General features: G+C 41.7%; 1 protein-coding gene and 1 pseudogene across 1 annotated transcript; both read left to right on the forward strand.

The window, feature by feature from the left end:
- The first annotated feature begins 22092 nt into the window (after window positions 1-22092).
- On the forward strand, window positions 22093-38521 carry LOC120312744 (protein cordon-bleu-like). Its single transcript, XM_039353875.1, has 5 exons — window positions 22093-22372; window positions 22685-23046; window positions 23265-23356; window positions 23779-24031; window positions 38288-38521. The coding sequence occupies exons 1-5, from the start codon at window positions 22093-22095 to the stop codon at window positions 38519-38521; spliced, it is 1221 nt and encodes a 406-aa protein (XP_039209809.1).
- A 4161-nt stretch (window positions 38522-42682) lies between these two features.
- Window positions 42683-51721, forward strand: LOC120312745 (annotated as a pseudogene).
- The last annotated feature ends 20368 nt before the right edge of the window (window positions 51722-72089 follow it).

A 72089-nucleotide genomic window follows, 5' to 3' on the forward strand; every position in this document is an offset into this window, starting at 1 on the left:
GATTGGGTGGTGAACCTGCATGACTCCAATGCCCCAGAACTCAGTAACTTCAACCGTTTCATGTCCTCGTTGAGAAGACGATTTGAAGACCCCCTGGCTGATCGCAAAGCCCGTGAAAGAATAACAACGATGAGGCAGGGCAAACGCCCAGTGGCTGAGTATACACAAGAATTCCGAGCCATTGCCAGCAAACTGAATTGGCCAGAAGACATCCTCCTTGGCCGTTTCAAAGACGGACTAAACTATGATCTATATGATGCTTGCCTGCCCCGAGGAGACCCACATCGACTTGAGGAATGGTACGTCTTGGCAGAGGAAGCAGAGATCGACATATTGAAGAGGCATCGCCGAGGAAAACAATGGAGCCGCCCCCCGCCTGAGCTGACACACCAACCGGTGAAATCATCGGATACAGCCAAGAAGCAGATGGGGTGTTTCAAGTGCGGAAGAGAAGGGCATCGAGCTGTAGAATGCCGCTCAAAGGCCCCCCAGCACAACCCAGACAGATCCCCAATCAACAAACCCAGAGGGTATTCAGCTAAGCCAAAAGAAACAGCCATGAAAATGATGGAAATTGCAGAAAACCCCACCTCTGCTCACCAAGGGGAAAGAACTCCAGCCTACACCACAGGGACGGTGGATGCCTCAGATGACAGCTCGGAAGGCGAACCCCTGGTAAGTGGACGCATCACACCCATCTTCAAAACAGTGACTATATTAATCCCCCCCATGCCCGAAGCTGTGAAGGTGAAAGCCTTAATAGACTCTGGCTGCACCCGCTGCCTCATTAGCCCAACACTAGTGGGGAATCTGGGCATCCCATCCAGGAGACTGGAACAACCAATCTCATTTGGCCAGCTAGATGGATCCATAGCAGGGGGGGTGCCAGCTACCCTAGCCACTCTGCCAATACACCTCTCCCTGGGCAACCATGAAGAGGACTTAACGTTTGTGGTGACCCCAGGTATGGAATGCCCAATGATTCTAGGGATGGAATGGTTGAAAAAATGGAACCCCTGGGTAAATTGGAGGACGACAGAAATCAAATTCCCGAAGGGGGACCCTATGGACTTAAAACCCCAAGAGAGGCTACCAGAATCAAGAATAGAAAAAGCATCCATAGGAGAGGAAAAAAGATTAACAGAAATACCAGAGGAATATAGGGACCTTGCTGAAGTCTTCAGTGAGGAGAGGGCGAATGAGCTTCCCCCCCACCGACCCACAGACTGTACCATTGAATTCAAGCCTGGGGCAAAACTCCCGAAGCCCAGATTATACTCCATGAGCCCAAAGGAGAAGGAGGAAATGGAAAGATTTATAAAAAAAAACCTGGAGAGAGGTTTCATTGAACCAGCTAAGCCTAAAGTGGCTGCCCCGGTCCTTTTTAGAGAGAAGAAGGATGGCTCTTTACGTTTATGCGTGGATTATAGGGCCCTGAACACAATCAGTGAAAGCAACCTATACCCGCTGCCCCTCATGAAAGACATGCTGTCACACCTATCGAAAGGGAAAATTTTTTCTAAACTAGACTTAAGGGAAGCTTACTATCGCGTGAGAATCAAGGAAGGGGACGAATGGAAGACTGCATTTAACTGCCCCATGGGGTGCTATCAATTCAAAGTCTTGCCATTTGGATTACAAGGGGGCCCTGCAGTCTTTATGCAATTAATCAATGACGTTCTAAGGGAGCACCTGTTTAAGGGGGTCCTTGTTTACTTGGACGACATTCTTATCTTTACCGAAACAAAAGAAGAACACGTCAAACTTGTCAGAGCGGTTTTAAAGAAGCTGCGAGCCGCTCACCTATATGCCAAACTCTCAAAATGCGAATTCCACCAGGAAAGGATAGACTACCTAGGCTATCGCATATCCCCACAGGGCATTGAAATGGACCCAGAGAAGGTCAGAGCAGTATTAGAATGGGCACCACCCCGCACAAGAAAGCAACTACAAAGTTTCCTGGGCTTTGCAAATTTTTACCGCCAATTCATCCCCTCATTTGCACAGATAGCCTTGCCCCTCACTAACTTACTAAAAACGAAGGGAACATCCTCAGTAAAACCTAGCCAGCCACTAACATGGACAATGGAGTGCCAAGCAGCGTTTGAGAGACTAAAGAGACTTTTTTCTGCCGAACCAGTACTAAGGCACCCAGACATGGACAAGCCCTTCATAATACAGGCAGATGCAAGTGATGTGGCAGTGGGGGCTGTGCTATTACAAGAAAATGATGATGCAGTATTGCAACCCTGTGCATATACATCTAAGAAACTCACGGAAACAGAACAGCGCTGGCCCGTATGGGAGAAGGAGGCTTATGGGATACGTTGGGCATTACTCACGTGGCGACAGTTCCTGGAAGGCAACAAAATCCCCTTCCAGGTATGGACTGATCACAAAAATTTAGAAGCCCTGAAAACTCCAGGAAACTCAATCCCAAACAAGCCCGCTGGTCCCAGCATTTTCACCAATTCCAATTTAAGCTCAAACATTTACCAGGAAGAAAGAACTTCCTGGCAGATGCACTATCTCGCATGCCCCAATATAACAGCGCACGAACCACAGACTCTAGACCAATAATGGCAGAATCACAACTGGCAGCGCCAGTAACCACAAGAACCAAGCCAAAATAAAACCACAACTGGACAGCCAAACTGGGATTGAATTCAGAAAAAGTTTGGAAACAGATGATTGGTTCCAGAAAAACAAACATGTGTGCACAATGAGAGACGGATTGCCTTGGGTAGGGGAAAAGTTATATATACCAACAACTCAAAGACTAACTTTCATGCAACTTTGCCATGACACAAAATCAGCAGGGCATTTTGGATTTGTAAAAACTTTACACTTAATTAAACGGCAATTTTGGTGGCCATCAATAAAAAAGGACATAGAAAGTTATGTTGCCAGCTGCCCAACCTGTGCATCAGCAAAGAGGTTGCAAGGGAAATCGCCAGGGCTGTTACAACCAGTGGCAAGTCCCTCAGCCCCCTGGAGGGAAATAGCCATGGATTTTATAGTGGAATTGCCTGAAAGCAATGGGAATACTGTTATCTGGACAGTCACGGACCTATTTTCCAAACAGGTGCACTTTATCCCTTGCCAAAAAATTCCCACTGCAAAGGCCTTAGCAAAACTTTTCATCCAGCACATTTACAGATTGCACGGGGCACCCCAACGCATCATCTCTGATAGGGGAGTGCAATTTACGTCTGCATTTTGGAAGGAATTTTTATCCCTCTTAGGGACCACTCAGGGATTGACATCTAGCCACCACCCTCAAGGAGATGGACAAGCGGAACGGTGCCAGTCGGTACTTGAGCAATATTTGAGATGTTTTTTAAATTTCCAACAGAGTGATTGGACGGACTTACTTCCTTTTGCAGAAGTTGCCTACAATAATGCAGTCCACTCCAGCACAGGCTACACTCCTTTTCAAATAGCCAACGGCCAAAGTTTCAACCCTATGCCAGAGTTAACCCCAAAAGAACCAACGATCCCTTCACTGAAAGAATGGATGGAAAACCTACAAAACACCTGGCCAATAGTCAGAAAATCACTAGATGAAGCTAGGCGGGCATACAAAGCACAAGCCGATAAAAAAAGGGTTGAGCCTACACCATTCATTATAGGAGAAATGGTGTACTTATCTACAAAATACCTAAAGTCCCTACAGCCCTGTAAAAAACTTGGACCAAAATATATAGGACCTTTTCCAATTAAAAGGATCATAAATCCAGTAACAGTAGAATTAGAATTACCCAAAAACCTCAGGCAAATACACCCAATTTTTCATTGCAGCTTGCTGAAAAGAGAGCATCAGTCACCTCTACGGCCAAAAATCCCCCCCCCACCACCTCCAATCATGGTGGAGGGGGAACAACACTTCGAAATAAAAGAGATCCTTGACTCTAGGAGATATCATGGAACAACTCAGTACCTAGTTGCCTGGAAACACCTCCCTGCCTCACAAAATGAGTGGGTCCATAAACGTCACGTCAGAGCTCCGAAGCTATTGAAGAAGTTTCACACAGAGTATCCTAACAAGCCTAACTAAATTCTTTACTTGTGTTTTCTTTCAGGTGGATCTCTCTTATTGTTAAGAGGGGCCGGATGTCAGAATCCAATTATATTTCATCTTTAATTATCAAACATAGAAACTCCCAATTCTGCCTTCTCTGGATTCTGCCATAAGAGGGAGAAAAGGGGGAGAGCAAAGGGGCTTTATGGCCCTCACTTCCTTCAGCACACTTCAAAGGACTGAATGTGTGTTTATTGTGGCCTCTAAGCTTTAACATATCAAAGAAGAGTAATTGCCTTTCATGTAGTTATCTGAAGTCTCCATCCAGACGGAAGAAGAAAGGGGATGGAATTGTGATACTTGAAACTATCACTGGAAGGGGGGTTGATTGGGTGGGACTACTGGGGAACCCCTTAAAACCTTGAATGGGAGAGCTTGAACCCCAAGTCCTGTCTAGCATGCCTGCAACCATTTTCTCTTAATAAAGGATTCCTGTTGGAAGAGCTATTCCAAGAGTTCTGTCTTCTTAAGATGCAAAGTGGGGTGGGTCCTTACATTGACTTTATGAAAAGGAAAAAAAAATGTTCTGCCTTCAGATCCAAGATACTTTTCTGCCATCTATGGACAAGGTGTTAAAAGGTTTCTTTTCAACAGTGAAGAAGATTAAATGGAGCAGAAAGAAAAGCTTTCCTTTGCTGCAATATTTCTTCTTTCTTACATTTTTAAGTAAATTTACCAGCATCCTATTTGATATAAATACTGAGACAAAATATATAAAAGATTACTGATTTGGAAAGCACTTTGTTTTTGGAAATTGCTTTCTTACTTCATTGATTTTAAAGATCACTATTTTGTTTTCCCAGATGTAATAGCTTTATACTATGCATACTTCCTTACAAAATGGCCTGAAAGGTGAGTTATTTATGATTTTTGTGAGTTATTCTGCCAGCAGATTAGACTGTGCCATATTTATAGGCTTGCAGTCTGAGGTGAAAAAAATTCCATTTGTTTTTGAAAACACTCATAACCAGCACACATATACTTATCTATGCTGATGTACTTAAGATATGCTTCCAACATACTAGGAAATTCATTGATTTCAGAGATACCAAATTGCTTGTATTACTCTTGCTAATGTTATTACTCATATTGTTTCTGATGCTTTAAAATATTTTCATGTATGTGCTGCATATGAGTCTGAGTGAGACTTACTGATCCAACATTTCCAATACTTTAGTCTCCCTAGCAGCAGGTTTTAAACTTGAGCTTTCTAGGTCTTGAGAAGAAATTTTCCAAACCTATGAAGGATTGAGGGATTCAGTTCTCAGATCTCATATATGCCATGATATGTAAGTTATGCTCACATAGTTGTAAGCAAATTTGTCCATGTGATTTCACACAAATAAGGTATTCAAATGTTACACATTCTCTATCAAAGTATTCTGTGCAGAAGGAAGTAACATTTATGTTGGACTTATTGCAAGCGAAAAACTGGAGGAGAGATGATGCCTGATATGTTTCTTTCATGAAGAGGATATGGTTCCACCATCAATCTTTGGAACTCTGTATCCTTCTTATAAATACATTTTTTTACCTTTCTTAAACATGCTGCCCCAGCTCCTGAGCGGATTGCTTCTATTAAAGCCTGCCTTGAATTCCCTGGTCTGTCTGTCATTCTTGGAAGAGAATGGGCTTTTTGCATTCCTAACTGCACAGGAAATAATGATTGCTCTTTTGCAGACTTGCTGTTATTCTTCAAAACTTCTTCTGCATTTCAGAATCTCTGCAGCTCGTCAGAAGCAAATGAAGAAATCTACCAATTAGAAAATTTTAAAAAAAATGATCAAAGAAGAGATATTCAAATAGCAGTAACTTGATACAAGGCATGTACTTTAATATCACATTTGAATAATTTTTTATTATTAAACTTCTATGCAATTTTATTTATAAGGATGAACATCTTCCTGATAATCATTATCAAGGAACTAGTCTTGATGTGAAAATTCAATCTTTATTGTTATTCTATTATTATTATTATTATTACTACTACTACTACTACTACTACTACTACTACTACTACTACTACTACTATTATTATTATTATTATTATTATTATTATTATTATTATTATTATTATTGGAATAGAAGGGGAAAATGGTTATCTAGCCACTAGGCTAAATTAAAAGTAATCAATTTATAGAATAAATGGTACCTGGGTCAACAACAGTAACTGTGGAGGGATCTAGATGTCCTAGCAGACAATCACTTATATCTGAGCCAGCAGTGTGTTGCTACTGTCGAAGAGCCAATGCAGTCCTAGGTTCTCGCAACCATTCATCATATGCTTTAGCTTTCAGGCCTTTAAAGACCTTTTTTGCATTTCTCTGCACTCTTTCTAGAATCTTAACATCTTTTTTTATATTAAGGTGTCCAAAACTGGGCACAGTATTCCAAGTATTGTCTTACTAGTGCAATATAAAGTAGTACTAACACTTCACATGATGTGTCTCTCCCATAAAAAAATGGTGAGATGTAAATTACAGAAATCCATACCAATTTAATTGTCACTTGGATTAACAAGGACCATGGTAGTCATTGGAGTTTCTGGACATCTGATGAAAAATAAGCTACAGGACTCAGGACTGTTGGCTGAGGAATCAGGGCCAGCAGCTGTAGAACTATTGGAAGAAAAGTGTTTACCTGTTGCAAAAACAGAGTAATTGAAACAAAGAAATAATGATCTGTTATTACAGATAAGTCCAACAAGAGAATAGTTGAAACTAATGCATCCGTTCTGGAAAGAACAACATCCAGAATCAGAAATAATAGAACAGAGACTAGCAGATGAGCATAGGTTTATAATACAAAATAAAGTATTCCCAGAAACAGAATTGAAAGAATACAAAAGTCTAGTCAGGGCAAAGAAATAAAAGTATTTCCAGAAGTAACTCAGATTGTAGAGGCAAACCTGAGGGAGCTGGCAGTAGAGGAATTTAGCGGAGATATAGAATTGTTTTCATTTGGGACTCAAGCACTCTCTCCTCTGCCTCAAACAGAACCTCTGCCCTCTAACTAAAAAAGTAGAATTGAAACAAATAATAACCAAGCATAAAAATATCAGAATAAGGCTGCCTGTATTGAAGCTTGTTGCAAAAACAGCTAATGCAGAAGTCTCCAACCTTTTGGGCATGTCAGAATCCAATTATATTTCATTTCTAGTTATCGACTATGGAAAACCCCATTTCTGCCCTCTCTGGATTCTGTCATACTATGAAGGGGAAGGGGGATGAGCAAAGGGGTTTTATGGCTCTCACTTCCTTCATTAAAACTTCAAAGGGACTGAATGTGGATCTCACCAAGAGGACTGACCATAACAATATGGCCATCGCCTTTCATCTACTACTCTCTGAAGTCTCCCTTCTGCTGGTCGAGAGGAAAAGGGGATGGAAATGTAATGCCTGGGATTGTCGCTGGAAGGACGATGGGATGGGGGCTGCTTGGGAACACTTAAAACCTTGAATGGTAGGGGTTGGACCCTCAGGTCCTGTCTAGAATGCTTGCAACCATCTTCTCTTAATAAAGATGCCTGTTGGAAGAGATATTCCAAGAGTTCTGTCTTCTTAAGATGTAAAGTGGGGTGGGTCCTTACAGGGCACTAGGGATCGGTTCTGTGGAGAAACATTTTTCCATTGACCAGAGAGTGCATGATTTTGTGTGTTGCCTGCATCCTACAGATGGGGCTTTGCTTGTTTGTGCAGACCGGTTGCTGGCAGGCCAAACAGTGCACCACCAAAATGGAAGATTTGATGGAAAATAAGATCAGCAAATTGGGATCAGATGCAAGCAAGCTAGAACAGATGAAAGAAAAGAAGCTGAAGAACAAGAAGACCAAAGAATACCTAATCAAGAAATACCACTTAGAAACAAGGAAGATCAAGAAAGCACTGGAAATAATAAAGCATCAAATAACAGCTATAGGCAAGAAGATCAGCAGATATTTATTATTTATTTATTTATTTATTTTATTATTTATTTTTAAATTTTATAAGCCGCCCCATCCCGCAGGACTCTGGACGGCTAACAATAAAAGCACCATATAACATGACAAAACAAACAATACAATAACAGTCATCCAGGGGTCAGATTTTATAAACCCCAGGCCTGCCGGAAAAGCCAGGTCTTAAGCAGCTTATGGAAAACCAACAGGGTGGGAGTGGTCCTAATCTCCAGGGGGAGCTGGTTCCAAGACGTGGGCACCATCACGGAGAAAGCCCTCCTCCGTGGCCCCGCCAAATGGCACAGCTTGGCCGACGGGACCTGAAGGAGGCCCAGCCTGTGGGATCTAACTGGACGAAGGGAACTATGAGGTAGTAGGCGGTAGCCCTGAGACATATAGGGCTTTAAAGGTAATAACCAACACCTTGAATTGGACCCAGAGACCAATAGGCAACCAGTGCAGCTCACAGAGGATAGGTGTAAAGTGGGTGTACCGAGGAACACCCACTATCACTCGCACAGCTGCATTCTGGACCAACTGTAGTCTCCGAATACTTTTCAAGGGTAGCCCCATGTAGAGCGCGTTGCACTAGTCCAGACGTGAGGTGACAAGGGCATGAGTGACTGTAAGGAGAGCCTCCCGGTCCAGGTAGGGTCGCAACTGGTGCAATAGATGAACTTGTGCAAAGGTCCTCCCAGCCACAGCCGTCAAATGATGTTCCAATTTCAGCTGTGGATCAAGGAGGACACCCAAGTTGCGAGCCCACTCTGAGGGGGGTATATTTTCCCCTGCTAGAGTCAACACTGGACAGTTAACATGATCCTTGGGAGGCAACATGCAAAGTCACTCGGTCTTGTCAGGATTGAGCCTGAGTCTGTTAACCCCCATCCAGACCCTCACGGCTTCAAGGCAATGACCCATCACATCAGCCGCTTCACTGAGAGAGCTCGGGGAGGAGATATATAACAGGGTATCATCAGCATACTGATGAAACCTCATCCCATGCTGTCTGATGATCTCACCCAGCAGCTTCATATAAATGTTAAATAGGAGGAGGGAGAGGACCGACACCTGTGGCACGCCGCATTCAAGGGGCCTCGGGGTTGACCTCTGCCCTCTCACCAATACCGATTGCAACCGGCCAGAGAGGTAGGAGGAGAACCACCATAAAACGGTGCCTCCCACTCCCACCCCTTCAAGTCGTCGCAAAAGGATACCATGATCGATGGTATCAAAAGCTGCTGAGAGGTCAAGTAGCACCAAGACAGAGGAATAAGAGCCGAGGTGGCGCAGCAGTTAGATTGCAGTACTGCAGGCTACTTTAGTTGACTGTGTTCAGCAGGTCAGCGGTTCAAATCTCACCGGCTCAAGGTTGACTCAGCCTTCCATCCTTCCGGGGTAGGTAAAATGAGGACCCAGATTGTTGGGGGCAATGTAAATATATATATACATTGCTTACTGGTGTATACCACTTAGAGAGTGCTTGCACTTAAAGCGGTATATAAGTCTCCTAAATAAATAAATAAATAAATAACCTCTGTCTCGGGCCCGCCAGAGATCATCCATCAGCGTGACCAAAGCAGTTTCTGTGCTGAAGCCGGGCCTGAAGCCAGATTGAAAAGAGTCTAGGTAATCCGCTTCATCCAGAGACTGTCGGAGCTGGAGCGCCACCACTCTCTCTACAACCTTCCCCAAAAAGGGGAGATTGGAGACTGGACGGAAGTTATTTAAGTCAGCCAGGTCCAGGGTAGGCTTCTTGAGAAGGGGCCTCACAACCGCTTCCTTTAAGGATTGCGGGAAAGACCCCTCCCTCAACGAAGCGTTGATCAACACCTGGAGCCAGCCTCGTGTCACCTCCTTGGCGGCCGAGACCAGCCAGGAAGGACACGGGTCCAATAAACAAGTGGAGGCGCTCATCGCTCCCACCGCTCTGTCCATATCCTCAGTGGTCACAGACTCAAATTCATCCCATAAAACTGGCTAAGACCTGCCCCGGTCATCTCAGAAGGCCCTGCCCAATCGGAGTCTAGGTCCGTCCGAATCTGAGCAATTTTGTCTGATAGGAACTGCACAAATTCTTCCGCCCTATCCTGTAAGGGCTCCCCAGCTTCCCAAACGTTAAGTAGGGAACAGGTCACCCTAAACAGGGCGGCGGGGCGAGATTCTGCAGACGCAATAAGTGCAGAAAAATGCGAACATTTTGCCGCTCGTATCGCCACTAAATAAGTCCTAATATAGGCTCTTAAAAGTGTCCGGTCAGATTCGGAGTTACTAGCCCTCCAGCGTCGCTCTAGACGTCTCTTCTGATGCTTCATCTCCCGTAGCTCCTCGGTAAACCAAGGTGCCCTTCGGGATCCACAATCACGGAGAGGTCGCAAAGGCGCGATCCGGTCTAACGCCCCTGATGCCGCCTTATTCCAAGCAGCGACCAAGGACTCAGCCGGTTCGCGGAGGAGGGAATCAGGAAAACCCCCAAGCGCTATTTGGAATCCCTCCGGGTCCATTAAACGTCTGGGGCAGAACCACCTAATTGGTAGCCCACCATCTTAACCCCCCCTGCAACTCAGACTAACCTGAGCACAACAAAGCCCCCACCCAAACAGAACACTCCCCCAGCCAATCAGAGCACAGCCAACCCCCCAGCCAATCAGAGCACAGCCAACCCCCCAGCCAATCAGAGCACAGCCAAGCCCCTAACCAATCAGAACACATCTCCACCCAATCAAAACACAGCCAAGCTCCCACCCAATCAGTTCATACCCCCACTGGCAGTTAAAAGGAAGAAACAGCTAAGACCACACATTGCTGCTCGAAGCACGAAACTGAAAACACCAGCCTGAAGATGACGAATGGGACTTCGTCGAAACGTCGCCAAGACACTTCCAATTTTACATGGGAGAAAACCCGAATAACCAAAGACCTACATACAAACACCTGCGAATAGTTAATAGCTAATAGCTTCCATGCCATGCCGCATTGAGGCAGTAATTGCTGCAAAAGGGGCCCAAACCAAGTACTGAGTACATATGCATGCTTATACTTTTCAGAGGTCCGATATTGTTCTATGTACAATCCTTGTTTTATTGATTGCATGTAATATTCTAATTTTCTGAGATTGTGGATTTGGGGTTTTCATGAGCTGTAAGCCATAATCATCTCACTTATGACACATCACGGCTTGAACTATCTTGCTTTGCATGTTATGAGTCTATCTTATATATTAGGTTCACCTTTTAAGTTGCATTACTGAAATAAATGAACTTTTGCACGATATTCTAATTTTTTGAGTTTTATCTGTATGTATGTGTGTGTGTGTGTGTGTGTGTGTGTGTGTGTGTGTGTGTGTAGGTCTTTGGTTATTCGGGTTTTCTCCCGCGTAAAATTGGAAGTGTCTGGGCGACGTTTCGATGAAGTCCCATTCGTCATCTTCAGGCTGGTGTTTTCAGGGAGCACGAAGCTGAAAATACCAGCCTGAAGATGACGAATGGGACTTTGTCGAAATATATATATATATATATATATATATATATATATATATATATATATATATATATATATATATATATTAAAAAGGTTAAAAATGTGAACCCTAGGGATATTCATAATAAAATATAAAAATGAACACTAGGGTAATAAAAACTAAAGAAGTTTTTAATGGGTTAAAACTATAAAAGTTTTAAAAAGCGCCAAGCTTTCGCCGTCACCTGCCGGAATCCTCAGGGCTGGCGTGCCAGAGAATGAGAAGGTCTTTTTATAGGCGTGCCGAGGTTTGCACTCGGCGCCTTGATCTTGTTATGGGGCCTGATTGGTTCAGCCGTGTGTAGTTGGCCTGCGCTTTTTTTCTCTTCTTAGTTGTATTTTTATCCTCGTCCGTCTCCAGTTCTCACAACCTCAGATTAGCTGAATGGCAATTCCAGTTATTTCGGTTGCTTTCATGTTCCGATCTCCCCTCAGGCTTGGGTGGTGGTGGACGTTCCAAGTTCCTTTCTCCGCCCCGTTCTGTCCGGTTGCTACTTGTAGAGTCCCATATATTTCCGGTCTCAATGCTTTCGGTTTTAATATGTTTATCATCCTGGTAATCCCGTAAATTGTTACGAGTCTGGTATAGCGTGGGGGGGTAGTCCGCATGGTGGAGGGGTCGTCTCTTGTTCGTTGTCATGCCCAGCTGTCTCGCACGTGTCTTACTCCGAGTGCTCAATCCTGGGGGTGTGTGCACAGTCATCGGGGCGAGTCCCTCCTGGTTACCGTGTTCTTCCTTAGTTCTCCCCTTTTTTACCTTGTTGGAAGCGCTCGCGTATGTTCTATGGGAGTCCTCAGGATCGTCAGGTAGGGGGTATGACAGCTCGATCTCTCGCCCCCTGACGCTCTCCGACTTTCCTTCCTCCTCTCCAACGGTATGTAGGGGTTCATCATCAACCACCTCCCGTGGTTTGTCCTCATAGGAGCTGATCGTTCCAGCTACATGGGGAGGTTTTCTCCTCCTTTCCCGACCAGCTGCGATGTTTCTTTTGGTGTGTGGGCAGGCCATTGCGTTTGGTAATTCCTCCGCATTTTCACCTGCCGTATCTTCCCTCATCTCCTCTTTGTAGCCGGGGGTCCGGACCTTGGTTCCTGTCCCTCCCCTGATCTTCTGGGATTGCGGCAGTCCCGCGGGGATGGTCAAGGTGCCTCGCGTTTGCTTCCTTTCTTTCGAATTGCACCTGGTTCGTTGGGCGGTGCGGGTGCTGCCCAGATTGTTATCAAACCGTCGGGGGTGTTGCCGCCGATTATTGGCACTCCATGATCTTAAGGCTAAATAGGATGGGCATAGGTCAATGTGCCTATTAATAGACTTAATGTCTGAGAGCCATGCCTCTCTAAGAAGGCGGCCCCCTTTGGTGTTATCATTTGCCAATACACTGACGTCACTAAAGTTAAACGTATGGCCTAGATCCACCATATGGGCCCATATTTGGGAGTGACAGTCTCTCCTTCTCACTGCTAATTCGTGCTCATGGACCCTGGTCTTAATGCGTTTAGCAGTCTCCCCAGTATAATTACATTGGCAGTCCGTACAGTCAATCCTATAGACGGCTGCTGATCTTTCGGTGCTGGGGAGCGGGTCCTTAGGGCGCATTATGGCCGCTCGCAGTGTTTGGTTGGGTCTATGGGCCACCTGTATTTTGTGTGGTGCCAGGATCCTAGCTGTGGCTTCCGATACGTTATGGATATAGGGGAGGGCAATACGTGTGGTGGCTTGAGGCACGGATTCTTGAGATGCAGGGTTACTCCGGAGTCCAGGTGGTCTCCTGAACTGATTAAGGATTTTAACCGGGTAGCCGTTGCCTCTACATGTTCGGAAGAGGTGGTTTCTCTCTTCTTTTTTGGCTTTGACGGTGCTGCAGTGTGTCTCCACTCGTTTGAATAGAGTCCTGACACAACTGGCTTTATGGGCCATCGGGTGATTACTCCTAAAGTGGAGAATCCTCTCTGTACACGTTGGTTTTCGGTATACCCTGGTAGCTAGACATCCATCCACCTGGCGCTGCACTAGTACATCCAAAAATGCTAGACTGCCCTGATCTTCTTCCTCCATGGTGAATTGGATGTCCGGGTATACCGAATTCAGGATGCCCATAAATTCAGTTTTGTGTCTTTTCTTAATGACCGCAAACGTATCGTCCACATAGCGGGCCCACAATTTTGGTTGGTATTGGGCCATCGCTATGTGTTCCAGCTGCTGGAGTACCATCTCTGCAACCACACTAGAGATCGGCGACCCCATAGGTGTTCCTTTAATTTGCTCATATATAACCCCCTGGAAGGTGAAGTAGGTGTTAAGACATATTTCCATGAGCTTTACCAAGTCCTCCGTTTGAAGGGGGTCCTGGTGTTGCCCATGGTCTCCTTGGTTAAGCCGGTCTCTTAGGACCTCAACCACAAGTTTCTGCGGGATGGACGTAAATAAAGAAACTACGTCAAAGGAGACCATGAGCTCATCCTCTTCTACCTTCAGGGTTTTTATTCTATTGAGGAATTCTTCTGCTGATCTTACGGTGGTGTCGCTGTTACTTGCCAAGTGGCCGATGCGAACGCTCAGCCACTTGGCAAGTTCAGAGATGGGGGTACCCCTAAATGCTACAATGGGGCGGAGGACATATATATATATGTCCTTAATAGTTATAAAAATACGAATCCCGGGCATATTTGTTCAATGATGCAATCTTCGATCTCCGGGAAGAGTATACTCCAGTTATTTATTGTTAAAACAACATTTAAAAACAATAAAAACAGTTATATACAAGGTTAAAACAACTTAGCTTTCGCTGGTCCTCTGCCAGCGTCCTCAGAGTGGGGCTTAGGGGGTGGGAAGTTCTTTTTATCCCCTTGCTGATCCAATTGCCTATTCATTGCCCTCGTGACAGGGCCACTCTTCCTGATTGCTCGTGACTGCCTCAACTGTTCCGCCCTCTCTTTTTTGCACTCTAACCTGGTATTTTCTTGCTTTGTCATCCTTGTGCTGTCTCCCCCTCCCTGTGCTGTTATCAGTAGCACGTTCCTGGGCTGCTGATCTGCCTCCCGTTTTTGCATACCATTGCCCATTCCTATTACAACTCCTTCCTCCAACCCCCCTCCTCTCCCAGCCTGACGATTCATACACCCTTTGTTGTCCATTCCTGTCATCCTTCCCCCCCCTTCCTTCAACCCTCCCACCTGTTGATTAACATGTTGCTCCTGCCTTTCATCAAGCATCCTTATTGATGTTCTCTTCCTCAATATCTTTTCCTTCCTGATCCACTGCTCTTCACAGTGGAGGAGGAGGCCAATGGCAGCTTGGCCTTCCTAGACGTTTTTGGTTACACGTCAAACCAATGGTGCCCTCCATACGACAGTGTACAGAAAAGCCACTCACACCGACAGGAGCAACATGTTAATCAACAGGTGGGAGGGTTGAAGGAAGGGGGGGGAAGAATGAGAGGAATGGACAACAAAGGGTGTATGAATCGGCAGGCTGGGAGAGGAGGGGGGTTGGAGGAAGGAGTTGTAATAGGAACAGGCAATGGTATGCAAAAACGGGAGGCAGATCAGCAGCCCAGGAACGTGCTACTGATAACAGCACAGGGAGGGGGAGACAGCACAAGGATGACAAAGCAAGAAAATACCAGGTTAGAGTGCAAACAAGAGAGGGCGGAACAGTTGAGGCAGTCACGAGCAATCAGGAAGAGTGGCCCTGTCACGAGGGCAATGAGTAGGCAATTGGATCAGCAAGGGGATAAAAAGAACTTCCCACCCCCTAAGCCCCACTCTGAGGACGCGGGCAGAGGACCAGCGAAAGCTAAGTTGTTTTAATTTTTGTATATAACTGTTTTTATTGTTTTAAATGTGGTTTTAACAATAAATAACTGGAGTATACTCTTCCCGGAGATCGAAGATTGCATCATTGAATATATATATATATATATATATATATATATATATATATATATATATATGGGTTGACTTGACTATACAACTAAAAATGCGACTCTTGGGTATATTATCCATAATAAGTAACGATCACCAAGAGAAAGTAGTAAAAGTTTTAATAACCTAGCTTTCATTGGAATCATCCAACATCATCAGGGTTTAAAAGCAGACGCTAGAGAGGAGACTTTTATAGGATATTAGCAGCCTTCATCTGGCTTCTGGCTCGTGTCACCGGACCCAGCTGTTCGTGTGGAGCCTTAAGGTGCAGGAAGATGGGGGGGAGGAGGAGGAGACAACCTCCCTTGATAACAGCAAATGGGGAAAGGATCTTACTCACCCCAGAAACTGCTTGCCTGGGAGTAAACTTACGATTGCACACACCCCTTCCAGATGGTGGGATGAATGAACAGAAAAGAGAGAAGGCTCTCCAGTTTGCGTATGGGGATGACCCCCGAGACTGGAAGGAGGGAGAGGCCACTGCCGATATACGGACTAGGAGATCTGTTAAGGAAAATAGAAGGGCGGGTAAAGATCCCATGAATTACAACACGCATGTGCACCCGGTGGGTTTGGCATTGGGAATACAATGCTGGAATAGGCCCCCTGACTGCTTTAACGAGTCAGGGTGTGGATTGCAGGATCGTGGGGTGATCGCTCCACAGGATACGATTGAGGCAACTCCCTCCAGCCCACGCTGCATAGCACGCGTTGGGTGGGTTGGGATGGGATCGTTACCCACTGAGGAAACGGAAGTAAGCACCATGAGATAGGGGGTAGCACCCCCCACCCGACAACATAAAAGATAAAGTGCCTAATGCAAGAGGGTGAGGGAGGGGGGAGGCAACTAGGATCGGTGTCAACAAATGGAGCAAACATTCCATTCATCCCCAAAATTGACCAGGAAAACACTTACAGAACATGGGGGAGGCATAGGGAAGTATTATGCACTGACGCAGGTGAGATAATTAAGGCTCCACACGAACAGCTGGGTCCAGTGACACGACCCAGAAGCCGGATGAAGGCTGCTAATATCCTATAAAAGGCACCTCTCTAGCGTCTGCTTTTAAACCCTGATGATGTTGGATGATTCCAACGAAAGCTAGGTTATTAAAACTTTTACTACTTTCTCTTGGTGATCGTTACTTATTATGGATATATATATATATATATATATATATATATATATATATATATGTGTGTGTGTGTGTGTGTGTGTGTGTGTGTGTGTGTGTGTGTGTGTGTGTGTGTGTTTGTGTGTAGGTCTTTGGTTGTTCGGGTTTTCTCCCGCGTAAAATTGGAAGTGTCTTGGCGATGTTTCGACGAAGTCCCATTCGTCATCTTCAGGCTGGTGTTTTCAGCTTCGTGCTTCGAGCAGCAATGTGTGGTCTTAGCTGTTTCTTCCTTTTAACTGCCAGTGGGGGTATGAACTGATTGGGTGGGAGCTTGGCTGTGTTCTGATTGGGTGGAGGTGTGTTCTGATTGGTTAGGGGCTTGGCTGTGCTCTGATTGGCTGGGGGGTTGGCTGTGCTCTGATTGGCTGGGGGGTTGGCTGTGCTCTGATTGGCTGGGGGAGTGTTCTGTTTGGTTGTGCTCGAGTTAGTCTGAGTTGCAGAGGGGTTTAAGATTTTGGTCTGCCTTGCTATTTTTTGGCTTCGCGTTCGTGGTCGTGCCTCCTCTTCATGGAGGGTGTCAGTTTGCTTCATGTATGGATTGGAGGGGTTTAAATTGGCTAATGATGCAGCTGTGGTCTGGCTTCTGGTTTGTGGTCGTGCCTCATCATCGGTGTGGCTTTGGGTTTGCTTTTTGCGTGGATGTGTGGTGGTGACATCCTGTGTGGTTTTTGTGAGTGTGGGTCTGGTATCATTTTTTGTGTTAGGGAGTCGTTTGTCAATAAGGGCGGGTTTCCAAATGGCTGGTAGGCGGGAGGTATCATCTCGCTTGTTCATGCTGTGTGGGCGTTTTTCTATCTCGATGGCTTCTCTGATTATTCTGTTATTAAAATGTTCACTTTTGGCAATGGTTCTGGTATTTTTAAAGTCAATTTCATGTCCTGTGGCTTTAAGGTGTTGGACCAGGGAAGATGTTGGTTCCTCTTTTTTGACTGAGTTCTTATGTTCTTCAATGCGTGCACTTATTCTTCTGTTGGTTTGTCCGATGTATGTGGTGGGACAAGTGGTGCATGGGATTTCGTATACTCCTTGATTTTCTAATTCAATTTTATCTTTGGGGTTTCTAAGGATGGTGGATATTTTTCTGTTTGTGCAGAATGCTGTTTTGATGTTGTGTTTATGGAGGATCTTACTGATTCTGTCTGTGGTGCCTTTTATGTATGGGAGGAGGGCTTTGCCGTTTTCTTGTTCTTTGTCTTGGATTTTAGTGGGGGTTTCTTTTTGGATTAGGTTTGTAATCTTATTTCTATGGAATCCATTGGATGTTAGTACATTGGTGAGAGTGTGTAGTTCGGGTTTTAGGTGTTGTTCGTCAGCTAAGCGTTTTGTTCTGGAGATGAGTGTCTTGGCTATGTAGTTGATCTGTGCTGGGTGGTGGTGTGAGAGAGCGTGCAGATAGCGGTTTGTGTGTGTTTTCTTCTGGTAGATGGTGTGTCCTAGGGAGCCATTGGATTTCTTGTAGACTAAGACATCCAGGAAGGGAAGTTGGTTGTTAGCTTCTGTTTCCATGGTGAACTGTATTTTGGGGTGTAGGCTGTTGAGGTGTGTGAGGAAGTTATCCAGTTTTTCTTTCCCATGTGGCCAGATTATGAAGGTGTCATCTACGTATCTGAGCCAGATTTTGGGTTTGTGATCCGATTTTTCTAGAGCTTGGGTTTCAAAGTGTTCCATGTAGAGGTTGGCAATGACAGGTGAGAGGGGTGATCCCATGGGTGATCCCATATCTTTCTAAGTAATTCCCCACCTGGGTCAGAAAATAACCCAACTTCTCTGGTCAGCTGTCAAACATGACTTTAAAATGAGGAGGCTATTGATCCTTCCACATCACCTTCTGGGTTATAAGTCAGCACCTGGTTGTGCTGCCTGAGCTCCTCTCCTTTCAGCTGTCCAATGGCCAGTGGTGTCCCAAGACTTGTTAGGCTAAGAGTTACTGGGGTGCCAATCTCTCTTGCTTTCATCCCAGACTAGCCCAAAGCTACTGGCTGTTGGTGGGGTGGTGATGGTGTAGCAAGCTGGTGAGCGGGGACCACAACCGACCACTTCAGTGGGGCAGCTCCTCGAACCTCCAATTGCCTGAACTTCTCTCTCAATTGCTCCATGGAAGGGCTATGAATAGACACAAGAAGCCTCCACTCTCTCTGGCTCTCCTGCTTCTGCTGCCCTCTTATTTGCCTTCATTGGTCAAGCTTCTGATGAAATCAGATGAAATTCAGCTTATGCTGCTTTCCTGAGGCCACTCATCCATGTAGTTCTTGGTGCTGGACAAGGAGCTTCCATGTGCTTCCCTCCTCCAGCAGTAAGTGGTGGCTCTATCGATTCCGCTTTCTGTTTCAGATGAGCCTGGGTTGATAAGTCTGCCTCTCCCATTTGGATTAAAGCTGACTACCACAGAGGGGAACTATCCCATGTTGTCCCCCTCCATCTGTTTTCTTGTCCATTGCAAGTCTCACTATATCCCAGCATTCCTGGGAGGAAAACCCAGATAGGCTGCTAAAGAGAATTAGTTTAATGCAATGGTTCTCAACCTGTGGGTCGGGACCCCATTTGGGGTCAAACGACCATTTCACGGGGGTCGCCAAACAATGCAGCCCACCATTTTTTCCCCTTTTCCTTAGCTGTGCTACTCCCTTTTATTCTATTGCAGTGGTTCTCAACCTGTGGGTTGGGACCTCATTTGGGGTCGAACGACCATTTCACAGGGGTTGCCAAACAACGCAGTCTGCCATTTTCCCCCCTTTTCCTTAACTGTGCTACTCCCTTTTATTCTATTGGCTTTTGAAAGCCAATAGAATAGACTCTCTTGAATAGAGTCTAATTCTATTGGCTTTCAAAAGCCAATAGGAATTGTCCAGGCTGTCTCTGCCCTGCTGAGCCCACCAAAAGTCCCATTCTGCAATCGGTGCTGCACCAGTTAAATAGTCCTCGACTTATGACCGGTTGAGTAGCCCTTGACTTACGACCGGTTGGGGGGTCGCGGCATTAAAAAGGTTGAGAACCACTGGTTTAATGTCAACATCCAGCTCAAGAATCCAAATAAATTCCAGGTTCATTCCATTTCCAAAAATCTTACTGTTATTAAATGCACTGCATGGTAATGTCAAAACAAAACTCTGAGGTTCCAACACCAGATCATAGATTTAAACAATAATTTTTCCAGCCAAAATCCCAATTTCTTACATAGTCCATATAAACGAGCTCATTTTGTTATTGGAACCATCTGCCTCGAATCCACACCTGTTATGGTGTCCATGAAAAGATTTCAGGTTCTCATGGTCTTCAGTGGAATCATAGAAGTTTCATTTCTCCATCTAATCCACTTGAAAGTAACTCCTCTCCCCTTACTTTAAAGGCATGTTGAAATGCAAAGGCATGTAGCATCCTTGACACTAAGTATGTCTAGCCCAGAGGTAGAGACCCTTGGCTGTTTTATGACTTGTGGACTTCAATACCAGAATTCCTGAACCAGCCATGCTGACTCAGCAATTCTGGGAGTTGAAGTCCACAAGTCATAAAAGAGCCAAGGTTCCCTACTCCTGGTCTAGCCTAACAAAGAGAAGGTCTAGGGATTATATGATAGCAGTCTTCCAGTATTTGAAGAGCTATCACAGGGAAGAAGGTTTCAACTTATTCTCCAAAATTCCTGAGAACAGGACAAGAAGTAACAGGTGGAAGATCATTAAAGAGAGATCCAATGTGGGAATGAAGAGAAATTTCCTATGAGAATGATTAATCAATTACCTGCAGAATCAGCTTATGAAATCAGTTTGCCTCTGGAAGTTGTAGATGCTCCATTACTGGAGATTTTTAAGAAAATATTGTCTGAAATGGGTCCCCTGTTTGAACAGAAGGTTGACTAGAAGACCACCAAGGTCCCTTACAACCCTATTATTCTATGTTCTATGGAAAACAGTTTCCTTTCTTCTTTTTTGCTTTATTGCTTCCTTAGTTTGATGTAATAAATCTTTATCCTCCCCTGTGAGCTGAAATATGGTCAACTGCTGTTTCAATCTTTGTAGGTTTTCTGTCAGCCATTTAAAAAAGCTTTTGCTGCAAAAATATACAAGCTGATTTTGAGCAGGAATACAAGCATGCCACAAGCAATGATATCACAACTACAATGGATCTACAAATGATTTTTTGGGTAACCTTTTTCTCTTCTCTGTTTTTCAGACAGTTAGTACTAGAAGGAAACCAATAAGACACCACATATCTTAGATTTTCTTGCTGAACTCTATTTCCAATATTTTTAGCTGTGTTAGGAAATCATGGATAAAGAAGAGAATACAGGTAGTCTATGACTTATAACCACAATTGAGCCCAAAATTTTTGTTGCTAAGCAAGAAAGTTTTAAGTGAATTTTGCCTCATTTTACAACATTTCTTGCAATAGTCATTAAGTAAATCTGGCTTCCTCTATTGACTTTGCTTGTCAGACACTGTCTGGGAAGGTTACAGAAGGTTACAAAATATCACATGATAATTATATTTTGTGATCATGGGATGTAACAATGGTCATAAGTATGAAAACCAGTCATAAGTCACTTTTTTCAGTGCCATTATAACTTTGAATGTTATAAGTACCAGTGATGGAGCCAACGGAGCCAGATCTTTAAAATGTGGCAGTATACTACTGATTATTATATTTATAGGCATAGAGTAAGATAATTTATTTCTAAAAAGTGTAATTTAGATATATTGTTGGAAGACTGAGTATTCCATCACAGAAGAAACATAATAGCATTAAAAAGTCAAACTGCTACTGTACAATGAAAAATTATAGAAAAGTCTATTGTCATTGTGTGGTATTCAGCTAAGATAAATTATTGAATTCATATATGTATATATATACACACACATATGTATATGTATATGTGTATATATATGTGTGTGAATTATGTATATATGTGAATTATATGTATATATACATATAAATATACACATATACATATGTATCTACACATACATACACACCTCCATATGTACATGCATACATGCATGCATATATACATACATACATACATAGATCTGGACACACACACAAATACACTTTGCTTTCTTGAGAACTATATTCTGTTTTTGGTTTTTTTTGAGTCTTGCCCTGAAGTAACATTATGGAAATAAACTGTGCTGATAACACTTTCCTTTATTACATTCAAATAATTGACTAAATGCAGAATTTCTTTATATTTTACCACAATACAAATGTTGTTGTGTTATGTTAGTTACATTATGTTTGTAAAATTGTGTTCAGTTATTTTTCTAACAGTAACCTTTGTTGCTGTATCTAAAACAAATTTTGTATTAAAAAATGAAAGTTCACACTATGGGAACTGCTGATCTGAGAAAATATTAAATGTCTTTTAGGATTCCTTGAGATACTTTTGATTATAAGACTTTGAAAAATATTGCAATATCATTGTAAATAGTTTTTGAAATAATTTGTTGACAATATTTGCAGTGATGAAAAATATACAGAATGATTCTAAAAGCCAGTCGGTTGTCATTGAGTTGAATGGTGCATCCATGCCACTTCTACAAAAGGCTGAGAATCCTTCTGACGTTTCACTTCCTGTGCCAGTGACAATCATCAATGAAGTTCCAGAAAATTATACTGTTGCCCACTCCAATACAGAAGAAGAAGAAAAAATGTTTTCCAAAATAGAAACTAATGAAAATATTCCAGTTAAATTGATTGATCTAGTTAAATTGATTAACATAAATAAAAATATTGAATCTGTCAGTAAGGAATGTGTAGGAACATCTTCCTATTCATCTAAACATTTGTCACAAGAATCTTCTACAGAAATTTTTTTGGACCAAACTGAAAAACAGCATTCTGAGTCTGTAATATATACTTTTCCAAATGAAAAACAGAACAAGAAAAATGCAGTGCAAAAAAATATCTCCCAAAATTGCATTGATTCAGATAAACCCAATGGTCAAGAGATTGCTTATAACTTTAAACTATTGAACAAAGTTAATGGCATACCTGACAAAGCAAGATCATTGAATGAAAATAATATCAGTGATGAACATAATAAATTTCATCTAGAATTGAAAGGTGCATCAGCAAAAAACCCTGATGAGAAAGAATCTGACTCAATACAATCTCCATGGCGTCATTGTATTAACAACAGAATTAAAAACTATCACCCCAAAACTGGCCTGACAACTTTTAAAGTGGTTCCTCCCAAACCCAGAATAAGAGATTTTGATAGAAATGAATCTCTTTACACTGGTGCCATTAAAATAGATGAGTTAGGTAACCTAGTGACTCCAAATAGTAACGGTGCTAGAAAAATTATAGTAAATGCAACATCAAAAGAAACTCTTTTTGGCAGAGGTAAAGAATATAAAAGGTCAAATTCTATGGAAAAGCAAACTGAACAATTACCAATAGACCATTCTGTTGAAGTAGAGATCACAATGCCCAACAACCTAATAAAACATCCAGAACTCAACCTGATTGTATTAAGAGTCTGAAAACAGGAACTTTGCTAATAGTTGATTCCAGTGCCAGTGCTGAAAATATTGTTGGACCAAATGAAACAAAGCTCCCTAGTAATAATTCACAGTTTTCAGGGAAAACTGTCTTAACATCAATGATCAATAGGAAGGATTTGATGTTTCAGATGCCCCAAAGAAAATCATCTAATGATTATTTAACCACAACTGTTGCCAATAGCAATGATCTGACCCAGTTTAAAACTATCCAAGGAAAGCAGTATGAAGAGCTATATAAAATGAAAGGAATGAAACTGAAATGGAACCATTTTCTAAAGGATGTACTGTTGCAGCTAAATCCTGTCCTGTGGAAACAGAGTCAGCAAAAACAAAAGAACTGTATTCAACTACCTTCAGTTGTAGTAAAAATGTGTCAAATACTGGTCCATCTTGTGCTGATTCTAGGGTATCAAATATCAAAACATCAAAACAAAACAAATCTACTAATAGCATTAGTGGAACATTTACTATAATAACCTCTAACAAAAACAACCTCACAGAAGAGGAACTCATCAGTGATTTAGTACAAGATGTAACAGATAGGGAAATGACTTTTGTAGTAATAAAAAAGCCATCTGATCAGGTTAGTTCTCCCTTTTTTCTTAGCAAACCTAATATTGATTCATCTCCCACAATATTTAGCTCCCATGTGAAATCAAGCAATATACCATCAGCAGTGAATGTTAACCAAACAACTTTAAAAAAAGATGAGAAACTTGACAATGCAGAGAATAAACTGTGTTCTAACAGAATAGAGGACAACATCTACAATATTTTTGGGGCAAAGAAGAAGTTTAAACCAGTCATCCAGAAGTCAGTTCCAAAAGATACATCACTACATAGTGCATTAATGGAAGCCATTCAAAATACAGGAGGAAAAGACAAGCTTCGAAAGGTAAAAATATTTGTTAGGTAAAAGCAGTTTTGAATAAGGCACCATTTCCTGTAAGATCAGGAGTGGACTTGTTTGTTGTTTTTACCAAAGATATAATTAACTTTTTTATAACAACCATTATTTCCAATGACCTATTAACCACTATAACACTATAAAACTTGCATATTACCAAGAAACAGTACTATGTTACCATCAGTTCTATAAATGCTATTTGGTATTATGCAACAGCCATAACAGCTTCCTATGTTTAAGATTTGCTGCTATGATTATAGATAGCATATCAGATTAATCCTGTCCTCAAAGAGGTAATAATTATCATGCAACATATGCAAAAACTTTGAACACCAGGATAAATATAAAAACAGCTGTTTATTGTTAAAAACAACCGTTTGTTATACAAACATCTGTCTGCTACCTGAGATTTCGTCGGTCCCCTGCTGACATCATCAGAGTAAAAGCTTGGAGTTTGGAGAACCTGCTTATAAACCTCGTTGTTTTTGCACTCTACTCATTGAGAGATTGGCCCATCTGCCCTAAACGACCATAACTGCTCTGAATGTGTCGCACCCACTTGTACACGTTTTGATCCTACCACCCTTTCTCCTCCCATTACTCCCTTCCTTATCTGCTCCACTTTGCTCACCCCAGTTAACCTATACAGCTGCATGCATCTTATCCGTAGGTGTGCATGCTGATTTTGGTGCCCCTTCTCCTTTCATCCCTGCCCCTTCCACCCATCCCACTCACATTTGGCTGCTTGGAGTTGGCATTGTTGCTGGATCATCTCCCAATTCCCTCTCCCCTCCTTGCCAATCTGTCCTTCTTCTCCTGGCTTTCAGGCAGGCCACATCAGCGTGCGCGCTATGCTTGCCTGTTGTCTTTTCCTTACCTGCTTCACTCTGTTTGCCCAAATTGCTCTTTTCTTTGCCAATTGCACTCTATCCATTGGAGTGCATGTGGATCATGATGCTCCCCCCCTCACTCCACTCATGCCTGGCTGTCGGAAGTTGCTGCCGGACCCCGTCTCCTGGTTCTCATGGACCATTGTGTGTCTTGATTTATCGGCGTCCTTTGTATCGCACTATCCTCATCAATCCGTTGTCCCTCTCCTAGCTCTTGGGCAGGTTGCATCGGTATCTTCCTCTTTTCATTCTTTGTGCTTGTGTGTGGTCCTGTAGGTGAGTGGCTTTGGCCTTTTTTGCTCCTTGTTTTCTATGTGTCAGCAGTGCTTTCCATTGTTGTTCATGCCTCCTTAGTGCTTGGTAAGCTGGCAATAGGTCTATATGGTGATTAATTGCATGGTCATCTGACAGCCAGGCTTCCTTAAGCAATCGGCCTCCCTTGGAGGTATCTTGGGCAATAACTTCCACTTCTATGAAATCAAATGAATGGTTGTTGTTGGCCATATGTGTCCATATCTGCAAGTGTTGCTCATGCCTTTTGATGGCCAGCTTGTGGCACTTGGCCGTTTCTCCAATATAACTGCATTGGCAGTCCTTGCATTTGACCCTGTAAACCACCAATGATCTTTCCTCCTCAGGCAGTGGTTCCTTAGGGCGCATCACCTTGGCATGAAGGGTCTGATCTGTCTGGTGTCCCACTTTGATGTTATGTGGTGTCAGTATTCGTGCTGTCACCTGTGATACACCATTAATATATGGTATCGTGGTCCAGGTTGTGGCTGTTGGTCTGCCTTGCATTCTATGGTGTTCTTGATGTCTACTGTACTCCCAAATGAAATCTGTGGTAATCGTTGTATCTGCATATCCGGTAGAGATGGGTCCATTCTTTACCTTTAGCTTTCCTTGTGTTACATGTGTATTTATCAGCCTGAATAGCGTCCGGATGCAACTGATCTTATGTGATACTGGGAGGTTACTCCTATAATGTAATATCCTGTCTGTGTGGGTCATTTTTCGATAAACAACTGTGTGGAGGGCGCCTTTGGTTTGGCGACTGACCAGTTCATCCAGGAATGCCAACATGCCATTGGCTTCCTCCTCTGCTGTAAACTGAATGTCCGGAAATACTGAGTTTAGTTCCTCCAGAAGCTGTGGTGAGCAAAGTGGAACAGACAAGGAAGGGAGTAATGAGAGGAGAAAGGGTGGTAGGATCAAAACACGTACAAGTGGGTGCGAGACATTCAGAGCAGTTATGGTCGTTTAGGGCAGATGGGCCAATCATGCTCTCAATGAGTAGAGTGCAAAAACAATGAGTTTGGACTCTCCAAATTCCAAACTTTTACTCTGGTGATGTTGGCAGGGGACCGACAAAAGCTTAGGTAGCAGACAGATGTTTGTATAACAAATGGTTGTTTTTAACAATAAACAGCTGTTTTATATTTATCCCGGTGTTCAAAGTTTTTATACTCTTAATATGAATGTGCCTGGGATTCACATTTTTAAAATAATTGGATATATATATATATGTTTTCTGAGATTTTCGCGGGTGTTTGTATGTAGGTCTTTGGTTGTTTGGGTTTTCTCCCACGTAAAATTGGAAGTGTCTTGGCGACGTTTCAACGAAGTCCCATTCGTCATCTTCAGGCTGGTGTTTTCAGCTTCGTGCTTCGAGCAGCAATGTGTGGTCTTAGCTGTTTCTTCCTTTTAACTGCCAGTGGGGGTATGAACTGATTGGGTGGGAGCTTGGCTGTGTTCTGATTGGGTGGAGGTGTGTTCTGATTGGTTAGGGGCGTGGCTGTGCTCTGATTGGCTGGGGGTTTGGCTGTGCTCTGATTGGCTGGGGGGTTGGCTGTGCTCTGATTGGCTGGGGGAGTGTTCTGTTTGGTTGTGCTCAGGTTAGTCTGAGTTGCAGAGGGGTTTAAGATTTGGGCTGCCTTGCTATTTTTTGGCTTCGCGTTTGTGGTCATGCCTCATTTTCATGGAGGGTGTCAGTTTGCTTCATGTATGGATTGGAGGGCTTTAAAGTGGCTAATGATGCAGCTCTGGTCTGGCTTCTAGTTTGTGGTCGTGCCTCATCATCGGTGTGGCTTTGGGTTTGCTTTTTGCGTGGATGTGTGGTGGTGACATCCTGTGTGGTTTTTGTGAGTGTGGGTCTGGTATCATTTTTTGTGTTAGGGAGTCGTTTGTCAATAAGGGCGGGTTTCCAAATGGCTGGTAGGCGGGAGGTATCATCTCGCTTGTTCATGCTGTGTGGGCGTTTTTCTATCTCGATGGCTTCTCTGATTATTCTGTTATTAAAATGTTCACTTTGGGCAATGGTTCTGGTATTTTTAAAGTCAATTTCATGTCCTGTGGCTTTAAGGTGTTGGACCAGGGAAGATGTTGGTTCCTCTTTTTTGACCGAGTTCTTATGTTCTTCAATGCGTGCACTTATTCTTCTGTTGGTTTGTCCGATGTATGTGGTGGGACAAGTGGTGCATGGGATTTCGTATACTCCTTGATTTTCTAATTCAATTTTATCTTTGGGGTTTCTAAGGATGGTGGATATTTTTCTGTTTGTGCAGAATGCTGTTTTGATGTTGTGTTTATGGAGGATCTTACTGATTCTGTCTGTGGTGCCTTTTATGTATGGGAGGAGGGCTTTGCCGTTTTCTTGTTCTTCGTCTTGGATTTTAGATTAGGTGGTGGTGTGAGAGAGCGTGCAGATAGCGGTTTCTATGTGTTTTCTTCTGGTAGATGGTGTGTCCTAGGGAGCCATTGGCTGGCTCAGATACGTAGACGACACCTTCATAATCTGGCCACATGCGAAAGAAAAACTGGACAACTTCCTCACACACCTCAACAGCCTACACCCCAAAATACAGTTCACCATGGAAACAGAAGCTAACAACCAACTTCCCTTCCTGGATGTCTTAGTCTACAAGAAATCCAATGGCTCCCTATGACACACCATCTACCAGAAGAAAACACACACAAACCGCTATCTGTACGCTCTCTCACACCACCACCCAGCACAGATCAACTCTGTAGCCAAGACACTCATCTCCAGAACAAAACGCTTAGCTGACCAACAACACCTAAAAACCGAACTACACACTCTCACCAATGTACTAACATCCAATGGATTCCAAAGAAATAAGATTACAAACCTAATCCAAAAAGAAACCCCCACTAAAATCCAAGATTTATTATGTTCATCACTGATATTATTTTCATTCAATGATCTTGCTTTGTCAGGTATGCCATTAACTTTGTTCAATAGTTTAAAGTTATAAGCAATCTCTTGACCATTGGGTTTATCTGAATCAATGCAATTTTGGGAGATATTTTTTTGCACTGCATTTTTCTTGTTCTGTTTTTCATTTGGAAAAGTATATATTACAGACTCAGAATGCTGTTTTTCAGTTTGGTCCAAAAAAATTTCTGTAGAAGATTCTTGTGACAAATGTTTAGATGAATAGGAAGATGTTCCTACACATTCCTTACTGACAGATTCAATATTTTTATTTATGTTAATCAATTTAACTAGATCAATCAATTTAACTGGAATATTTTCATTAGTTTCTATTTTGGAAAACATTTTTTCTTCTTCTTCTGTATTGGAGTGGGCAACAGTATAATTTTCTGGAACTTCATTGATGATTGTCACTGGCACAGGAAGTGAAACGTCAGAAGGATTCTCAGCCTTTTGTAGAAGTGGCATGGATGCACCATTCAACTCAATGACAACCGACTGGCTTTTAGAATCATTCTGTATATTTTTCATCACTGCAAATATTGTCAACAAATTATTTCAAAAACTATTTACAATGATATTGCAATATTTTTCAAAGTCTTATAATCAAAAGTATCTCAAGGAATCCTAAAAGACATTTAATATTTTCTCAGATCAGCAGTTCCCATAGTGTGAACTTTCATTTTTTAATACAAAATTTGTTTTAGATACAGCAACAAAGGTTACTGTTAGAAAAATAACTGAACACAATTTTACAAACATAATGTAACTAACATAACACAACAACATTTGTATTGTGGTAAAATATAAAGAAATTCTGCATTTAGTCAACTATTTGAATGTAATAAAGGAAAGTGTTATCAGCACAGTTTATTTCCATAATGTTACTTCAGGGCAAGACTCAAAAAAAACCAAAAACAGAATATAGTTCTCAAGAAAGCAAAGTGTATTTGTGTGTGTGTCCAGATCTATGTATGTATGTATGTATGTATGTATGCATGCATGTATGCATGTACATATGGAGGTGTGTGTCAGAATCCAATTATATTTCATCTTTAATTATCAAACATAGAAACTCCCAATTCTGCCTTCTCTGGATTCTGCCATAAGAGGGAGAAAAGGGGGAGAGCAAAGGGGCTTTATGGCCCTCACTTCCTTCAGCACACTTCAAAGGACTGAATGTGTGTTTATTGTGGCCTCTAAGCTTTAACATATCAAAGAAGAGTAATTGCCTTTCATGTAGTTATCTGAAGTCTCCATCCAGACGGAAGAAGAAAGGGGATGGAATTGTGATACTTGAAACTATCACTGGAAGGGGGGTTGATTGGGTGGGACTACTGGGGAACCCCTTAAAACCTTGAATGGGAGAGCTTGAACCCCAAGTCCTGTCTAGCATGCCTGCAACCATTTTCTCTTAATAAAGGATTCCTGTTGGAAGAATTATTCCAAGAGTTCTGTCTTCTTAAGATGCAAAGTGGGGTGGGTCCTTACATTAGACAGGACTTGCAAAATTAATCCACCTGGAAGGAGACCCTTGCCGGGGGATTTTGCAAAAATTTACCATGTCAGACAATGGAGCAAAAGAGGGGGAAAACTCCCTGGAAAGAGAGCCGCTGACCCAGTTGGAACCTTGCCAGATGTTGGGATCCGAGAGGCCAGATTCCTCAGGAGAAGAAGTGGTGGAGACACAGGACCACAAGCCTCGCTGGTCGATGGGCGTTGGAAAGAAAAGTGAGTGGGGAAAGGAATCAAGAAAGGTGACCCTGAGACGGGGGACCAAGCAACCAGAATGGAAGCAGGAGATGGAGAAATCCCTGCACGCAAGTGAAGAGGGAGGAAGCTGGGCACCGTACTCAGACTGGATCCTAGAGAAAGCTATTGACCTGATGAAGAGAACTCTCAGCTCCCTAGGAGAGGAGAATACTGAACCCTACGGCTGCCCCAGTTCCTGGAGCCGCAAAGGGAGAGACACCGAGGGGGATGTGAACCTGCAACCCCAGGGACATCTACTGATCCAGGAGCTCCCACCCCCTACCGGACCACAGATGGCAATCTGGACGGAAGGCACTACCACCCACAACAGAGGCACCGATCCATTCCAAGACGTCCACCGTTGGAAGTGAAATTCAAAGGGGAGCCAACACGCTTGGGATTTTTCCTAACCCAAGTCCTCAGCTACATGGAGGAATATGGGCAGGACATTCCCAGCGACAAAGCCCGCATCCGGATCGTGCAATCTGCCCTGGATGGACCAGCTGCGGATTGGGTAGTGAACTTGCATGACTCCAATGCCCCAGAACTCAGTAACTTCAACCGTTTCATGTCCTCTTTGAGAAGACGATTTGAAGACCCCCTGGCTGATCGCAAAGCCCGTGAAAGAATAACAACGATGAGGCAGGGCAAACGCCCAGTGGCTGAGTATACACAAGAATTCCGGGCCATTGCCAGCAAACTGAATTGGCCAGAAGACATCCTCCTTGGCCATTTCAAAGACGGACTAAACTATGATCTATATGATGCTTGCCTGCCCCGAGGGGACCCACATCGACTTGAGGAATGGTACGTCTTGGCAGAGGAAGCAGAGATCGACATATTGAAGAGGCACCGCCGAGGAAAACAATGGAGCCGCCCCCCGCCTGAGCTGACACACCAACCGGTGAAATCATCGGATACAGCCAAGAAGCAAATGAGATGTTTCAAGTGCGGAAGAGAAGGGCATCGAGCTGTAGAATGCCGCTCAAAGGCCCCCCAGCACAACCCAGACAGATCCCCAATCAACAAACCCGGAAAGTATTCAGCTAAGCCAAAAGAAACGGCCATGAGAATGATGGAAATTGCAGAAACCCCCACCTCTGCTCACCAAAGGGAAAGGACTCCAGCCTACACCACAGGGCCGGTGGATGCCTCAGATGACAGCTCGGAGGGCGAACCCCTGGTAAGTGGATGCATCACACCCATCTTCAAAACAGTGACTATATTAATCCCCCCCATGCCCGAAGCTGTGAAGGTGAAAGCCTTAATAGACTCTGGCTGTACCCGCTGCCTCATTAGCCCAACACTAGTGGGGAATCTGGGCATCCCATCCAGGAGACTGGAACAACCAATCTCATTTGGCCAGCTAGATGGATCCATAGCAGGGGGGGTGCCAGCTACCCTAGCCACTTTGCCAATACATCTCTCCCTGGGCAACCATGAAGAGGACTTAACGTTTGTGGTGACCCCAGGTATGGAATGCCCAATGATTCTAGGGATGGAATGGTTGAAAAAATGGAACCCCTGGGTAAATTGGAGGACGACAGAAATCAAATTCCCGAAGGGGGACCCTATGGACTTAAAACCCCAAGGGAGGCTACCAGAATCAAGAATAGAAAAAGCATCCATAGGAGAGGAAAAAAGATTAACAGAAATACCAGAGGAATATAGGGACCTTGCTGAAGTCTTCAGTGAGGAGAGGGCGAATGAGCTTCCCCCCCACCGACCCACAGACTGTACCATTGAATTCAAGCCTGGGGCAAAACTCCCGAAGCCCAGATTATACTCCATGAGCCCAAAGGAGAAGGAGGAAATGGAAAGATTTATAAAAAAAAACCTGGAGAGAGGTTTCATTGAGCCAGCCAAGCCTAAAGTGGCTGCCCCGGTCCTTTTTAGAGAGAAGAAGGATGGCTCCTTACGTTTATGCGTGGATTATAGGGCCCTGAATACAATCAGTGAAAGCAACCTATACCCGCTGCCCCTCATGAAAGACATGCTGTCACACCTATCGAAAGGGAAAATTTTTTCTAAACTAGACTTAAGGGAAGCTTACTATCGAGTGAGAATCAAGGAAGGGGACGAATGGAAGACTGCATTTAACTGCCCCATGGGGTGCTATCAATTCAAAGTCTTGCCATTTGGATTACAAGGGGGCCCTGCAGTCTTTATGCAATTAATCAATGACGTTCTAAGGGAGCACCTGTTTAAGGGGTCCTTGTTTACTTGGACGACATTCTTATCTTTACCGAAACAAAAGAAGAACACGTCAAACTTGTCAGAGCGGTTTTAAAGAAGCTGCGAGCCGCTCACCTATATGCCAAACTCTCAAAATGCGAATTCCACCAGGAAAGGATAGACTACCTAGGCTATCGCATATCCCCACAGGGCATTGAAATGGACCCAGAGAAGGTCAAAGCAGTATTAGAATGGGCACCACCCCGCACAAGAAAGCAACTACAAAGTTTCCTGGGCTTTGCAAATTTTTACCGCCAATTCATCCCCTCATTTGCCCAGATAGCCTTGCCCCTCACTAACTTACTAAAAACGAAGGGAACATCCTCAGTAAAACCTAGCCAGCCACTAACATGGACAATGGAGTGCCAAGCAGCGTTTGAGAGACTAAAGAGACTTTTTTCTGCCGAACCAGTACTAAGGCACCCAGACATGGACAAACCCTTCATAATACAGGCAGATGCAAGTGATGTGGCAGTGGGGGCTGTGCTATTACAAGAAAATGATGATGCAGTATTGCAACCCTGTGCATATACATCTAAGAAACTCACGGAAACAGAACAGCGCTGGCCCGTATGGGAGAAGGAGGCTTATGGGATACGTTGGGCATTACTCACGTGGCGACAGTTCCTGGAAGGCAACAAAATCCCCTTCCAGGTATGGACTGATCACAAAAATTTAGAAGCCCTGAAAACTCCCAGGAAACTCAATCCCAAACAAGCCCGCTGGTCCCAGCATTTTCACCAATTCCAATTTAAGCTCAAACATTTACCAGGAAGAAAGAACCTCCTGGCAGATGCACTATCTCGCATGCCCCAATATAACAGCGCACGAACCACAGACTCTAGACCAATAATGGCAGAGTCACAACTGGCAGCGCCAGTAACCACAAGAACCCAAGCCAAAATAAAACCACAACTGGACAGCCAAACTGGGATTGAATTCAGAAAAAGTTTGGAAACAGATGATTGGTTCCAGAAAAACAAACATGTGTGCACAATGAGAGACGGATTGCCTTGGGTAGGGGAAAAGTTATATATACCAACAACTCAAAGACTAACTTTCATGCAACTTTGCCATGACACAAAATCAGCAGGGCATTTTGGATTTGTAAAAACTTTACACTTAATTAAACGGCAATTTTGGTGGCCATCAATAAAAAAGGACATAGAAAGTTATGTTGCCAGCTGCCCAACCTGTGCATCAGCAAAGAGGTTGCAAGGGAAATCGCCAGGGCTGTTACAACCAGTGGCAAGTCCCTCAGCCCCCTGGAGGGAAATAGCCATGGATTTTATAGTGGAATTGCCTGAAAGCAATGGGAATACTGTTATCTGGACAGTCACGGACCTATTTTCCAAACAGGTGCACTTTATCCCTTGCCAAAAAATTCCCACTGCAAAGGCCTTAGCAAAACTTTTTATCCAGCACATTTACAGATTGCACGGGGCACCCCAACGCATCATCTCTGATAGGGGAGTGCAATTTACGTCTACATTTTGGAAGGAATTTTTATCCCTCTTAGGGACCACTCAGGGACTGACATCTAGCCATCACCCTCAGACAGATGGACAAGCGGAACGCTGCCAGTCGGTACTTGAGCAATATTTGAGATGTTTTTTAAATTTCCAACAGAGTGATTGGACGGACTTACTTCCTTTTGCAGAAGTTGCCTACAATAATGCAGTCCACTCCAGCACAGGCTACACTCCTTTTCAAATAGCCAACGGCCAAAGTTTCAACCCTATGCCAGAGTTAACCCCAAAAGAACCAACGATCCCTTCACTGAAAGAATGGATGGAAAGCCTACAAAACACCTGGCCAATAGTCAGAAAATCACTAGATGAAGCTAGGCGGGCATACAAAGCACAAGCCGATAAAAAAAGGGTTGAGCCTACACCATTCATTATAGGAGAAATGGTGTACTTATCTACAAAATACCTAAAGTCCCTACAGCCCTGTAAAAAACTTGGACCAAAATATATAGGACCTTTTCCAATTAAAAGGATCATAAATCCAGTAACAGTAGAATTAGAATTACCCAAAAACCTCAGGCAAATACACCCAATTTTTCATTGCAGCTTGCTGAAAAGAGAGCATCAGTCACCTCTACGGCCAAAAATCCCCCCCCCACCACCTCCAATCATGGTGGAGGGGGAACAACACTTCGAAATAAAAGAGATCCTTGACTCTAGGAGATATCGTGGAACAACTCAGTACCTAGTTGCCTGGAAACACCTCCCTGCCTCACAAAATGAGTGGGTCCATAAACGTCACGTCAGAGCCCCGAAGCTATTGAAGAAGTTTCACACAGAGTATCCTAACAAGCCTAACTAAATTTTTTACTTGTGTTTTCTTTCAGGTGGATCTCTCTTATTGTTAAGAGGGGCCGGATGTCAGAATCCAATTATATTTCATCTTTAATTATCAAACATAGAAACTCCCAATTCTGCCTTCTCTGGATTCTGCCATAAGAGGGAGAAAAGGGGGAGAGCAAAGGGGCTTTATGGCCCTCACTTCCTTCAGCACACTTCAAAGGACTGAATGTGTGTTTATTGTGGCCTCTAAGCTTTAACATATCAAAGAAGAGTAATTGCCTTTCATGTAGTTATCTGAAGTCTCCATCCAGACGGAAGAAGAAAGGGGATGGAATTGTGATACTTGAAACTATCACTGGAAGGGGGGTTGATTGGGTGGGACTACTGGGGAACCCCTTAAAACCTTGAATGGGAGAGCTTGAACCCCAAGTCCTGTCTAGCATGCCTGCAACCATTTTCTCTTAATAAAGGATTCCTGTTGGAAGAATTATTCCAAGAGTTCTGTCTTCTTAAGATGCAAAGTGGGGTGGGTCCTCACAGTGTGTATGTATGTGTAGATACATATGTATATGTGTATATTTATATGTATATATACATATAATTCACATATATACATAATTCACACACATATATATACACATATACATATACATATGTGTGTGTATATATATACATATATGAATTCAATAATTTATCTTAGCTGAATACCACACAATGACAATAGACTTTTCTATAATTTTTCATTGTACAGTAGCAGTTTGACTTTTTAATGCTATTATGTTTCTTCTGTGATGGAATACTCAGTCTTCCAACAATATATCTAAATTACACTTTTTAGAAATAAATTATCTTACTCTATGTCTATAAATATAATAATCAGTAGTATACTGCCACATTTTAAAGATCTGGCTCCGTTGGCTCCATCACTGGTACTTATAACATTCAAAGTTATAATGGCACTGAAAAAAGTGACTTATGACTGGTTTTCATACTTACGACCATTGTTACATCCCATGATCACAAAATATAATTATCATGTGATATTTTGTAACCTTCTGTAACCTTCCCAGACAGTGTCTGACAAGCAAAGTCAATAGAGGAAGCCAGATTTACTTAATGACTATTGCAAGAAATGTTGTAAAATGAGGCAAAATTCACTTAAAACTTTCTTGCTTAGCAACAAAAATTTTGGGCTCAATTGTGGTTATAAGTCATAGACTACCTGTATTCTCTTCTTTATCCATGATTTCCTAACACAGCTAAAAATATTGGAAATAGAGTTCAGCAAGAAAATCTAAGATATGTGGTGTCTTATTGGTTTCCTTCTAGTACTAACTGTCTGAAAAACAGAGAAGAGAAAAAGGTTACCCAAAAAATCATTTGTAGATCCATTGTAGTTGTGATATCATTGCTTGTGGCATGCTTGTATTCCTGCTCAAAATCAGCTTGTATATTTTTGCAGCAAAAGCTTTTTTAAATGGCTGACAGAAAACCTACAAAGATTGAAACAGCAGTTGACCATATTTCAGCTCACAGGGGAGGATAAAGATTTATTACATCAAACTGAGGAAGCAATAAAGCAAAAAAGAAGAAAGGAAACTGTTTTCCATAGAACATAGAATAATAGGGTTGTAAGGGACCTTGGTGGTCTTCTAGTCAACCTTCTGTTCAAGTAGGGGACCCATTTCAGACAATATTTTCTTAAAAATCTCCAGTAATGGAGCATCTACAACTTCCAGAGGCAAACTGATTTCATAAGCTGATTCTGCAGGTAATTGATTAATCATTCTCATAGGAAATTTCTCTTCATTCCCACATTGGATCTCTCTTTAATGATCTTCCACCTGTTACTTCTTGTCCTGTTCTCAGGAATTTTGGAGAATAAGTTGAAACCTTCTTCCCTGTGATAGCTCTTCAAATACTGGAAGACTGCTATCATATAATCCCTAGACCTTCTCTTTGTTAGGCTAGACCAGGAGTAGGGAACCTTGGCTCTTTTATGACTTGTGGACTTCAACTCCCAGAATTGCTGAGTCAGCATGGCTGGTTCAGGAATTCTGGTATTGAAGTCCACAAGTCATAAAACAGCCAAGGGTCTCTACCTCTGGGCTAGACATACTTAGTGTCAAGGATGCTACATGCCTTTGCATTTCAACATGCCTTTAAAGTAAGGGGAGAGGTGTTACTTTCAAGTGGATTAGATGGAGAAATGAAACTTCTATGATTCCACTGAAGACCATGAGAACCTGAAATCTTTTCATGGACACCATAACAGGTGTGGATTTGAGACAGATGGTTCCAATAACAAAATGAGCTTGTTTATATGGACTATGTAAGAAATTGGGATTTTGGCTGGAAAAATTATTGTTTAAATCTATGATCTGGTGTTGGAACCTCAGAGTTTTGTTTTGACATTACCATGCAGTGCATTTAATAACCGTAAGATTTTTGGAAATGGAATGAACCTGGAATTTATTTGGATTCTTGAGCTGAATGTTGACATTAAACCAGTGGTTCTCAACCTTTTTAATGCCGCGACCCCCCAACCGGTCGTAAGTCAAGGGCTATTCAACCGGTCATAAGTTGAGGACTATTTAACTGGTGCAGCACCGATTGCAGAATGGGACTTTTGGTGGGCTCAGCAGGGCAGAGACAGCCTGGACAATTCCTATTGGCTTTTGAAAGCCAATAGAATTAGACTCTATTCAAGAGAGTCTATTCTATTGGCTTTCAAAAGCCAATAGAATAAAAGGGAGTAGCACAGTTAAGGAAAAGGGGGAAAAAATGGCAGACTGCGTTGTTTGGCAACCCCTGTGAAATGGTCGTTCGACCCCAAATGAGGTCCCAACCCACAGGTTGAGAACCACTGCAATAGAATAAAAGGGAGTAGCACAGCTAAGGAAAAGGGGAAAAAATGGTGGGCTGCATTGTTTGACGACCCCCGTGAAATGGTCGTTTGACCCCAAATGGGGTCCCGACCCACAGGTTGAGAACCACTGCATTAAACTAATTCTCTTTAGCAGCCTATCTGGGTTTTCCTCCCAGGAATGCTGGGATATAGTGAGACTTGCAATGGACAAGAAAACAGATGGAGGGGGACAACATGGGATAGTTCCCCTCTGTGGTAGTCAGCTTTAATCCAAATGGGAGAGGCAGACTTATCAACCCAGGCTCATCTGAAACAGAAAGCGGAATCGATAGAGCCACCACTTACTGCTGGAGGAGGGAAGCACATGGAAGCTCCTTGTCCAGCACCAAGAACTACATGGATGAGTGGCCTCAGGAAAGCAGCATAAGCTGAATTTCATCTGATTTCATCAGAAGCTTGACCAATGAAGGCAAATAAGAGGGCAGCAGAAGCAGGAGAGCCAGAGAGAGTGGAGGCTTCTTGTGTCTATTCATAGCCCTTCCATGGAGCAATTGAGAGAGAAGTTCAGGCAATTGGAGGTTCGAGGAGCTGCCCCACTGAAGTGGTCGGTTGTGGTCCCTGCTCACCAGCTTGCTACACCATCACCACCCCACCAACAGCCAGTAGTTTTGGGCTGGTCTGGGATGAAAGCAACAGAGATTGGCACCCCAGTAACTCTTAGCCTAACAAGTCTTGGGACACCACTGGCCATTGGACAGCTGAAAGGAGAGGAGCTCAGGCAGCACAACCAGGTGCTGACTTATAACCCAGAAGGTGATGTGGAAGGATCAATAGCCTCCTCATTTTAAAGTCATGTTTGACAGCTGACCAGAGAAGTTGGGTTACTTTCTGACCCAGGTGGGGAATTACTTAGAAAGATATGGAGGTAGACTCCCTGATGATGGATCACAGGTGAATGCTATTTCTGTGAACTTGGAAGGGGATGCAGAGGAATGTTTGGTATCCTTATATGATGAGGTGGCCTCAGAGTTCCATGATGTGGATGCCTTCATGCAAGAGCTACGGAATCAGTTTGAAGATCCCACCAAGGCAAGGAAGGCAGATGTGAGAATCTGGACAATCAAGCAAGAGAAGCGAGTAATTGCTGATTACATTAGGGATTTTTGTAGCGTGGTGGCCACTTAAAAGGATATACTGAACATATGTTGTTTTCCCAATTCCGAGATGGATTAAACAAGGAATTGTATGACAACTGCCTACCCAGAGGAGTGCCCAATCTCCTCAGAGATTGGTACCAGTTGGCTGTCGATGTGGAATTAGATTTGATAGATTACTGACATCACACTAGTCAAGACAACCGACCTCGTTGTGCAGCTGAGAGATACCCAGCTGGCTGAGGAAGCAAGAGAAATGTTCCAGAGACCAGAAGGGAGAGACCCCTCTAGGTATGGGAGTGTGCTTCTATTGTGGAAAAGGGGGGCACCGAGCCACTGATTGTCCTGCATCACACCCAATGTCAGCAAGCTGAGCTCCCAGCAAGACTAAGACAAAGAAGCTGGAACCAAACTCCAAAGAATAAACAAAAGTTGCTCAACAGGTCACAGAGGTCTCTTCCCTATCCAACAAAGGGGAGAGAACTCCAGCTCCTTTGGACTTGTTTTCTGTGACAGTGACAGCAAAAGGGAGGATGACCAAATGGAAAATGATCCTATTTCCCTGATGACTACCAGAATAGAATGTCTATGGAGATTCTCAGTCATCCAGGTCATGGAATATAAATTCTTCCATTCCTCACCATCTAGTCAGAGCTGAAGAAGCTTTTTGGATGAGAAGCAAAATGTCTTCAAAGAAAAACAAGAAAGTCCAGTTGCCTCCTGAAAATGTATATTTGGGATACCAGGGTAGAACTGTTTGCACCCTTCTTGGGAGCAAAGGAGACATTCACAGTCTTACTGTACTCGGGATGCACAAGGTGTGTGATCAGTAGAAAAAGTTGAGACAACTCATGGGGTTTGAGCAGCTAGATGAGTCTCTTATGGGGGGAGAATCTGCAACCTATCTCACTGAGCCAGTGAGTATAAAGCTTGAAAATCATACTGAAATTTGTTTTATTGTAACCCCTGGGATGACAGAAAATATGATTTTAGGATTAGTTTGGCTAAAGAAATGGAATCCCTCAATAGATTGGAATAACAATAAGTAGCAAATGAAGAAAAGAGTAATCAATCCACAAAAGCTGCAGGAGACCTCGATTGCTTGCCATAAGCCGGTGGTTGAGAAATCAAAAGTGCTGGCAGAAAATACACTAAAAGCAGACAGGCAGTTAGAGAACAGCATTCCAACAGAATACAGAGACTTAATTGACATATTCGGTGAAAAGGAATTAGATGTACTCCCACTCATCGACCAACTGACTATGCAATATAGTCCCAGGTGTTAAATTTCTTAAACCAAAGATACTTGGTATCTATGACACCTAAAGAAATGGAAGAACTTAGAGGATTTTTAGATAAAAACCTGGCTCAGGGGTTCATTCAACCTGCTAAATCAAAAATGGCTGCCTCTATATTATTTAGAGATAAAAATGATGGGGGCCTTAGAATGTGTATGAATTATAAAAATCTCAATGCTAGATCAGTGGAAAATATGTACACCCTCCCCCTTATGAAAGATATATTAGTGTACCTAAGGGGAACATTTTTACAGCATTGGACCTGAGAGAAGACTATTACAGAGTAAGGATTAAAGAAGGGGATTAGTGGAAAACTGCATTTAATTGCCATTTAGGGTGTTATCAATTCAGAGTGATGTCGTTTGGGCTACAAAGGACAGTTGCAGTTTATCATGCAATTGATAAACTATCTGTATAAGGTTGGTATATTTAAATGATATTTTAATTTACATGGAAATGCTGGAAAAACACTTAAAGCTAGTAAGAGCAGTGTTAAAAAAGTTATTAGAAAACCAGCTGTATGCCAAATTGTCAAAATGAGATTTTTTAAAAACTAGATTAGATTATTTGGGGATTATGTTCCTGCAGGAGGCACAGAAATGGATCCAGGGAAAGTAAAGGCAATACTGGAGTGAGAAGCTTCCGGACCAGAAGACAATTGCAAAGTTTTTTGGGGATTTGGAAATTTCTATAGACAATTTATTCCTACATTTACTTTACCTATAACAAATTTATTAAAAATTGGGAAAGGGATTAAGTCCAAACTAAGTAAATCCTTAGGGTGAACCCTCAAATTCAAGTGGCATTTGAAAAAACTAAAAAAGCGTTTTGCTGCAAAACCACTCTTAAGACATGAAGACCTAGAGAAGCCATTTGTAATTCAAGTGGATGCAAGTGATGTGGTAGTGGGGGCAGTATTGCTACAAAAAATGAGAAAGAAGAGCTACAACCATGTGCTTATACATCTCAAAAGTTATCAGACATTGGGAGAAAGTGGGCTGTGTGGGAAAAGGAGGCCTTTACTGTCCACTGGGCTCTCCTAATGTAGAGACAGTTTTTAAAGGGTAGTAAAATCCCATTCAAAGTGTGGACAGATCATAAGAATTTAGATGCTTTAAAGACCCCGAGAAAATTGTCCCCAAACAAGTAAGGTGGGCTTAATATTTTAATCAATTTAATTTCAATCTCCATTATATACCAAGTGGGAAAATGTTTTGGCTGATGCTCTTTCACATATGCCTCAGTACAAAAGTAGCAAGGAACAAGTAGTAAATTCTATAATCCCTTCCAGCCAGCTCGCAGCTCCAGCTCGAGGGGTTCTGCACAGGGGAAAACCCTCAGGTTAGCATTAGATTCACTGAGGCAAAAGTTTAAAGAGGCTTTGGAATAAGATACTTGGTTCCAGAACCATAAAGATGCTCTAATTATAAAACATGATATGACATGGAAAGGGACAAAAGTGTACGTCCTGGATATTCAAAGAATGATAGTGTTAGAAAGAGCACATGATGCATCAGGCCATTTTGAGCTTGTAAAAATCCTTCATCTAGTGAAAAGACAATTTTTGTGGCCAAAACTGAAAAGAGACATAAAAGAATATGTTGCTACTTGTTCAGTTTGCACCTCCATGAAGCGATTGCTTGGGAAAACCCTGGGTTTATTACAACCTATGACTAACCCTAGAAGACCATGGGAAAAATAGCCATGGATTTCATTGTGGAACTGCTTGAGAATACTGGAAATACTGTAATATGGACCATAGTTGACCTATTCTCAAAACAAGCACACTTTGTAGCCTGTCCAAAGCTTCCCTCAGTTAAGAGTTTGGCCAAAATGTTTGTGCAGCATATTTATAGGCTGTATGGAGTCCCTAAAACAGCAGTTCTCAACCTTTGGGGGTCGAACGACCATTTCACAGGGGTCGCCAAAGACCAGGGCTTTTTTTCGCATAGAATGCTCAGAACGGCGTTCCGGCATGTTTTTTGATGGATTTTTTCAACTTTTCCATGAGCTGTGCTACTCCCTCTATTCTATTGGCTTTTGAATGCCAATAGAATAGACTCTATTTGAATAGACTCTTAATCTATTGGCTTTCAAACACCAATAGAGTAGACTCTATTCTATTAACTTTCGAATTGTCCAGACCTGGCCATTAAAGGCTGTTTCTGGACTACTGAGTGTGCCAAATATTCCAGCCGGCAAACGTTGCTGCAAGTTCTCTGCAGCAAAGGAGACTTTGCAGGAACTTTCCACCCATCCCTGCTGAGCAACTACAGAACGCCATCTTCTACTCTACTACTTATAAGCAAAAGAGGACCAGGGGTGGGAGGTGGATAGCAATGCTTAACTCTGCCCTGCCGAAAAAGCATGCTCACCTCGTGTGCCATCAGTGTGGTGTGCGGGTGATGCTGTGGGAGCCGCAGGGCCCGCTTCACACAGTGGGGCTGCATAGGACAGGCAGCACCTGAGGTGTTCCTGGTGGGGCAGTGGCTGGCGCTGTGTGCGCAAGTGGTGCATATGGGGCACGTGGGGCACGGCGGATGGCTGAGCAGCCAGCCAGGTTCCATGTCATCCATGCCTGCAGCATTGGGGCTGCAGTCCTGGTGAGCTGACAGCGCAGGGCAGGCGGCCGGGAGTCCCCAAGGGAGGAAGGCAGGCAGGCAAGTGCCGGGCTGAGGCAAGCTGGGCGTCTCAGGGCACGAACCATAACCAGCCTCTCTCAGCCATCTCTAAGGGCAGCCCGGGGCAAGCGGCACCGCTGACCCTGGAGAGAGACCCCCTTGCTGAAGCCTCTGGGCTTTAAGGGTTCTGCCTAGACCCCTGAAGGGAGGGAGGGGAGGCTGGCCTGGCCAGTGCTGGACCTGCGCATCGCTGCTGCCTGATCCTGAGCCTACATGGCCGCCCAGGAGCATCTGGCCTGCAAGGCCTGCTGCCACCTGGGCCTGCCTGCCGTCCGCACCTTCCCCAACCCCCCACTAGCATCCAGCTTGGGCGGCAAATTCAAGCGCTAAACCATCGGTGTGATGTGCGGGTGGTGCTGTGGGACCCGCTTCACACAGCGGGGCTGCACGGGACAGGCGGTGGTGGAGGTGGTTCTGGCGGGGCTGCGGCTGGCGCTGCAAAAGTGGCACACATGGGGCACATGGGGCACGTGGGGCACGTGGGGCACGGCGGATGGCTGATCAGCCGGTCAGGTTTCATGTCATCCATGCCTGCAGCATCGGGCCCACGGTCCTGGTGAGCTGATGGCACAAGGCAGGCACCCGGGAGTCCCCGAGGGAGGGAGGAAGGCATGCAGATGAGCAGGCAGGTGCTGGGCCACGGTCCACACCCTACGGGAGGAAAGGCTCTGCCAACGAGCGGCGGCGGCGCTGCTGCTGAGTGGAGAGTGGCCATAGCTGGGGGGGGGTGTCAGGGGATCCCGCCTGCACTCCTCCCTGGCTGACAAAGCCAGACGGGGGTCCCCTCTCAGGAGCCCGCCCAAGGCAAATGGTGTCCCGGGGCACAAACAGTGACTGGCCTCTCTTGGGCATCTCTAAGGGCAGCCCGGGGCGAGCAGCACTGCTTACCCTGGAGAGAAACCCCCTCGCTGAAGCCTCCGGGCTTTAAGGGTTCTGCCCAGACCCCTGAAGGGAGTGAGGGGAGGCTGGCCTGGCCAATGCTTGACCTGTGCCACCACTGCCTCATCCTGAGCCTATGTGGCCGCCTGGGAGCATCTGGCCCGCACTGCCTGCTGCCGCCTGGTCCTGCCTGCTGTTCGTTTCTTCAGGCTGCCCCCACTGGAGTCCGGCTTGCGTGGCGAATTCAAGCGCTGCACCATTGATGTGGTGTGTGGGTGGCACAATGGGAGCCGCTTCACACTGCGGGGCTGCATGGTTCTGGCGGGGCAGTGGCTGGTGCTGCATGCGAAAGTGCCATGCGTGGGCACAGCAGATGGCTGAGCAGCTGGCCAGGCTCCATGTCATCCACGCCTGCAGCAGCATTGGGGCTGCGGTCCTGGTGAGCTGACGGCGCAGGGCAGGTGCCCGGGAGTCCACAAGGAAGGCAGGCAGACAAGTGCCGAGCCGTGGTTCGCGCCCTACAGGAGGAAAGGCTCTGCCAAAGAGCGGCGGCAGTGCTGCTGCTGAGCAGAGAGTGGCCATAGCTGGGGGGTGTCAGGGGACCCCGCCTGCGCCCCTCCTGGGATGACAAAGCTGGACGGGGGTCCCCTCTCAGGAGCCCTCCCGAGGCAAGCCGGGGCACGAACAATAACTGGCTAACAATAACAATAACCCCTTCGCTAAAGCCTCTGTGCTTTAAGGGCTCTGCTCAAACCCCTGAAGGGAGTGAGGGGGGGGCTGAAGACCCCCGCGGGGCCAAGCCAAGCTTCTATGCTCCAGGGAGGTCCAAGGGGCTTCTGAGTCAGGCCCGGAGCAGACTTTGGCTTTCCTCAGTACAAGTTAAGATCAGGTTTCCTTGCAAGCAGAAGGGGAGGATATTCCTGAGTATGCCCCAAACTGACTTATTTAGGACATACACTGTGTCATAAATGTTGCTTTGCAATAACTGGATTCAAACATCACTTTAAGCATGCATTTTGGGTTATACATTGCTGGCTGTGGAATTCTGGGAGTTGAAGTCCACATGCCTTAAAATTGTCAAGGTTGAGAAACACTGGGTTATAGCAGTGGTTCTTAACCTTTTTGACTGCCTCGAGCCAATGAGGAAGTTGTTATCGACCCCTTCCCCCAACATAACCTCTCAATCACAACATAGGAAATAATTCTTCAATTTATGCAAACCTTTTTTTGTTTTCTTTAAAATTGTTCATCAGGACATATTGATGCAAATAATAATAATAATAATAATAATAATAATAATAATAATAGTAATAATAATAATAAAAGTCATAGAAACTGATAAAATTAAACTGCTCTGGGACTTCAGAATTCAAACAGACAAGCACCTGCAACATAACACCCCAGACTTAACAATTGTCGATAAGAAAGACAAAAAAGTCTGGATAGTGGACGTGGCAGTGCCTGGAGACAGCAGAATAGAAGAGAAAGAACTGGAGAAGATAACAAAATACAAAGACCTACAAATAGAAATAGAAAGACTGTGGCAAAAGCAAGCAAGGGTAGTACCAATAGTCATAGGCTCCTTGGGTGCAATCCCAAAACAACTGGAGCACCACTTGAACACCATTGGCATTGACAAATTCGCTATTAGTCAATTGCAAAAGGCGGCCTTACTAGGAACTGCTTCCATCCTGCGACGATACCTGTAATACCATCAAACATCCACATCTACCTATCCCAGGTCCTGGGTAAGGACTCGATAGGTAGACAAAATGCCAAATCCAGTCTGAACATCTGGCTGACTGTGCGATGATCAATAATAATAATAATAATAATAATCCCCCAGTGAGGCACTATCTTGACGTGGTTGTGGGGCTTGTGTACTCTGAGGAAGATGAGAACTATGCCAGAGGTTCAACCATACTGGACAGGTCTCATCAGAGGAGTCAGACAAAGAGTGTCTCTCCCATAAAAAATATGGTGAGACGTAAATTGCAGAATGCCATACCGGCTCAGACGTCGCCCTGGTTAACAAGGTCCGCGCTAGATATCGGAGTTCCTGGATATCTGTTGAAAAATGGGTTACAGGACTCAGGACTGTTGGCTGAGCAACCAGGGCCAGCAGCTGCAGAACTACTGGAAGAAAAGGTGTTTACCGGTCGCAGATACACAGTGATGGAAAACAAAGAAATAATGATCTGTTACTACAGATCAAGTCCAACAAGAAGAGGATATCTAAAATGAATGCACTAGTTCTGGAAAGAACAACATCCAGAATCAGAAATAACAGAACAGAGACTAGCAGATCAACGCCGATTTATAACACGAAATAAAGTATTCACAGAAACAGAATTGGAGAACTGCAAAGGTTTACCCAGGGCAAAGAAATCAAAGCCTTACCAGAAGTAATTCAGAAGGTAGAGGCAAACCAGGGGGAGTTGGCAGTGAAGGAATCCAGCAGAGATATACAACTGTTCTCATTTGGAAACCAGGCACCTCTTCCTCAGGAAGAACAAAACCCTCTAACTAAAGAAATAAAAGAATTGAAACAAAGAATAACTGAGCATCTAGAACAGCACAAAAACAACAGAATAAGGCTACCTGCATTGAAGCTTGTTCCAAAGAAACAGCTAGCACAAGCATTAAAAGATGCAAATATTGCAATATCAAGTATAAGCACCAATTCACTGCAAGAAACAAACCAACTAATGTACAGCACAACTGCAGTTATAACAGAATACCTGGGATGCAAAATCAACAAAAAAGAAAAACAAACAAACAGTGCACCAGAAAAATGGAAGGTTAGACTAGAAAATAAGATCAGCAAGTTAAGATCACATGCAAGCAAGCTAGAACAGATGAAAGAAAAGAAGCTGAAGAACAAGAAGACCAAAGAATACCTAATCAAGAAATACCACTTAGAAACAAGGAAGATCAAGGAAGCACTGGAAATAATAAAGCAACAAATAACAGCTATAGCCAGGAAAATCAGTAGATATGAAGCTCGAATTGCAAACTATAGGCAGAACCTCCAATTTCAATCCAATCAGAAACATTTCTACCAATCCATCAATGGAGAAACTACAAGGAATCAGTCAGTACCTGACAAGGAAGAAACAGTGCAGTTCTAGAAGCAGATATGGGATAACCCAAAGAAATACAACAAGGATGAGGCTTGGTTAAAAGAGGTGGATGCAAATAAAATAGAAGTTGAAATGAAAGAACTAGTAATAACAACAAAAATGGTAGAAAAAAGAGCAAAGAAAATCAAAAATTGGTCAGCACCAGGTGAAGATGAACTGCATGGGTTTTGGTTGAAACATCTAACTGTTATACACCCACTCATTGCCAAACAGTTCAACAATATACTACAAGGAGGAGAAATTGAAAAGTGGCTAACAACTGGGAAAACCTACCTAATAATGAAAAATCCAGCAAAAGGGGCAACACCAGGTAACTACAGGCCAATTACCTGCTTACCAACAACTTTCAAATTACTAACTGGTGTGGTAGCTGATGCAGTACAACAGCATCTAGTTGAAAACAATCTCTTTCCACCTGAGCAGAAAGGAAACCGCCCCAATAGCAGAGGAACAAAAGATCAACTCCTAATAGACAAAATGATCTTGGAAAACTGCAAGAGAAGGAAGACCAACCTGAATGTGGCATGGATTGACTACAAAAAGGCATTTGACTCTCTGCCACATGATTGGATAATAAAGTGCCTAGAAATAACAGGAGTCAGTAGAAACATCAGAAAATTTGTGCAAAGATCGATGGCACAATGGAAGACACAGTTGCAGATCAATGGTGAGAGGCTGGGAGAGGTTAATATCAAGAGAGGAATATTTCAAGGAGATTCATTATCACCATTACTATTTGTTATTGCACTGTTTCCTCTGTCAACAATACTGAATAACTCAGGACATGGCTATCAAACATCAAAAACATCTGCCAGACTATCCCACCTCCTTTATATGGATGATCTGAAGCTGTATGGAAAAACATCATCTGAAATAGAATCGCTGCTCAACACTGTCCGTATATATAGCCAAGATATTGTAATGGAGTTTGGCTTGGACAAATGTGCCACACTTACTATCAAACAAGGAAAAATAGTGAAAACTGAAGGAATCAAGATGCCCCACGAAAATAACATTAAGAGTCTGGATGAGGAAGAGTACTACAAATACTTGGGTATCCTTCAAGCTGACAACATCAAGCACACTGAAGTCAAGAAAAAGATTAGAGGTGAATACATCAAGAGAGTGAAGAAGATCTTAAAATCCAAACTCAATGGAGGAAATACCATAAAGGCAATCAACACCTGGGCAATCCCAGTCATTAGGTACACAGCTGGAATAGTGGACTGGACTCAAGCAGAACTAAAAGCAATGGATAGGCAGACCAGAAAAATAATGACAATGAATCATGCCCTTCATCCACGCAGTGACATTGATAGACTTTATCTACCAAGGCAAATAGGTGGGCGTGGAATGCTACAAGTACATCAGATGGTTGAAGAAGAAAAAATGGCTTTGGAAGAATATCTGAAGAACAATGATGAAGATGCACTGAAATTAGTATATCAGGAAGGCTTACTAACTACTGGAGAGACCAAACTGGCCTACAAGAAAGACCAAATGAAGAACAGAATAGAGGCATGGGAAGACAAAGCACTACATGGCCAATACATGAAAAAAATAGCTGGGAAAGCAGATAATAATAAAACCTGGCAATGGCTAAGAGCAGGAAAATTGAAGAAAGAGACCGAGGGACTAATTCTGGCTGCACAAGACCAAGCCTTAAGGACAAATGCATACAAAGTCAAAATTGAGAAGACAGCAACAGACAGTAAGTGCCGCCTATGCAAAGAAGCTGAAGAAACAGTGGACCACTTGGTAAGCTGTTGCAAGAAGATTGCACAACTGATTACAAGCAGCGGCATGACAAAGTAGCAACAATGGTGCATTGGAAGATCTGCAAAAAATATCATTTGCCTGTAAGCAAAAACTGGTGGGACATAAAATAGAGAAAGTCATAGAAAATGATAAAATTAAACTGCTCTGGGACTTCAGAATTCAAACAGACAAGCACCTGCAACATAACACCCCAGACTTAACAATTGTCGATAAGAAAGACAAAAAAGTCTGGATAGTGGACGTGGCAGTGCCTGGAGACAGCAGAATAGAAGAGAAAGAACTGGAGAAGATAACAAAATACAAAGACCTACAAATAGAAATAGACAGACTGTGGCAAAAGCAAGCAAGGGTAGTACCAATAGTGATAGGCTCCTTGGGTGCAATCCCAAAACAACTGGAGCACCACTTGAACACCACTGGCATTGACAAATTTGCTATTAGTCAATTGCAAAAGGCGGCTTTATTAGGAACTGCTTCCATCCTGCGACGATACCTGTAATACCATCAAACATCCACATCTACCTGGGTAAGGACTCGATAGGTAGACAAAATGCCAAATCCAGTCTGAACATCTGGCTGACTGTGCGATGATCCATAATAATAATAATAATAGAAGTAGTAAAGTTGGAAGGGACCTTGGAGGTCATCTAGTCCAACCCCCTGCTCAGGCAGGAAACCCTACACCATTTCAGACAAATGGCTGTCCAGTCTCTTCTTAAAAACTTCCAGTGTTGGAGCATTTACTGCTTCTGGAGGCAGGCTGTTCCACTGATTAATTGTTCTCACTGTCAGGAAGTTTCTCCTTAGTTCTAGGTTGCTTCTCTCCTTGATTAGTTTCCACCCGTTGCTTCTTGTCCTGCCTTCAAGTGCTTTGGAAAATAGCTTGATTCCCTCTTCTTTATGGCAGCCCCTGAGATATTGGAATACTGCTATCGTGTCCCCCCTTGTCCTTCTCTTCGTTAAACTAGACATACCCAATTCTAGCAACCGTTCCTTATATGTTTTAGCCTCCAGTCCCCTAATCATCTTTGTTGCTCTTCTCTGTACTCTTTCTAGAGTCTCAACATCTTTTTTACATCGTGCTGACCAAAACTGGATGCAGTATTCCAGTCAATAATAATTTATTTCCAGTCTTTTCCCCATATCTCCCATATTCTGGCTAATGGCGCGCCACTGTATGGATAGAGGCTGCTGCACAACACGCATGAAGATAAGCAATGTGTATTTACAAATATAAGGTGTTCTGTACTGAAGCTAGCTGGAGGAACATTTGAAAACACAATTCAATCCACTAATAGGAGCGATCTGATGTTTTTATATGACAGATATACAGCGATTCATTGTACGAAAATGTCTCAAAAGTGTCCCCAAAATGTCTCGCTCCATTGCCCCCATATCACCCCCTTTTCATTCCTTCGCCCCCGCATCACCCCTCTTCATTCCATTGCCCCCCTGAAAAATGAAATCGCCCCCTGGGGGGCAATATTGCCCAGGTTAAGAACCACTGGATTATAGTAACATGTATGTAACAAAAAAAAACAACACAGAGAATGGTAAATCATAGGAAACTTTAATGAACTGTATTGCCAGCACTACGCCATGTATAACCTTTTGTATTATTAAAGCTATTGTTATATATTACTTTCATTAGCAAACCATCCCATGACAATGGATCATGCAGAGGGGAACATTAAGAAAAGAAAATATTGTGAGGTTTTTCTACAATATGGTTTTACATCAATAACTGCAGCTGGAAAAGAGAAATCACAATGTGTTATATGTTGTGAAGTCCTATCATCTGAATCCATGAAGCCAAACAAACTGAAATGGTATTTTGAGTCCAAGCATCCGAGCTTTGCTGGCAAGGATACCAAATATTTTAGATGCAAGGCTGATGGACTCAAGAAAGCCAGACTTGACACTAGTGGCAAGTACCACAAACACAACGTGGCAGCTGTTGAAGCTTCGTATGCGGTGGCACTCAGAATCGCCAGAGCTATGAAGCCTCACACTATTGCAAAGGAGTTACTGTTGCCAGCGGCCAACTTATGATCAGAGACGAATTTGTGACGAAATTGAATGCAGTTTCCTTATCTAACGACACTGTCCGCAGAAGAATAAATGACATGTCTGCTGATATTCTTGGTCAGGTACTCCAAGAAATTAAATCTGCTCCACTTCCAATATTTAGTATCCAGCTTGATGAATCTACAGACGTTGCAAACTGTTCACAGTTACTGGCTTACGTGAGGTATATTAATGACGGCGATTTTAAAGATGAGTTTCTTTTTTGCAAACCTCTTGAAACAACAACTACTGCACGTGATGTATTTGACACAGTTGATTCATTTCTGAAAGAGCGTAACATCTCTTAGGAAAAGGTTTGTGTTGTTTGCACAGATGGTGCTCCAGCTATGCTAGGATGTCGTTCTGGATTTCATCGTTTGGTTCTGAATGAGTCACCAAAAGTCATCGGAACTCACTGTATGATTCATCGGCAAATATTAGCATCAAAGACGCTGCCACAAGAGTTACAAGAAGTAATGAGAAGTGTCATAAATTCTGTCAACTTTGTAAAGGGGAGCAGTTTAAACAGTCGACTGTTTTCCCAACTGTGCAACGAGTTGGATGCGCCGAACAATGCTCTGCTATTTCACACTGAAGTGAGATGGTTGTCAAGAGGAAAAGTTTTAAAACATTTTTTTGAGCTTCGTGATGAACTTTTTTAGTCAGAAAGGAAGACCACACTTCAAGGCACTTTTCAGCGATAACAGTGAACTGCAGAAAATAACTTACTTGGTTGACATCTTTGCCATCTTGAAAATGAGTTAAATTTATCACTGCAAGGACCAAATGCAACGTGCCTCGATTTGTCTGAAAAGATCCAATCATTCCAAATGAAACTTCAGCTTTGGCAAAAAAAATTGGATGAAAAAAAATTTGCATGTTGCCTACCTTATCTGCTTTCTTTGAGAAACATGACATTGAACCAGACAAAAGGATTACAATGATCATTTCTGTGAAAGAACACTTGCACATGCTGGCAGATGAAATTTCATTGTACTTTCCAAATCTACCTGACACCCCATTTGCACTTGCCAGAAACCCTTTCACAGTCAAAATTGAAAATGTTCCTGAGACAGCACAAGAGGAGTTCATTGAACTTATTAACAGCGATGCAGTGAGAACTGATTTCTCTACAATGCCAGTTACAAAATTCTGGATCAAATGTTTGCAGTCATATCCTGTTCTGTCTGAGACTGTGTGGCGCCTTCTTCTTCCATTTCCAACAACATATCTTTGTGAAACTGGGTTTTCCAGCTTGTTGGTTATCAAGTCTAAATACAGAAGTAGACTTGTTGTGGAAGATGATCTTCGTTGTGCTCTTGCAAAGACTGCCCCGAGAATTGCTGATCTGGTGCGAAAGAAGCAATCTCAACCTTCGCACTGACATTGGCTTCTTACACATACTGTTGAAAAACGTAGCAATGTAGTTTACTGCTGTGTTTATTAAGACTGTTACCCATGCTACACCATGCTTCAAGACAAAATTTCATTTATTTGTAATTAGAAATAAATATTTAACAATATACAATTACATATTGTTTTTGTGATTAATCGTTATGCTTTAATTATGTTCAATTTGTAACAATGAAAATACATCCTGCATATTAGTTATTTACATTGTGATTCATAACAGTAGCAAAATTACAGTTATGAAATAGCAACGAAAATAATTTTATGGTTGGGGGTCACCACAACATGAGGAACCGTATTAAGGGGTCGCAACAATAGAAAGGTTGAGAACCACTGCCCTAAAAGAATCATCTCAGACAGGGGAGTTAACTGCAAAATTTTGGAGAGAGTTCATTCGATCAATAGGATTGTCCTACAGACTCCATTCCAGATTTCATTCATGCACAAATGGAGTGGCGGAATATACAAATACAATGACAGAACAATATATAAAATTATCAACAAATTATTTGGGCTGAATTATTACCATTTGCTGAAGCAGCATACAATAATGAATTACATAGCAGCAACGGACTTACCCCTTTTAAAGTGACTACAGGGATCAAATGTGTGGCTAGGCCTGAGATACCTCAAGACACCCTTTCCTCAACAACATTAAGAATGGATGGGTAATATAAAGAGCACATGGCCTGGAGTACTCAAAGCAGTAGGAAAAGCACAAAAAAAGATGGGCAGATAAGAAAAGAGCTACTCAAAAGGAGTTTAAAGTGGGTGACAAGATATATTTGTCCATGAAATACTTGAACCTTAAAATACCTTGTAAAAAACTAAGTCCTAAATATATAGATCACTTTACTGTCATAAGAATCATCAACCCATCAACTGTAAAATTACAATTGCCAAAGAGTTTTATACTGATTTACCCAGTGTTCTACTGTAGCTTATTAAAGCTTGTTCAAAGTTCAAGAATGAGGCCAATTGAGAAACCACCTCCCCTTCTAATTCTGGTTAAGGGAGAGAGGCATTATCAGATTGAAGAAATTTTGGATTCTAGATATTGTAGGGTGAAACCCGCCATATCAGGTAAAGTGGAAAGGATACCCACTTGCGGAACACAATGGATAGCAGAGACTAATGTTAGAGCTGCTAAGCTAATAAAGAAATTCCATTCTAGACCCCAGTGGGCAGGGGGGAGATTAGGTAACAGGAATCTTAAGCAATGTCTATATGTCTATATGTTTGTTTTATGCCTTTCAAGATCCATTCTTCTTTTGGGCAGTTGGCATATCAAAAATGAAATTTTGGCAGCTACATGCCTCTGTGTTTCAACTTGCCTTTAGAATAAGGGGGGAGATGTTACTTTTGAGTGGGTTAGATAGAGAAACAAAACTTCTACGATTCTTTTGAAGACCGTGAGAGCTGAATCTTTTCAAGGACACCATAATGGATTTGAAGCAGAACATTTCCCATAACAAATAATAATTATATCTATATATTGATACTAGAAGGTTTGTTTAAGGCATGTTTCTTTTGCTTGTGCAAAAAGATAGAGAACTGTACGCTGATGGAGAAGGTAATTAAAATTTACTTGTCTTAAAACAAAAACTCTACAATTAAATCTTATAAAATACTAATGAAAACTACAGGGACCAACACATTGGAAAAGGTCAATCTACATTACAAAAGATAGTCCTCAACTTAAAACCATTTGTTTAGTAAACAAAGTTACAATGACAGTGAAAAAAGTTAACATGATTGTTTTTCACAATTATGACTGTTGCAGCATCCCAATGGACATATAATCAGAATTTGGACACTTGGCAACTGACATGTATTTTTGATGGCTGCAGTGTCCATGTGATCACTTTTTATTCTGGGAGTTCATTGAGCCAGCCAAGCCTAAAGTGGCTGCCCTGGTCCTCTTTAGAGAGAAGAAGGATGGCTCTTTACACTTATGCTTGGATTATAGGGCCCTGAATACAATCAGTCAAAGCAACCTATACCCCCTGCCCCTCATGAAGGACATGTTATCACACCTCTCGAAAGGGAAAATATTTTCTAAACTAGACCTAAGGGAAGCTTACTCTCACGTGAGAATTAAGGAAGGGGATGAATGGAAGACCGCATTTAACTGCCCCATGGGGTGCTACCAATTCAAAGTCTTGCCATTTGGATTACAAGGGGGCCCCGCAGTATTTATGCAAGTAATCAATGACGTTCTAAGGGAGCACCTATTTAAGGGGGTCCTGGTTTACTTGACAACATTCTTATCTTCACCAAATTAAAAGAGGAACATGTCAACCTAGTCAGAGCAGTTTTAAAGAAACTGTGAGCCGCCCACCTATATGCCAAACTCTCGAAATGCGAATTCCACCAGGAAAGGATAGACTGATGTCAGAATCCAATTATATTTCATCTCTAGTTATCAACTATAGAAAATACCATTTCTGCCTTCTCTGGATTCTGTCATACAATGAAGGGAAGGGGGTGAACAAAGGGGCTTTATGGCCCTCACTTCCTTCAGTACCCTTCAAAGGAACTGGATGTGTATATCATCAAAAGGACTAACCATAACAATGGGGCTATTAACTTTCATGTAGTTTTCTCTGAAGTCTCCATCCAGCCGGCAGTAAGGAAAAGGGGGTGGGAGTGTAATGCCCGAGACTATCACTGGAAGAAGGGGGTGATTGGGTGGGGGTACTGGGGAACCCCTTAAAACCTTGAATGGGAGATCTTGGACCCCAAGTCCTGTCTAGAACGCCTGCAACCATTTTCTTTTAATAAAGGATGCCTGTTGGAAGAATTATTCCAAGAGTTCTGTCTTCTTAAGATGCAAAGTGGGGTTGGTGAATATCCCCACAGGGCATTGAAATGGACCCAGAGAAGGTCAGAGCAGTATTAGAATGGGCACCACCCCACACAAGAAAGCAACTGCAAAGATTCCTGGGCTTTGCAAATTTTTACCACCAATTCATCCCCTCATTTGCCCAGATAGTCCTGCCCCTCACGAACTTACTAAAAATGAAGGGAGCATCCGCAGTAAAACCTAGCCAGCCACTAACATGGACAATGGAGTGCCAAGCAGCATTTGAGAGATTAAAGAGACTTTTCTCTGCCGAACCAGTACTAAGGCACCCAGACATGGATAAGCCCTTCATAATACAGGCGGATGCAAGTGATGTGGCAATGGGAACTGTACTATTACAAGAAAATGATGAAGGGGTATTGCAACCCTGTGCATATAGATCCAAGAAACTCACGGAAACGGAACAGCGCTGGCCCGTATGGGAGAAAGAGGCATACGGGATATGTTGGTCATTACTCACATGGTGCCAGTTCCTTGAAGGCAACAAAATCCCTTTCCAGGTGTGGACTGACCACAAAAATTTGGAAGGCCTGAAAACACCCAGGAAGCTCAACCCCAAACAAGCCTGCTGGTCTCAGCATTTTCACCAGTTCCAATTTAAGCTCAAGCATTTGCCGGGGGAAAAAGAACTTCCTGGCAGATGCATTATCTCGCATGCCCCAATATAACAGCATGCGAGCCACCGACGCTAAACCAATGATGGTAGAATCACAACTGGCAGTGCCAGTAACCACCAGAGCCCAAGCTAAATTAAAACCACAGCTAGGCAGCCAAACCGGAATTGAATTCCGGAAAAGTTTGGAAACAGATGAATGGTTCCAGAAAAACAAAAATGTGTGCACAATGAGAGACGGGCTGCCTTGGGTGGGGGAAAAGTTATATATACCAACAACCCAAAGAGTCACATTCATGCAGCTTTGCCACGACACAAAATCAGCAGGGCATTTTGGATTTGTAAAAACATTACACTTCATTAAATGGCAATTTTGGTGGCCATCCATAAAAAAAGGACATAGAAAGTTACGTGGCCAGCTGCCCAAAGTGTGCAACTGCAAAGAGGTTGCAAGGGAAATCGCCCAGACTGTTACAAACAGTGGCAAGTCCCTCAGCCCCCTGGAGGGAAATAGCCATGGATTTTATATTGGAATTACCAGAAAGCAATGGGAATATTGTTGTCTGGATGGTCACGGACTTCCAAACAGGTGCACTTTATTCCTTGCCAAAAGATTCCCACTGCAAAAGCCTTAGCAAAACCTTTCGTCCAGCACATTTACAGATTGCATGGGGCACCCCAATGCATCATCTCTGATAGGGGAGTGCAATTTACATCTGCATTTTGGAAGGAATTTTTATCCCTTTTAGGGACCACTCAGGGACTGACATCTAGCCATCATCCACAGGGGGATGGACAAACGGAACGTTGTCACTCAGTACTTGAGCAATATTTAAGATGTTTTATTAATTTTCAACAAACAAATTGGATGGACCTGCTCCCTTTCGCAGAAGTTGCTTACAATAATGCAGTCCACTCCAGCACAGGCTACACTCCTTTTCAAATAGCCAACGGTCAAAGTTTCAACCCCATGCCAGAATTAACCCCAAACGAACCAGCGATCCCATCAATGAAAGAATGGATGGAACAATTACAAAACACCTGGCCAATAGTTAGAAAAGCACTAGATGAAGTTAGGTAGGCATACAAAGCACAAGCTGATAAAAAAGGGCTGAGCCTACACCATTCATTATAGGAGAAATGGTGTACTTATCTACAAAATACCTAAAGTCCCTATAACCCTGTAAAAAACTTGGACCAAAATATATAGGGCCTTTTCCAATTAAAAGAATCATAAACCGGACTTCCGATGGTGATCGCCGCACCGATGGCAGCTTTTTCTTAGCTGTCCGCCTCGGGAATGCGTAAAAGCCGGCAAAAACAATGATCATCAGCTGTTTTGCGGCTTGAAGCCTCTCTTCCCAGGAGAAGGGAAGAAGGTGAGGTTTTTTCCAAATAGAGGTTGAGTTCCTCTAATCTCCCAAAATTTTATTTTTGGGAGATGAAGGGTGTGAACTCCCTCAGAGTCTGGATCATCTCCGCATCCCAGGACACCTTTATTCTTTGGAATGAAGCTAGATGCTGCTTCCGCATCTGCTGCTTAAAGAGAATCGTGAGTAAAACTAAAAGCAGACGGAGCTGATCAGGAGGATCAGAATTGTGATGATTTGAAACTTTAACTCGAGAAAGAGTTAATATCTTCTTCACCTATTATTTTAACAAAAGGAGGGAGGAAAAATGGTGAAGGAATCCTGTTTCTTTGTCTGAAAATATATTGTTAAGAAAGACTTTTACTTTCATTTGGCAACAAAGTTTATACAATGTAATGGACCCTGCTTATTTAAAGAGTCAGCTTCCTTTTTTTTTGTATGGGGGTTTGTTTTTATTATCCCCTTATTTTATTTTGCTATAAGAAGAGGGGTTTTTTTAAGTTGGAAATGGCTTCAAAATGCCCTGGAATTTCTTCTCTTCCTAAAGGCTCAAATTCTTCTCCAGTAATTCAGGCTGTACAGCAATCTAGGCTTACGTCTCCTCCACCCTCCCCCCCATTTCAGGCACTCACACTTAAAGATTTACAGGATGTTTTACAGGATGCTTTGGAGAAAACTGCACAACAGATTAAACATGAGACAGCAGAGCTTTTGGAGCAGAAAAATAATGAGATGTGAGAAGATATTGCGCTGGCTCTTCAGGGACTTGCAGCTCATGTAGAACGCCTTGATGAGCATGTGGATGAGGTGGTGGGAAGTGTTGAAAAATTAGAGGACAGAGTTGAAAAAGTTGAAAAGGATGTTGATACAGCGCAGAATGAAATTATTATGTCACAATATAGAGATATGGAATTTGCTTTGAGAATAAGAGTGTTGAAGGAGAATATGCAAGAGAATCTGAAAGAAGAAATTGCCTCCATTTTGGGATGTGAACCTGAAGAAATGTTGAAAGATATAGAAAAAATTTTTAGGGTTAATTTATGGATTGCGAGGCAGAGAAATTTATTAAGAGATGTGGTTATTTATTTTTCCAGAAGATCACTTCATAATGAAATTATACAGGCTTTTTACAAGCAGAGATTTCAAATTGCAGCTCAGGATGTTATAATTTTGAAAGGAATACCTCCAAAAATTCTCAGAAAAAGGACTTTGCTTTTCTGGCTGTGGAACTGAAGAAATGACAGATTCAGTTTAGATGAGATGTACCTGTTGGAATAGTGGTGAACTACGTTGGGACACGTTAGCAGTGGTAGTCAACCTGGTCCCTACCACCCACTAATGGGCATTCCAGCTTTGATGGTGGGCAGTAGGGGTTTTGTCCGATACTGAAGCACTTTCCTTTTTTTAAAATTTAATTGACTTTTTAAAAAAAATTCATAGCATTATTTAAAAACATTTTCATTAAGTTTTCATAAAATTCCCCATGACAATTTAAATTTCTGAAAATATACTATTTGTATTGCCCATGCATAAGTTTAGTTCATGTTACATAAGTGAAACTAAATGGCGCTATAGTGCAACTGCAAACAAAAGAGCCTCATCTCAGAATAGCTCGTGGACCTCCCCCCACACCACCCAGCTGTAACAGACAAGCAGAGCTGGTAGCCGACACCCCCCCAAACCCAATCCATGATGCGTGAGAGGCATGCACAGATGACAATACATGGCGCAGGCTCTTTTGTTTATGGTCGCACTGGTCAGTACACAGTTAGATTTGTGAGAGTGAGCACGTGCATACAGCTTCAAACAAAATATTGTGAGTCCATGTCTCAAAAAAAGAAATACACTCGTGGCTATTTGCCAGAGTATCTGAAGATGGGTTTCATAGAATCTGTTGTAAATAAACAATGTGTTCATTGTGTCATAAAACATTATCCAATGAGGCAATGAAGCCAAGTCGATTGCGAGAATATTTTTCTACAAAGCATACAAATGATAAGGACAAGCCCATTGAATATTTTCAGGAAATATATAAACAATTTCAAAATTATTCAACAATCGTTGCATCATTTAAGAAACAACATGCAGCAAACGAAGATGGATTAATTGCCGCTTATTGCATTTCACAATTAATTGCAAAAAGTGGTAAAAGCTATAATATTGGAGAAACTGTAATAATACCCTCTATAAAAGAATTTATCTCAACAGTAATGCATCAGGATATAACTGAAATTTTAAAAATGTTGCCCCTAAGCAATAGCACACTAAAGCGACGAATTGATGAAATGGCAGTTAATGTTGAAAAAAAACTGATAAGTATTCTCCAAAACTCTTCATTTTCCATGCAATTGGATGAGTCTACCATTGCAGATAATAATGCTTTATTAATGGCATATGTGCGTTATTTTGATGAAAACAATACTTTACGAGAAGAAATGCTATTCGCAATAAATCTCATTACAGATACAAGAGGATTACCTATATTTAATACTGTGAAATCATACTTTACAAAAAATAATATTCCTTTGAATAATATTGTTGCATGCGCTACTGATGGAGCATCATCAATGGTAGGTCACTATCGTGGATTTGTTGCTTATTTGAAGGAAGAAGTGCCAAATGTTTTATGTATTCATTGTGTGGTGCATAGACAACATCTTGTAGGAAAACATCTAAGCTCAAGTCTCCATTCATCATTAACTATAATAATTCGAGACATAAACAAGATCAAATCCAATGCAAAAAATGATAGAATGTTTTGACAGCTTTGCCAGGACAATAATGAAGATTTTATTACATTACTTTTGCACACAGAAGTTCGGTGGCTGTCAAAGAGTACATCTTTGGCTCGTTTTGTAGCATTAGATGATAGTGTTATACAATTTTTTGAAAGTAATAATGAGACCAATCTGTGTTAACAGTTAAAAACAGTAAAGAATGATGCAGATATTTTCAAGAGATTTCATGATGTCAATTTGCAGCTTCAAGGAGCTAATAAAACTCTTATAGGTTGCCAAAGTATTGTGTCATTATTTATTGACAAACTTGAACTACTTCGTTATAATCTATTGAAGAGAGAATTTCATCAGTTTCCTGAATTATCATCTATAGAAGATGATGTAACTCCAGAGGATATTGACAGATTCAGTAGCCACCTCAACGAACCTAAATTGGACATGGAAAAACAATTTGAGGATATTTTGAAATTGAAGGTGTATGACTGGATGAAAAATCCTTTTACTGCAAATATTGAAGAGGTTGATACAACTTGCCAAGAAGAACTGTTAGAAATTAGATATGATGAAGAAAGGAAACATAAATTCGATAGTGGTGGATATGAAACCTATGACAAAGTAAAAAAATGCCTGTCTTATATCCAAATATGTGGAAAATGATATTCAGTTTATTGATACCTTTCCCTACCTCATATCTTGTGGAATCAGGCTTTAGTGCTGTTAATCATATTATAACCAAAGAAAGAAACCACCTGAATATTTTCGAAAGAGGAGACCTTCGTTTGTTCCTTACAAAAATTGAGCCAGATATCCAGTATTTAGTTTCGCAGCATCAACCTCAGGGATCTCATTAATAATTTAATTAATTAAATGTAATTTCATCAGACTTCATGCTTCTATGTATGCAAAGTATAAATAAAAAGATAGATTTAACTACAGTAAGTTGTTTTATAAAGATTTATTCTGCCAAACTTAGCGAAAGTCCAACATAAAGTATTTGGTAAGTAATTATTATTATATGCTTTAACTTGCTGTAACTCTGCTTTATAAATTTTATAAAGTAAAATTACTTCCCTACTTTATAAATCACCATTACTGTGGAACTGGTGGGCGGTTAGAAAATTTTACTACTAACAGAGATACAAAGTGGGCGGTAGGTATAAAAAGGTTGACTACCCCTGCTCTAGGAGATATCATGGGGCAACTCAATACCTAGTAGTATGGAAACACCTCCCCTCCTCATAAAACGAGGGGTCCATAAACATTATGTAAGAGCCCCAAAACTGTTAAAGAAATTTCATACAGAATATCCTAACAAGCCAGACTAACTTTTATATCTGTTTTGTTTTCTCTACAGGTGGATCTCTCTTATTTTTAAGGGAGGCAGGATGTCAGGATCCAATTATATTTCCTTTCTATCTATCTCCTCTGATCTAAAACCAATTCTTATCCTTTCCTGGGTCCTGCCATACTCCCAAGGGGGAGTGTTTTTTTATTACTTTCACTTCCTCTATTCACTACAAAGTAACCTTTTGTTTATTTGCCTCTGCTAACCATTACAATGTAACCATTTGCCTCTTATCCTATGCACCTCTGAACTTTTCCTCCTTACCGGGCAACTAGGAAAGTGTTTTTTTTTTAAAAAAGATACAGCCTCCGGAATCTGATTTATTTATCCGTCATCAAGTGAGGAGCTGTTGCATGATCATGTACAACACAGACGGATTATCTTTCCTGGATTTAACACCTAGAAATCTGCCAATCTGAATTGCCTGGAAGAACTGCGGGCTGGGGGTTGCTTAGGGACACTTTAAAACATCAATTTGTGAGGGAATCCCTCAGATCCTGCCTATCGTGTCTACTATCAATTTCTCTTAATAAAAGTTCCTGTTGGAAGAAACCATTTCCAAGAGTTCTGCTTTCTTAAGATGTGGATTGAAGTGGTTCCTTACAAATATTGTGTCCAGTTGTGGCAATCAAAATACAAAAAAAAAAATTGCTCAGGCTCAAAAAAGAGTATGTCAATGCTGCAACTTCGTTTTTGGTTGCCACAGTTGGGAGGGGGGATATGTGCTTTTAAGGGTAGACATAACAATAAGTTGTCCTGTGGGAACCAAGGTCATTGCTGGTTGGGTTTTGGCAGGCTGAGCTTTCCGTTAGAAAGCCCGCCAAAGTAGTTTTTTGGGGAATGTGATTTATGACATACTACTGGAATGGGAAGTTCAACTTTGTACCTTTGTAACAGTTGGGAGGGAATTTCAGTCTTGGTTCACTTTTGATCATGCTGATACTTTGTAGCCAATCAATATGTTCTTTAAGGAAACGTTTGCCTTGGAGGTCTGTTTTTACTGGTCTCATCTATTGGAATCATGACAGAGTGCAGAGAACAGCAACAAAGAAGATAAGGGTCTCGAGGCCGAATTGTTTAAGAAATGGTAAAAGGAACTAGGTATAGTTTAATGAAGAAGGCTTAGGGGCGACATGATAGCCATCTTTCAATACTTAACATGAAGAGAAAAGAATCCATTTATTCTCCAAAGCACATGAGGGCAGGACAAGAAGCAATAAATGGAGCTCATCCAAGGGAGACCCAGCCTGGATCCAGGAAGAAATTTCTTAAAAATTGGATTTATACAACCTGCTTCAAATTCTTTCCTAGATACAACATTGGCTCTGATCAAATTATCAGTAACACATAGTAAGGAGTTTTATCTCAGGGCAGCTGCACATGATCTGGAGTTGAAGGAAATATCAAGTTATCCCTTGTCATTGATAGATCACTCTTTGATTGTCTGAAGCATTTTATTCTGGTGGGAAAATAGGATCCATTTAATTGATCTATCCCAGGTTCCTGACATACCCACTGATATTCAAGGAATACCTTGGAAAGTTCCTGAGGACAATTCAATTGAAGCTTAAATTTCTTCTTGGAATGTAAAGATGGCTATGCCCTTGTATCAGACTGCACTTGCATAGCCTCTCTATGAATGTAGATCCCAGAGAGTCTGATTTTCATAAGAACTTCAGAAGATGAAATTGCAGAAAAGATGTCTAAAATGCTGTTGGAGGAAAACATAGAACAAATCCACAACACATGGGCAAGGACCTTTTTTAAGGATTATACAATGAAAGAAATGGCAAAAATGTATATTTTCCCATGTTGATTGCATCTGTGGACTACTAGCTAGGTAGCTATCCTATTTAAGGCAACTTATTCTGTCCTATGATAGGTCAGATGACCATCTGAAGGGCTACTGTAAGGAATTTTCAGGTATCTATCAAATAGCATTGTTCAGATTTGTTCTGAACTAAATTCCAGTTGTGCAGATCTTATTAAGATGACTAAGACAGAGTGTTTCCAGTGATGTCATTGGCTATAGACGCTGGGATACGAACTCTCCATTCCCAGGGTCTGAATTTCTCTCCGAACTCAAAATAGCCTCTGAAACCAGCAAGAGAAAGGCGGAGAGCTTCGTGTTTGCCGCCATCTTCAGCAGATCATCGGAGACAGAAGACAGCTGTTTCAGGAAACAAGCAACCAATTCGGGTGAGATGATATTAGTCTTTGCTGCAAAGTGGACCTTTGAGAAAATTGCCTGCCTTTAAAGTAAAGTTGCAAATCTACAGGGAGGAGGAGGAGGGATTTTTGCTTCTCCCCCCCCCCTCCTGAAAAGTGGTGGTTTAAGCGTTTTAAAATTTTTGAAAATTTTTTGAACTCCAGTTAAATTGAAGGAATCAGCTTGTTTCATTATAGAGGGAAAAGAAGATTTATTACCATCTTATTTGAGAAAAGCCACCTTAATTGCTCTTTTTTAGAACTTTTTAGAACTTTAGTTTTGTGTATTCATTTTTGGAACTTTCTCTTTTTCTTTTGCTTTCTCCCTATCTAAATGGTGGGGAAAGAAACAGCGTCCCCTGGTGGTTATTTTGTAACTTTTCTCTTTGGTTTTTTTTCTACTAACTTTGTTGATTCAGCTGCAGAGTTTGGCTTAATGCTCAGACATTTGGCTGTATGCCCAGACATTCTTATTTCTTTTGGAGATTACTAAGAGAGACTGGTTTTTTTTATCTTTTTTCTTGCTTTGTGTCTAGTCTTTTTTTTTGATTTGCCATATACTTTTTAAAATAAGGGAAATTATAAAAGAAGAACTTGTAAGTTTCTAACTGGATTATAAACTGGATACTGTTTTTTTCTCTTTATTGCTCTTTTTTGTTAGCTTTGCCATATGGATACAAATATATTTTTAGGTTCCTCTTTTTCTTCTTGTTTTTGTTTCTTAGAAACACTGTAATTTTTTTATACTTTTTCTTGCCCTTTGACAATATTCTTATTGGATATTTTTATTTTTATTTGGCTTCTGTATTTTTTAAACTACCTTTGGCCCTGTCACTTGACAATAGGAGAGCATTGGATTATAACTTTTTCTTTTTTTCCTTCTTCTTCTTTTTTCTCTCCTTTTTTGAACTATTTGGTGGATTATAATTGGCCAACGGGCCTTATTATTGTTACAACTAAACTGGCCATCAGGCCTGATACTGGATTATAGATAAATATAAGACCTAGAAGATGAGTGTTTCAAATTTGGTGAAAGGGGTGAGGAAGGGTTCCTCGGCTCCGATATCAACCTCGGTGAGTCCAGCGCCTCAAAAATCGATTACAACCTTTTTACAACAGGACACTCAACAAAAGGATATGCAAGCCATTCTCTAGGCAATTGTAGATTCTAAAATGGGATGAAAAAATATCTTGAAAAAAATTATGAAGACTTGAAAAATGATTGCTTAAGATGGATCAAAAAATGGAAGCCTTTCAACAGGCGATGTCAGATACCCAACAAAGAATGCAAAAAATAGAAGACAAGTCAGTAGTAGTGGATCAGAAATTAGAAGCTTTGCAAGATGAAAATCAGAGATTGACTCAATCTAATGCAGAGCTGGAAGAAAGTATGGTGATGATGGAGATGGAACGAGCATCATACTTTCTAAGATTTCAAAACATGACAGAAGAGAGGAATGAGAACCTGTTTGTACTGAGGAGTGAATTACTGGTGGATTTGCTTGGAATGGAAATGGATCAAATGAAAAGAGAAATTGATCAGGTTTTTAGTGTTAATTCAAATTATGCAAGAAGAAACAGAGTGCCTAGGGAGATCCATGTTAGACTTAGTAAAAAAGCAGTATGAGATGAGATCCTGAGAGCAGCATGGGATCAACCACTGAAATATAAAGTCAAATAACTGGTAGTTCTCAAACAGATTCCAAGAAGAATTAGAGAAGCTTGAAGAGAATATCAGTTCTTAACAAGGAAATTGATTAGCAGAGGAGTGAATTTCAGATGGTTGATCCCAAAAGGATTACTAATTTTTTGGGACTCCAAAAGATATAGAGTAAGTACCCCACACCAAGCAGAGGACTTTTTTTATTATTATTGAAAAGTTTTTTAAATTTTACAAAACAAATCCCCTCCCCAGACCCCCCACCCTCCCTTACCCTCCCCCACTTCCCCAAACCTCCCAAACCCTCCCCCAACCTTCCCAGAGTTGAGTACAGGCTTAATTAAAATTTTCCAGAAAAGGAAAAGAAAAACTTGAAACACATATAAATCCTAAACAAATCTGGATACCTTAAATTAAATACTCTAAACATTTTCTAATATACTTATAATGTTGTCCATCATTCTATATAAACTCCTTCCAAAACACAAATTTAAACATTACTTTGTTTAAACATCTATACCTACAATATAAAATCTAATATAAATCATAGGCAAATCTGAATACATTTAATTAAACAAATTATACTCCCTCCAAAGCACAAATTTAAACATTACTTAAAACTTAAAACATTAAAATCCCCTTATACGCATTAAAATCTTACCAATAACAAATTCCATCTTAAAAATAATAATAATAATAATTAAAAAAACCCCAAACATTGAACACATTATAATATACTCCAAACCTTTTCATATCATACTTATATTATTATCCATCATTCTTTATAAACTCCCTCCAAAACACAACTTTAAACATTATTTAAAACTTAAAACATTAAAATTCCCTTATACACATTTAAATCTTTACCAATAATAAATTCCATCCACAATAGACACATTAAACATTTAAATCTTTACCAATAGTAAGTTCCATCCACAAAAAACACAGTCCTTATCAGCCTCGATTGTCCATATAAAATTTTCATTCGATCGCCATCCTTATCAGTCTCTCTTATCCATAAGGCTCAAAAGAAATGCTTTGAGATCTGCCCTTAAAGGTTGCTCCGAAATTATAAATCCTGACTCTCCCGCCGGCTCAGAAGCCAATACATGTGAAAATTCCTTAAACTCCTTCTTCTGTTGGTCTTTTTCTTTACTATTATATGTTGCACAAGTTGTCCTCCGCCCCTTCCTCTCAGTTTGTTGAAGCCCCTCAGACTGAGATTTCCCATTTTCCATTTCTTCAGACAGCAAGTTTACCCTTGAGGGTTGCTCCCAAATCTTTATAAGTCTTGCTTCTCCCGCAGGTTTAGAAACCAATAGATGTGAGGCTTCCTTAACCTTCTTCTGTTGCTGCTTCTCTTTAGAGTTATATGTTGCACAAGTTATCTTCTGCTCCTCTATCTGAACTTGTTGAGGCCCCTCAAGCTGAGGTTCCCCAATTTTCATAAGTATAGGCTCTTCAGGGTATAATTCTACATTCTTTTCTTCCAAGGCTTTAGACTTAGTAGATGGCGATGAACATACCCCCAGGACCGAAGTATAAAAATCTTTTGCTTGAAAAACAGTATTAAGTCTATAACATATCCCCACCATTCCAATCAGAACATCCCATCTGAACGAGATTCGTCTCTTTTTAAGTTCATCTGCTAAAAAAGCAAACTCCTTTCTTCTTCTTAAAATTTTAGATGGGATCTCCTTTAAAATTATAACGTCTTGTAAGGCAATTTGAAATCTCTTTTTATAAAAAGCTTGTATAATTTCATTGCGCAGGGATCTTTTCCCAAAGTAAATTACCACATCTCTTGGCAAATTCTTTTGCACTGCCACCACAGAATTAACTCTAAATAATTTTTCAATTTCACTAAGTATTTCCTCTTTTTCTTTATTCAAAATCACAGCAAAGTCCTTTGCAACCATCTCTTTCAGATCTCCTTGCAAAGACTCTCTCAAGCCTCTGATTCTTAAGGCGTATTCCATTTGTCCATATTGAAGCATAAGAATCTCATTTTCCATTTCTTTTTCCATACTTTCAAATTTTTCCTCCATCAATTCCACTTTTTCTTCTACCTCTTCCACACGGGAATTCAGCTTTTCAAAAACAGAGGCAACTCCTTTTAAAGCCAAAACTATATCTTGCCTCAAAATCTTATTATTTTCCTCTAAAATCTCTTTCATTTCTGCCCTAATTTGAGATATAACATTTCCCATCATATCTTGCAGATCCTTCACCATTATTGGCTGAGCCAAGGAAGAAGGTGAGGCTATTGATTTGGGAGCTGTAGGAATCCCTGGACGCTTTGGAGCCATCTTAAAAAAAAAATCTTTACTCCTTCTTGAAAATTACAAAAATTAAACAAGAGAAAAAGAGAGATTAAATCCCAAAAAAAATTTCAAAAAAACCTTCAAAAGGAAATCATTATAGCAAAAAAAAAAATACTAAACACTTTGGGGCCACAAAAATTAAACAAAAGAAAAAGAAAGATTAACTCCAGAAAAAAAAAAATCAATAGATCCTTTAAAGGGAGATCATTATAATAAAAAAGGGAGAAAAAAGGGAAAGAAAAGGAATTAAATAAAAAGAAATCCATTCCATTTTTTAAAAAAAATACAAAAAACAAAACAGAAAAGTTAAACAAAAATAATAATGCCTCTAAGATCCAAAAAAACTGATCGCTATCTTATTTTCCCTTTCAGCAAGAAAAAAAAATCATTAAAAAGAAGAAGAAAGAGAAAGAGAAACACCAGGAAGCCTGCCTTTAAAAGTAAACAAAAATAATAATGCTTCTAAAATCCAAAAAAGCCGATCGCCATTTTATTTTCACTTTCATCAAAAAAAAAGAAGAATAAAACATCCATTCCAATCATTAAAAAGAAAAGAAAAGAGAAAGGGAAAGAAAAACACCAAAAAACCTACCAATCACCATTCTAGCTTCCCAAAAGGAAAAATAAAAAAATAATTAAAAAAAACGCCGGAAAGTCTGCCGATCGCCATTTTACTTTCCCTTTCAGCAAAAAGTAAAAAGTAAAAAGAGGGAATATAAATGTAAAAATAAATCTTTAACTAAAAATCCATATAAAGTCAAAGAAAGTAAAAGCTAATCCTCCATTCAACTCTGTCCGCTTCTAAAAAACTCACCAGATCTCTTTAAGCGCGGAGGTGGTTGCAACGGCTTGTTTTGTCCCTAAGGACAAAAGCAGCTGGGAAGCGGAGACAGTCTGAACTCCGTGGGTGCACTCTTTTCACCCCCCAAAAAAAATATTGGGGGTGTATAAGAGGCTCTACCACTATTCAGACAACCCTCTTCCCCCCCCCTTTGCCCGGGAGAGGGATTTTGAACCGCTGAACAGCTGGTGTCCGCTGTTCATAGCGATTCATTACTTACCCAGGAAGACGGCTACAAAGTAGCCGCCATCGCCGCACAGATCCACCGGAAGTCCACCAAGCAGAGGACTTTTTGATAACCATAGAAACTTTTGGGAAAAAGGCAAGGCGGATCCCAAGAAATCAGGAAATGACTGCAGAAACATCAAAGCAAGCGGAGGAGGAAGTGCCAAAAAAGACTCAATCACAGGAAGATGTTAGACCTAAAGATCAGAGACAGATAAGTTCTCCTAGAAAACTGAGATCCCGACATAATTGAAATCATGGAGGAAATTGGAATTTTTTCAATAAATATAAATGGTCTTAACTCCCCATCAAAAAGAAGTAAAATATTTTATAGACTACAAAAACTAAAAATGGACATAATTTGTCTCCAAGTGACACACATTAAGATATAATATTCTAGAATTTTAGAACAACCAAAACTAGGTAAACTTTACTTTTCTTTGGCACCTCAAAAGAGAAGAAGGATAGCTTTACACATAAAAGAAAAGATGAACCCAAAACAAATTTATGTTGATGAAGAGGGAAGAATATTAATGGTGGAGATTACATGGAACCAAAAACAAATACTGCTGGTTGCAATATATGCTCCTAATGAGAAACAAGATCATTTTTTTCAGCAATTATATGATAAACTTGTGGACTTAAATTATCATAACTTGTGTATACTTGGAGACTTCAATGCAATTGCTGATCCAGTACGAGACTATAAAAGCCACAAACAAGGGAAAAAAGGAAGTAATATCTTACCTAAATCCTTTTTAAAAATGAAAGATGAACTTTCTATACAGGATACATGGAGAGAGATGAATCTGGAAAAAGCACAATACACCTTTTACTCTAATAGACATAAATCATGGTCAAGAATTGATATGATATGGACTTCTCACAATTTAAAGACTATGATACAAGAAATTGAAATAGAACCGAATATTTGGGCAGACCATAACCCAATTAAAATGACTTGGAAAGGATTTAGGAAAAGACCGAGATGGTCTTTAAATAAAACAATATTGAAGGAAAAGGAATTTTTATAATTTGCAACAAAAGAAATGGATTTTTTAAAAAAAATAATAAAAAAGAAGAAACTTCCACTCAAACTATATGGGACATGGCAAAAGCATATTTTAGAGGTTTGGCTATAACTTATCTTGCCAAAAAGAATAAAGAAAAGAAACACACACAGCATAGATTGAAAGAACAACTTAGTATTTTGGAATCTGAGTTACAAATGGATCCGCAAAAGAAAAAACTGAAGATACAAATGGAATTAATAAAACACAAACTAAATTTACTTGAGACGGACATAATGGCACAACAGATTAAACGATCCAAACAGAATTTTTTTGAAAATGCTAATAAACCAGGGAGATGGCTTGCATATAGATTGAAAAAAGAAAGAGAAAAAAGATCAATAAATAAGCTATGGGACTCAGAGGGCGAGTTACATTGTCATAATGATTTAATGAAAAAATTACAAAGGCTCATTATGAGACACTTTATAAGGTGGAGGTGGTTTCCAGAGAAGTAATCTAGGATTATTTAAAAGAAGCAAACCTCCCAAAAGTTCCTGAGGATATGCGACAGAGGTTGAACAAGAATATTTCAATGATGGAGATTACAGAGGCAATAAAAAAGTAAAAGAAAGATAAAACACCAGGACCCGATGGACTTCCTGCAGAATTTTATGTAGCATTACAAGATACTATAATTCCAATCTTGAAAGATCTATATAATGAAGTTTTCACACAGACAAAAATACCGGATTCATGGATTGAAGCTAATATTACTTTGATACCCAAAGAAGATACTGACTTTACACTAATTAAAAATTATAGGCCAATATCCCTACTAAATATGGATTATAAAATTTTTGCTGCAATAACGAATGAAAAAAAATTTGACTGAATTTATCCACTCAGATCAAAATGGTTTCCTACCAAAAAGACAGATAAAGGACAACTTGAGGATTATTTTAAATGTTTTAGAATATTACAAAAACCATCCAGGGAACCAGATGGCACTTATATTTCTTGATGCACAAAAAGCTTTTGATAACCTAAACTGGCAATTTATGTTTCAACAACTTCAAGAAATGGATTTCGGTGAGAATTTCAATAAAGCAATTCAAGTAATTTATAAGAAACAAACAGCAAGAATACTCTTAAATGGAGATTTGATATTTAAAAAGGTACTAGACAGGGATGTCCACTGTCCCCCTTGTTATTTATTGTTACATTAGAAGTATTGGCTAGAAATATTAGACAAGATACAGAAATTAAAGGATTGGAGATTAAAGACCAGAAATATAAATTACAGGCTTTTGCGGATGATTTGGTTTTTATTTTAGAGGAGCCACTGGAGACAGACGATAAACTCTTGCAGAAAATAGAGAAATTTGGAGAAGTGGCTGGACTGAAAATAAATAGGGAAAGACTAAGGTATTAACAAAAAACCTAACAGATAAACAGAAAATTCAACTTGCTAAAATGACAAATCTGCAAATAGTTAAAAAAGTTAAACATTTGGGCATTTATTTAACTGCAAAATATACAATATTAAAAGAAGATAATTATGGGAGATTAATGAAACAAATAATAGAAACAAACAGACTTAGAAAAGTGGGAAAATCTTCAACTATCACTGCTAGGAAGAATAGCGACTATTAAGATGAATATTCTAACGAAGTTAATCTTTCTATTTCAAACAGTTCCTGTTAATAAATTGAGCAAGAAATGTTTTGACCATCTAAATGCAACAATACTAAAATTTATATGGCAAAAAAAGAAAGCTAGACTCAAATGTAACCTCTTACAAGAAGCTAAAGACAGGGGGGGCTTTGGACTTCCAGATTGGAGACTTTACTATCAAGTAGCTACTCTGCTTTGGCTCAAATCATATTGAGAAACAAAAGGTTGCTTTATTTAGAGCAGGGGTGTCAAACTCAATTTCATTGAGGGCCGCATCAGCATCATGGTTGCCATTGGGGGGCCGAGTGGGTGGCTGGCATGGACGTGGCCTACTGGGTGGGCATGGCCAACTCCATGTCACTCACGTCAGGGGCACCTGTGTGGGCCTGGGCAGCAAGGGAGCGCATCTGAGGGTGGGGAAGGGTGGGTGGGACAGGGGGCGAGCACCAGGGCATGGTTCACTGGAGGAGCCTCACTGAGCCTCAAGCTGTGCACGGGGCCCCTGGACAGTGGAATAAACTGCCCAGAGCCCTGGGCAGCAGAGGTCAAGCGCCCAGCCCGGCCCTTGAGCTCCCACAGCATCACGACCCCACAGCCCTGCCTAGCCAGCTGCACTTACCTCCTCCTCAATGCTGCTACTGCTGTGCTCACTCTCCTTGGCCAGGTTGCTCATGGTGGGTGCAGGAGGACATAGTGTGTGGGTCAGAGGGAGGCCCACTCCCTCTCCATGCAAGGAAACCTGGTGTCAGAATCCAATTATATTTCATCTCTAGTTATCAATTATAGAAAACTCCATTTCTGTATGGATACTGACATACGATGAAGGGAAGGGGGTGAACAAAGGGGTTTTATGGCCCTCACTTCCTTCAGTCCACTTCAGAGGAACTGGATGTGTGTATCACCAAAAGAACTAACCATAACAATGGGGCTATTACCTTTCATGTAGTTTTCTCTGAAGAAAGGAACTGGATGTGTGTGTCACCAAAAGGACTAACCATAACAATGGGGCTATTAACTTTCATGTAGTTTTCTCTGAAGTTTCCATCCAGCCAGCAGGAAGGAAAAGGGGGTGGGAGTGTAATGCCCGAGACTGTCACTGGAAGTAGGGGGTGATTGGGTGGGGCTACTGGGGAACCCCTTAAAACCTTGAATGGGAGAGCTTAGACCCCAAGTCCTGTCTAGAACGCCTGCAACCATTTTCTCTTAATGAAGGATTCCTGTTGGAAGAATTATTCCAAGAATTCTGTCTTCTTAAGATGCAAAGTGGGGTGGGTCCTTACATTAGACAGGACTTGCAAAATTAATCCACCTGGAAGGGAGACCCTTGCCGGGTGATTTTGCAAAAATTTACTATGTCAGACAACGGAGCAAGAAAGGGGGAAAACTCCCTGGAAAGAGAGTCGCTGCCCCAACTGGAACCTTGTCGGATGTTGGGATCCAAGAGGTCAGATTCCTCAGGAGAAAA

Source organism: Crotalus tigris, unplaced genomic scaffold (genome assembly GCF_016545835.1).
Source record: "Crotalus tigris isolate CLP2741 ecotype Arizona unplaced genomic scaffold, ASM1654583v1 scf7180000018532.215191, whole genome shotgun sequence".
NCBI lineage: Eukaryota > Metazoa > Chordata > Lepidosauria > Squamata > Viperidae > Crotalus > Crotalus tigris.

What these genes read in the sequence shown, in the direction of transcription:
- LOC120312744 (XM_039353875.1), top strand. Translation starts at nt 22,093, where the DNA reads ATGAAAAATATACAGAATGATTCTAAAAGCCAGTCGGTTGTCATTGAG. An exon ending in AAAACTATCCAAGGAAAGCA is followed by an intron (nt 23,357 to 23,778) that starts GTATGAAGAGCT and finishes CACAATATTTAG; the next exon opens with CTCCCATGTGAAATCAAGCA. An exon ending in GAAAAGACAAGCTTCGAAAG is followed by an intron (nt 24,032 to 38,287) that starts GTAAAAATATTT and finishes GATGGATCACAG; the next exon opens with GTGAATGCTATTTCTGTGAA.